Below are 72,089 nucleotides of genomic sequence, written 5' to 3'. Positions count from 1 at the left end.
ATGTGTATGTACATGCAGACATGTAAACATACTATATGTATAGCCTTCATGCTATTTTTGAATTTATTCACTTTTTAAATATTCAGCTCATTAGCCTGTGGTTCATAATTCATTCCAAAATGTTGTTGCTGATTTTTATTCACAGTTAATGCCAATCAAGTTTATAGCTGAAAAACACCTGTTATAGCAACCTGTTAGCAACAGCTCAGTGAGGATTCTGTGAACTAAGAAAAATTAGATGGAGATAATTACTGTTTGGGACTGTAAGCTCACATGTATCTGCAGGAGATGATATTAGCCCTGTGATAAAGCTGTTCAATGATCTGATATAATTATATAGAAATTGTAAGTAATGTATTTGCCAGAGGCAAGCAGAAACCTATTAAGTTAATGCATGGTATTCTCAATACGTGGCAGTCCTGCTGTTTTAGTTTGATAATGGTTGTGACTGCAGAAAGATGAAAATCAATTCCAGGGATGACTCATCTATTATGTTGCTTTCTGGCTAGAGTTACAGATCAATCAGATGCCGCACACACAGACATGCTCCCATAATGCAATATATAGTTATCACTAATATAAAAATAATAACTAAATTCACATGAGGAATAAATTTAATTAAAAATGAATTTGGCATATGCTTTGACAGCACTGAGAGCACAAAGCAGAAGACGTTCATTTTAGGTGCAAGTGTTGCTCAGGAACATCAGTCTGGGTGATGCCTGAGGATGTAGATAACCTATAAATGTTGGCAGTGGTTCGGAGCTGGTGATGACTTGGACTTGGATCTGGCATGGTCCCTGGTTTCCTGCATATGGCTGCTGAATGTTCAGATGAGTTAAAAGTGGAGGAAAATGTTTGGGCTCATGTGTTTGAATTATTTGAGCAGATAGTGTTATTCTGCCTCTATTCCTAAAAGGTTGTTGCTTCTTCTTCTTTGTCTACGTACATCTCACCAGTTGTTCTCTTGTATCTGTTCTTTATTGTCAAATAATGTCCAATCTCCAAGCAACAGGAGAGAAGAAACTGTACTCTGTGGCACTTCTTTCAGGAATGAATAGTGTAACATCTACTGGTATAATTATTTTAATCAAAGCCTTTAAACTCCATGGCGCTCTGGTAACTGTAATTAGACACTTTTTCCTTCTGCATCTTTCTTTCTGATGTTGGCTGCTTCTCCCCCTCTCTCCGATGTGACAGTGATGAATGTTCTGGCTCTTTGGCCCACTTCTTCACTTTTCCCTAGCACACCTGAGCCCTGGGGGCCAGTCGCACAAAGAAATGTTCGACTGGTCTGAGATATTTTCATGAAAGCAGCCTCTGTCTGCCTCCTGTCTGTCCTTCTGTTTGCTGGTCTGCTTACCTGTCTGTCAGCACTGCTGCCAGTGAGTCAAACTGTCTGACTTTACCTGCTTTGCCTTTACATTTCTTCTTCCATGGAAACGATGCTTATAGGGCTTATTGTTATTCCTTTGGCTTGCCTTCCTCCTTTCAGCTCCCCGCCACTAATTCCCACGTTGGCAGCTCCATTTGCCTGTATGACAGCTTAGGCATTTATTTATAGGCCAAGTGTAATGACTGGGGCAGAGAGGTGGAGATGCAGAGGAGGAGAATGAAGGGGAGAGATGATTTGCTACCAGGCAGTGTTTGGCCATAATTTCCCTCCTCCATTAAAGTCAGATTAGCTGTGAGAGTTCTCCATTCACCATGTTTGAAAGAGGAGTATCTGGGGGGGATGGGGTCGAGGGGGAGGCGAAGCAGGATGAGGAAGTGGTTTCAAGTGAATTATAGGATCTACAGAAAGTAAGCTGTTTCTGATAGTTTAATGTGTAGTGTTGTATAGCCGTAAAGTGTGAGATAACAGAATTAAAGAAGTAACCAGAAAGCTCTAAGTGTGTTTTGCACACAATGATTCAGTTACTCTGAGTACTCAGGTTGAGGTAAGAGTTAGATTATGGCGTTTTTATAATTGATTTTTGGTTTTGTCTCTTAACTTCCGGTTTCTATTGCTGGCCATAGTATATACAAGTAAAAAGTCTTGGTCCTGATCGGTTCACACAGTCTACTTTACATTTCTCAAAGTGTGAAACACATGTCCACATATTTGAGGAGGTTATACGGTCTGACACGATCACATCCCAAACAGATATCAGATTAAATAGACTATCTTCAACTAGGTTCGGTGGGGTTACTTTTTGTTGCTGTAGCTGTTTCTATAGCGAAAACTTTCAAGAGCTCTCATTCTAATGCATCAATAAAATGATGCAGATTATTTAGTTATTACCATTGGTCACATCAATGCTAACTTGCTAATTATCAGCAAGTATAATGTTTGACACGTTCACCATCTTATGCCATCTTTGGTGTGCTAGCATGGTAACATTTGCTAATTAGCACTAAATACAAAGTACAGCAGAGATTGCTGAGAATGTTTTGCAGGTATTTGGCGACTAAATTAAAAGTAAAGAGATCAACAAAGTTATTACAATTTATCCTGAGGAGGACTGCATATCTGAATTTCATGGCACTCCATCCAGTGACATTTCACTAAGAAACAAAAATGTCAATGTGCTAGAGGCACTGGAGGAAAAGTCTGAAGATCACCAAAGCCAGTAGGATATATCTACTGGGGACCATGGAAAATTTCAGAATTTCATGGCTACCCATTCAATAGTTGTTGAGGTATTTTTCTCGACCAAAATGGTGGAACGACCAACTGACATTGCCATCCCTGAAGCAATGCCACTAGTGTTGCTAAAATAGTTGTTTTCGCAGAGGAGGGGACGAATGGAAGAATGTGCAGCAACCTGCAAGCAAACGGAAAACAAGAATATGAAAGGAAATGCAGGGACTTGTTTTCACATATTATTGATGAATTCACACAACACACCACTTGTCTGATGTATAGCTGTGAGCTTTGTTTCACCTGAGCTCTTGTTTTCCTTTTCCTGGCCACCCCCAAAGCAGAAAGCCTCTGCTGATTCAGGTTTAAATGAGTCTCCAAGGCAGCAGCCTTTGTTAATGAAGAACACAAGAGAGCCATTTGAGAGAAAGCTGAGCCAAGACAGGGTCTTCCTCATTATGTCCTCATTGTGAGGCATTTAAGGGATTTCAGTGGGTTTCAGGGGGAAAAAAAAAAAATCTCAGTCTCGCTTTGGTTTAGCACAAGGTGGTTTGCAGATTGAAATGACAGACTAAATTCAGATTGCTTATGTTTACTCAAGGTTTTTGCCTGACATGCTGTGTACAAGAAGCTGTCCTTCAAACAGCAGCAAATGGTGTGTGTTTGTGAGTGTGAGTGCATGTACATACATAAGTGAGAGTAAGAGAGAGACCACCTACTGTTCTTAACAGAGGCAATTGCAATTTTGCGCTTCAAATTGGCAAGATGTAATACGGACGTAGTATGTCAATTATTTAAGTGCTTTAATGTCACCTGTACGCAACCTTCACACTGTCAAGATGTTGTGTGCGTGCTTGCCTGTGTGTGTCATTGTAATGGGGAAAGAACATACAGGGGCCAAGCTGTGCAAGCTGTACTCTAATCACTTTCTTACCTCCTTCACAGCTCTAATAAGTGTGAGCTTTACTTTAGCCCATAATGATGACAGAACTAAAGAGATTGTGTGTCTGTGTGTGTGTGTGTGTGTTTGAGAGAGAGAGAAAGAGAGAGAGTAAGAGCAGGCCCTGAAGAAAATTTAGGCAGATTTTAATGGTTAGTTTCTCTTTCTCTCTCTCTCTCTGTCTCTCTCTCTCTCTCTCTCTTTCCTTCTCTTTAGTGTACAAGAGGCAGCTCAGTACATCTTGTCCTTGTAAAATTGACCCTCAATAAATTCATCTTCATGTTCTTCCTCCTACTGTTGATGCCTCTCTACTCTCCTCTTCTCTCACCTCTGAAACACTGGACTATGGACTATCAGGCCACTACTCCTATTTTAAGCACGCAAGCACACAAAAATGGAGGTGGTTACAGTGGAGGGACGCTCTGTGGTATTCACAATCCTTTGAGGTAACTGACAGAAACAGAGCATATATATTTACACTGTTCTTCATTTACTATCGCACAATTATTTGAGCGAGACTGAAAGGATTGCAACAGAAAACCAGAGTATTTCATGTTAAAAAAAAAGTGGGATGAATGTGTATGTAAAGGATGCGTGTGAGAGTTTGCATGTGTGTGTTTGTCTAAGTGTTAATGTGTGTAAAATTGATTTGACAGGACCGGTGGTGGACAGCAGCCGTGTCTTTCTGGTGGCAGCTGAATATGCTCAAGCGTAGCATCTGTTGAGAACCTTTCATTTAAATGCCTCCAGGCCTCTCACTGCTAAATTCTCATGAAACACGCACACCCTCATACAGGAAGGAAAACCAATGGCTGCCTCTGAAGCAGAAAAAAACATATTTGTCAATGTAAAAATCCATAATATGGTTTGGGGCTAAGATGTGAACAAACGCTGTTACAGAATTTTTAATGATGTTTTGTGTGTTTCAGCCTGAGCTCGTTTAATCAAAATGTGCTCTCTGTTTGGTGAATTAAGCAAATGATGTTATTGTACAAAATTCAGTTATGTTGACAGTCAACACAAAAAAAAAACATAATCAAAATGGAAGTATTGGGCTGCCACAAGCAGAGCTTTGTTTTTGAGATTAAATCTCCTTTCTGTGCAGTGCAGGCATTTCATTGTAGAAGTGTGACTACAATACTTTCACCAGCGTGCGTGACTGACTCATTGTACTCCATGTGACAGGTGATTTAATTTGTACTTTCACATCACTTTGCATTTTCTAAAATATAAAACTTCCAGTAACGACAGGGGGTTTCATTTGACTAGATGAAACTGAGCGCCAGGCTATTATTAGACATTAGGCCATTATTTCACTTGGCACGTTCACAGTGTGCCTCAATTAACTACTGTTAATTAAACTGCTGTGCTGCTTAAAAGTGATCATTTTTATATATTTTAGTAATTTTCATGACACACATTATCTCGATTTTGAGGCCTCACCTCAATTATTTATTTATAAATGTGCGATCATTTTACAACAAATGCCACATTTTCATAGCTTTGTCTGTAATTTTGATGACATTTTACTTACCAGCTTAATTACTGTGATCTGGGGACACAGCTTAATAAGATCAGGTCAAGCAGGATGACGGGCAAGCTGATCAGACTGATAAAAAAAAAATAAAATAAAAGAAGTCCATTTTAAACCACTTAATTGGACCTGAAAAGAAAGAGATTTTAAAGGTAACATCAAAAGTGTTAGTTATAACCTTCCATTTCATTTTTCAGAGCTAGTTTCAGGTTAAATTTTGACCTGCTGTATTTACACACAGTTTTGCATTGAAATGGATGATTGTGATGGACATTTCGGGAACGTTCTGCTCATTAAATGTTGATTATTTGATTATATGACTGAAATGCTGTCAATGTGCTCTCTTACCATTTAACTGCTTGTGTTTCCTGAGCATGATGTTGCTTGTTCCTAAGATCTCAGTAATGAAATTAATGATGGAAATGTTATGACATGTAATGACAGATAAATTTATGGTCACATTTATGAATATGAGAAGATTGTTAGTTTTCCTTTATGTTTATCAGCCTTTTGAGCGTCTGACTTTGATTTGGAAAAATAAATACAATACATATACATTTAATTCTGCACTAGTATCAATAATCCTGAATACTTCTGTCATGACAGCTTCAGATAGACTGCCCAGAGAGGTATTTGAGCCAACATGAGTGCATGTGCCAGCCTTTGTGTGGGATGAACGGGTTTGTTAAGTATTCATACAGTGTTTAATGTCTGAAGGCAGGATGCATTGTCATCGTTTGTGAGTATTTGTTGAGTATTTTGTTTACTGAGCAATATCCAGAAAGCTGACAGGCATGAGCGAGCAACAAACGAAAAGAGAGAGAAGAAAAGAGAAAGGGATTATGGGAGTGGGTATCCATGTGTGTGTGTGTGTGTGTGTGGATGATGGTGGTGTAGGTAGTTGGGATTTTTTTAGAAATAGGTATTATGATTGCTGCCCCCGTCGTCCTCTTTCTTCTGTTCTCTTTATAACAACGAATGTCCAACTTCAACAAGAACACTGAGCTGGCTCCACAGTTATTTCTCTAAACTCTTCAAACATTCAGACCTTGTTACAAGGTTTAATACGAGCTCACCTCCAAGGTAAACAACAAGATTAGGAGAGGTGTGCTGCAAATAACACAAATGATGAAAAAGCCATCAGTTCCCTATATCCAGCATAAGCTCCAGTCGTGTTTTGCATTATTGATTTCAAGTGTGGGATGATGTGAGGAATTGATTATTTTAATTGCCCTCTGGCTTTGTTCTGGCTGACTTGTGTACACACGAGCATTTATTTTTTAGTGGCTTGTTTAGCACAGAGGAATAATCCATCAAATCTTGTCTAGAGTGTACAGACAGAACAGTCAATCAACAAGACTTGTGTGGCTTCAAGATTCATTAATTCTGAGATTCCCACAGCGGTGTCCATCAGTGAGAAGTGACAGAAAGAGGCATCTTAAATCATCTGACATATCCTGAGTGACGATTTCTGTCCTTGTGTCCTTGAAATAGGTCATGAGTAGACTTTAAACTAAGAGTCATAGAGAATATTAATCTCAATCTATCTTGAGCTTGACATAATTCATCACCAAACAGAGAATCTGACTTTCCAGCTATGTCTCCTAGAAATTATGTTTATATCTCCTTCTGTTTAAGAATTGTAGTGTGACCTCGAAGCCCATGCTTGACCTAGTGTAACCCCTAAAGTTAGGATTTTTCCATATTATATACTAGTAAACTGCACCAGCAAATACATTTATTAAGAAATGTAATGCTGCCTGGATTTTGTTTTTTATGGACATAATGAGGAAAATACAACAATATCCCATGCAAGACAATATCTCCAGGCAAGACAGGACTTTGAACGTCCATGATCCACCTCCATACGACTTGGGTGTGGTACAGAAATGTAGCACTTGTTGCCAGGGACTATTATCCCTGCAGCAATATGTTTCCATGTAAAACAAATCAGTGGTAGCCTATATAGATGTAATTTCTTGGACACAAGGTTACATCCTGGATTTAGTACATCTCTGTCTTAGCCAGGTATTTGTTCATAACCTGAAGTATTGGACAAAATGAAAAAATGAAATCAAAATGAAATTTTGATGAGATTATGGCAGTAGATGAAAAGCCAGGAGATTAAAGTTATTTCAAGTCATCCTCTGGGAACCATGAATGTGTATACCAAATAGTTACCAAGACATTTCAACAAAGAACCAAAAAGTAAACCTCATGGTGGCGCTAGAGGAAAGGTAAGAGGATCACTAAAGTCATGGGATTCATGTACATCTGTTCCAAATTTTGTGCTAATCGATGAAGTAGATGTTGAGATATACTGTATATTACAACATAAGTGAAAACTTTGACCAGTTGGTGGCTGTAGAGAAAAAGGCATGTATCCTCCAGAGACCTTAAATATCTGTTGTAAATTTCATTGCAATATTTTAACTCTGAACCTCAAATGTCAACATTATGATGGTGCTAGAGGAAAAGTCAGAAGATCACCAAAATCAGTAGGATTCATCCGCTGGGAACCATGAATGTCTGTACAAAATATCACAACAATCAATCCAACAGTTGTCTGGATATTTCCACCAAAGCAGTGGATTGACCAACCATTAGACAGACTGACATTACCATCCCTGGCATGGCTAAAAATTTTACCTCTCAGTATCTCCAGTGGAGTCTGATTAGCATTTCTTCAACAATGTAGCAAGTAACAAGCAGTGTAATCTACTTTTTAACAACAGACATAACTTTACTTAAATGGCAGATCCTGTTTCTCCTTTAACAGCAAAAACTCTTCACTTTTAATATCAACCCCATTTAGCATTTTTTCCTCTGAACTTTGCGGACAACTTGCTGACAGGGGTCAAAGCTGTTATGAGGCATGTGACAAGAAGTGTTCTCATGGCGACAGAATTGGAGCAATGCCCACAAGCTACTCGCCTTATGTCCTCTCCCCTGGAAAATTGATGTGGTGAGACAGAGAAAGATGCGGATAGATAAAAATGGAGAGAGGAGAGGAGAAAAAAAAGAGTGGATGAGGACCTGAAAACACTCACTTTTCTGTCAGCTGTTACCACTTGTCACTCACATCAGTTTTGTGCTTGTTGCCATAGAAACCAACTGCAGCTACATCCCGGCGAGAGATGTGTGGCTGACTGTGTTGCCCACAGGTGATTTTCGCAGGGATGTAACACTCACACTAAATCTGTAGATTTACGGGACAGATTTTCAACACAATATGCTACATTTTTGTGTGTGACACAGTGATAAGATTGTACTTTTTGAAAACAACATTAGCAATATTCTTTCTGTGTAGCACTCCCAGTGGTGCATAATTAAAAATGAAATTGGACTGGCAAAAAGAGAGGGGGAGACAGAAGAAACATGGGGATGATGTGTCTATAAATTCTCAATTGTTGATGTATTTTTCTGTCTGTAACTGCATTTGTGTCCTCGTGGAGAGAAGAGCGACACATTATGTGTTTGTAATTGTCCTCAGGTACTGTGTTGTCTTCCTGCAGTATGTGTGTTTGTGAGCATTTGAGAGACTGAGTATGTGCTACTGCTTTGCAGCTAGGAAGGCCTTCCCAATTTCAGTAATTGGGTTCACTGTCTCGCTCTGCTGAGTCCTGATTGTGGTTCTGTTTTGCTTCCAATCGGAGGAACACTGTCGCTGGATTCTGATTATGTAAATGTCTTGTTTTTTTATGTAGCTCTTTGTTGCTGTTTTTCACTTCCACTCTGTTCATCAATGGATTATATAAATAGAAATTAAAGTTGTTTTTTGAAAGTGAAGATAACACTCCAACGGAGAACAATAACGTCATAAAACAGAAACTTATAACAAATTATCATTCAAAGTACCAAAAAAACCCACATATCCACACAGGAAATGCAAACACTAGTTATTTTGTTTGTCAGATGAATGAATAGCATTTAATTATTCTTTTTTTGTTATTTTATTTTTGTATTCAGTCCTGATCACCGTCACATTCACTGAGCATTTGTGTTCTTCAGGCCAGCAGCCTAAGATCTATTTTTCAGTCTTTTTCCGGCACCTGTAATGAGACGATCAGTAGACATGCAGAGGAATTCTTGCCTCCTGGATGCCTTGATGGGTAGTTGCTAAGGCCAGACTCCCCAGTGGCCTGCAAGCCGGTGGGTTAATGGTGATGCTGAGAGAAGCACAAACAGAGAAAAACAGCAACCTGGAGAGCCAGACAGAGGAATCAACAGACATTTAACTGAATGTTTCAAGTCCTCCAAATTAAACAACAAACTAGGTTGTTTGACCATGCACTCCAGAATGACCCATAGTTTTCCAATATGCCACCTCTATCAGCAGTAATCAGCAGGTCAATATAATTGGTATGTGCTTTCAAAAATCATTACAAATTACTGATAAAAAATAATGATATTTTATGGTGTGACAATGCCATGGTTAAGGTCTGGTTAGGTTTAGGCACAAAAAACACTTTGTTAGGGTTAGGGAAAGATCATAGTTTATGTTAAAATGATCTCTTGAAACGTGTTGTGGGTTAAAGTTACAACTTCCTTAAAGTTAGGCAACCTTCATTGTCATGGCAACAGTAAACACCACAACAGTCGTAGTTATGGTAGTTGAAAAACTTGACTCGGGGTTGGAAACAGGAAGTGATCTGGATCTAACCAACCAACTAATCTGCCGCCTCTGAATATGGAAAGTTTTCACCTCATACAGGTGTCATCTGAACTGCGTCACTTCTTCAGGTCATAATTACTACAGCCACTAGATGGCGTCTATCACTCAAACGTAACTATAGGTCGTTTTTGGTGACTGATGTTATGACCTATAGTGTTGTTTTTGGTTGGAGCGCAACAGTAAGGCCAGCCCTATCACAGTCTTGCTTGTGAGTCACATTCATCATCACAACAAGTATGATTTACTGGAGAGACGTCATGTGAGAAGAGATTCCTAAACACAGATGCAAGATCCATATTTTACTATCCTGATCATGTAGGGAAATTAATTTTAATAAGATAGCCTGGACTGATTACAACTACTAATACTAAGTGTCACAAAATGATCAAATTATTGTACATTATGGGACTTTTGGCATTTTTGATTGTGCATCATACGGAGGGCAAAATTATCGTACATCTAGCAACGCTGTGAGTGAGTCACAGACTGAGTGATGAAGTTACATCATTGGTTGGCCGAATTCCACCGCTTCCTGTATCTGTTTCAAAATAAAACCCCCCATTTCAAATTAAAAGCCCTCTACATTTGATTTCATTTATTATTACTACACAGGAAAAAATTAAAAGTAACATTACAGATGTTAGAATGTGTTACATTTAAACTGCCCTGACTCAGTTAAAACTGGTTTACAGCAGGTTCTTGTTCTGTAGCACATGAAAGACAGAAACACATTACAAAAACAAAAACAAACAAACAAAAAAACACATTACACAGTCCAGCCATATGCTAGGTTTTGACCTAGTCTTCATCTTGTGAGGAAAGGCTTGAATTTTTATGCACAGAGAGCCGATCAAACCCCTGGAGAAAGGTGGAGGGGGAGGAGAGAAAATGAGAGAAGCACAGACACAATGAAAGATGGACAGGAACTGTGCATTTGCCTTTTAGTTTTTGAGAGTCTGTGCTATCTACTTTTTCTATCTCTCACAGCCCTTAATCAGATTTTTGTACATATATTATCTGAACATTACTATAACAATGACCAGACAGAGTGAGAGGGAGGCAAATAAGGTTCTACAGCTTTTTGGATTTCTTTCAACTCTCTCTGCAATTAGTAAATATAAAAGCCTGAAGGTCTGCCATCGTTATGAGAGACAAATAGCGTAGGTGGCACTGAAACTGTCAACACTGGAGATTATTTCTCAAGAGGCTTTTTATGTAACACAGCTAAGATTGTGTTATTATTGGACTTTACACAAATGTATAAGGAAAAAGCTTTGGAGGAAGGGATAAGATTGGAGAGAATGTGATGGAAAATGAAAAACAAAGGCTGCACATTGTAACCATAGTTCTGTGAGCAGACAGGCACTGAAATTTGAGTGTACTTCATGCCATTCAAGATGAGCTCACCAAATTATCATGCTGTACATAGCTGTCATTCCAAAATCTGGCATCCGTGAAGTTACAAGATTTGAAGGGCCCTGCCTGCGCTCAGAGAACTGGAGTTACAATGTGCGACCTTCGTTCCATTTCACAAAAAACTTTAAGCTCTAACAAGCTCTGTTGGCTTAAAAAGAGCAAAGCCAACTACACATTCCTGCTGTGACACTTACACAACAAAAGGCTGTAACTTTGGGTAAAATGTGGCACTCTGGCATGCTTAATAGACTCCCAAACTCAACTCCCGCCAAGGTGAGTGACAGGCCAACACATTAGTTCTCCTACAGATCTGTATCACCTGAACCGAGTACAGACCTAGAAGGCATACAGAAACATCTGTGAACCTGCCTCAATGAATTATTTTAATGAAATGATTGACTGATTGCCAGAACTAGCCAGCGATATGGGGAGCTTTAACTTTAGCTTTTGGCTGTCTTGGTAGCGGCTACATCCTTAAGATTTACCCACTAATCCCTGGGCTGTTCACACATAACACTGATACATACAGTACATACACATCAACAGACACTAAATACATGGATGAAGGCAGAATGATCAGGGTACTTTCATGATGGTTTACTGTCTTTCTATAGTTTATATTTTTTGAAGCATTAATGTTTGTACAACATCATGATCAGGCATTCAGTTATGTAGGAGAATATTAAAAATACTGCTGTTCTTATCATTGAGGGGTCAGTAACTTAAGATTGTGCATAACTGCCTTGATCAGTAGTGACTGCTGACAGCAGATAAAGGTTTTGTTGGTAGGGCTGCACCAGACCATTTCAGTCCGGTAATGCAACCTGCAATTAAGGTTTAAAAAAGGAGATTAGTCTGTTATAGGTTGCATACCAATTGGCTGCATTTGTCAGCTATTGGAGGGAGTTCTGGAAAGTTCCGCATCAACAGTAGAGTTGACAATATAACTTAGTGGTCATGATGTTCACTGCGGTGGATCTACTTCATGCACGTTTTCAGTTTCTCCAGATGTTTTTAATGCTGTACTTACACTGTGCAAATTTCCCTGCCCTGTCCCACCATCGGGCAGTCTAGGTATGATTACCAAACAGACCCAAAGGACTGTTACCTCACTCGACACGTGCACTGCGCCAGCCTAAGCTAGCGTTCCCAAGAGAAGGTTGAACGAGTGGGCGCCAGTCATCAGTGAATTCTCTAAGTTGTGCGTGAATGAAACTGCAAGTGTTACCTTAGGTATCTCTGCGCATTGTTTATTATTATGTTAATGTCGGGTTGGTTAAAAATAGCCTACTAACGTATACGCGTTATGAATAGACTATTTCAGTAGTTGTGGTGTTTGGTTATAAGCTACTATTTCAGAATTTATAGCCTATTCCCTATCCTGGCTGTAACTTCAAGCATATTGTCACAGAATGGTGATGTGACTAGTCAGTAATGTAAATGTTTACTGTAAACATCGCTTGTTATGTAATCCCTTTATGTTGTTATTGTCCCTATATACAACAGTGTTGTAAATCTCTGGCTGCAGTTGAGAGAGACTCCTTGTGGACATTTGGAGTACTGCATATCTTATGGTTAAGCTGACTGTTTCCAACAGAATTAGCTATTATGGTAGTTACTTCTTGATTATTCAGAACAGTTATACTCAATTCTTTATTTGTTGTTGCTTGTGCTCCTTCAGATAACCACAACTTCACAACTTGATGATCGGCTGTTTATTCTTATTGGATACGGGACTCAATGTACACATCTACCTTTATTCTTCCTGTGGGACATTATTAAAGATCGTTGACTGAACTCCTGGATTGCTGCAGTTTTTCTGACAGAAGACTTAGGCCAGACTTGCATACGCCAGCATTCAATCTACAAATATAATTAACAGACACGATGAATAAAAACCTATGAATGGATATTAATGGCCTGAAATACAAGCCGGTGGAGTAAAACACACAGTTGATGAAGGTGTTTGTGTAGGCAGCAGTGACAGATACGGGCTTATCTTGACGGCTCCTCCTCCATGTCACATCTCTGCAGCGCGTGGCTCACACATCTGTACCTCCCTCTTCTCCTGCTGCTGTTGCTCTTTCGTCCCCTAATCATCTTAGAGGGAGGCGAGGATGATCAACTGTACGCACACATGCACATACTTGCACTTGCACACTTACTAAGCACAGTGTGTGTGTCTCAAGACTGACACAAACGCACACACACATAAATCTAACAATTGTTGTATACTGCACCCTGCCAGGCTCTCCAGGCTGCACAGCATGTGTGACATTCTGTTCCTAATGTATGGGAAATGCCACATGTGCGTACATTATAGTTAGGCCTGTCAGTGCAAAAGCCATGGGTAGCCCGAGGTTACTGTCTCACACATGGACCTTTAACACACAAACTCATCTGTCAGTAAGGGGATGACGCCGAGGGCCAGTCTGGAGCCGAGAGGAAGTTTGAGCTGCAGTTGGAATTTAATATGTATCTCTGAAGTCATGAAGCTGTTACATCTGTTGCGAAAGTGTGTTTCAATAACACAACACCATTGCCACAGGGGCTGGCTAATTGCTCGTGTAAAGCTGCACTTCACTGCTAGAGGAGTTTCATGTTTGTGTGATTGACTCACATCAGTCACATCATCTCAAGGCAGAGTTTAGCCTCTCCCATTTTGTCCAGGATTAGATCTCATTAGAGGCGACTCGCTGGGGTGTTCCTCTCTGGCTCCTCAGCCTTGTTTTCATCTCTCTCATCATCATTGTTTTTATTCTCTGAAGAATACTGTCTTCATCATCTCTGCCATCAGCCTTGGTCTCTTTGCACCTCTCGCACATCTCTCCCCGCCACCTGGCACCCAAGCATCGTAAACACACCCACACATGGACCCATGCACACACCCACACGTACGCATGCGTGCATACACACACATGCCAGAGTGGCCTGTGAAAGGTCGGCCGAATGCCAGTTTCGATGCGATGGCTCTCTGGTCCCTCTTATGGTTCCCCCTGCTGCTGTGCTCATCAATTATACACAGCCTGCACATTGTGTGTGTTTGTGTGCCTATGCAGGTGCTCTTGGGTGGGGATGCATTTGTGTCAGAAACAAAACCTTGTTCGGTGTGAAGGCTTCTGGCCAAACATGAGTTTGGAGGACACTGAGACACAGTGGCAGTTTGGGTTAGAAGCTGTGTTTTCCCATTAATATGCTCTTGGCTGTTTATGTGCATGCGTTCTGTATCAATTGACCTGCCTACCTTTTCCTTATGAAACAGTCTATATAGTTACTCAGGAGAGACAGGATTGGATCACACACACACACACACACACACACACACACACACACACAGAGTGAGCAATTTATGTGTAGGGACTCCAAAGAAAGCCTTGGAGAGTTTGCAGCAGCAGCACAAGCATCATTTTCTTTTTGTCCTCCCCTGGTTTTGCCTTGGGGATTCTCTCATCTTGCTTTTTTATTGGCAATGCTGCAAAATATAGCCATAAAGTGTGCAAGCAGCAAAGAGATTAGACTTTCGTATCCAAAGGAGCCAGTCTGCAGTGGTGAAACTCACTGAAAAAAAAAAGACTGAAATTAGCCTGCCAAGTTTTTCTCTTCAGTATGTACACCCCTGAACACCAAACTGTTTATCGGCCTCACTTTTATGAGAAGGTTTATAAACTACAGACAAACTATAGACATCACTTGTGGACAGAAAACAGAGGGCAGATGTCATACAAGTTATGGAGGGAGCTATTTGGGCTATTTTTGAGATGTTAATGTAGGATAGAACAGAATAAAGCAGAGTACACAAAAGAAGGAAGAAAGAATTGACAGTATGACATGGTTGGCCTTTATTTGACAGTTGAAACCTGCCGCGCTGCCCTGCTGAGAGAGAAACTGGCAGGGGATAAGATTCAGGGAAGGAGAGTTGCAAGAGTTGCAACAGACATGCCCTGCAGGTTCATAACATCTCCACCTCATCCCGAGCTTTCTATTTTTAAATATATAGTACACAACAACATTGCATGCAGGTGCTCATCATCGCACAAATAAACACCTTCTTTAAGGCTGTTGTCTTCAGTTCCTCACAGACACAATCTACAGAGACTAGTCACACTAATAATCTCTTTATTGCTGCTGCTCCTGAAGTTCTAGTTTCACTTGAGCTAGGTTCTGCTCAGATATGACTGATCCTAATATTCTAGTTAATCTTCTGAGGAGCACATACACTCTTCTCAAGTGGTTTATTTCAGATCGTTCTAACAGACTTTCTAAGTCTAAATCTCTAAGAATAAAAGTGACATTTGCTGCCAAGGCCTCAAAACTCTTCACAAACCTCTCTAAAGAAATCTACATCGCTGCTTAAAACTTGCGTTTCTGCTGTAGCTGGTAATTGCCGTTGATGTGTTTTGTCTGGTCTTAAATATTCTGTCACCATTTAAAAAATAGATCACTTTGTGTCCACAAGAAAATAATGTTTGCTTGACTATTTTCATGAACAGGATGAAAAACAGATGCTGGACTATGAGTGCAAAGCCTCACATGACATAACAATACAAGATAACCTGCTTTACTCATTTATGAAACCCCAGAATGCAATACTAAAATTGCTAGGGTTTCCCCAATGGGGAAAAAATATGTTAAATTCTTTTAACATTCCTCTCTTGAGAAGCCAGTCTTTATGCCTGATCCACAGGATATTGAATGTTAGAATCCAATGACTTGATTTTATCTACACAGCACATTTTTCAATTACAGCACCAAGCATTTCACTTTGAGGTTTTTTTTTTTGTTTCTTGTTTTTTTTAAACTGGATTATGTGTTTTTGTAACCAGCAGTTTTGTTATGGCTAAATTTGTGCACACACATTTACTGACACATTTTGCTTTCTTTTTAATCATTTTAATCTTCATATCCGTTCATATGGATTATTTATTATTGTCAGAGATGCGATTGTGAATACATTCATGTATTTGTAATTTGAGTTATGTGTTTTCATGATAAAAAAGATAAAAGGCCTCATGGGAGTATAGACCAGCCTTAAAGGGAAACTTTGTGATTTTTCAACCTTAACCCTAGTTTTCCATCGTTTTAGGTCTAAGTGACTAATGGTGACAACAATTTTTGAAACTGGTCCAGTATTAAGCGAGAGTGCTTCAGATGGCAGCTGCAAAAACTGGCTGCAATGTAATCATATGTCGTGCACCGTCAATGTACATCCACTAAAAGTTTTTGATTTTGCCACTGACATGCTCAGTTTGTTATTATAAGTGTCTTACAACAAAAGCAATGTTAAACACAGGAACTAGCCACCTGTAGCATAGCCATTTGTGGTTATGGCTATGGCAGTTATGGCTAACTGCAGAGGGATCCATATTTGGGTCAACTTGCTGGTTTAACTAACCTACCTGTGCATATTCATCTGTGCACACTGGTTTGTTTACATGCATTGAGGCTGACTTGCACCACGGTTAGACTGTAAGGAAACAAAAAAAAAACTAAGTGCAATTATTCCCTTTAAATACAGCAAACAGCATGTTATTCACTTTTAGCTGGTTTCAGTGGCTCTATCAATTCTCAGTGGACATTAGCCACATAATGATAGATCACTGACTCTGATTTAACACTGTCTCATGCTGATATAGTCAAGCATTGTGCTCTGAGTTTATAGCCCCGGAGAAAAGAATTTATTTAGCCACATATAGCAGAGAAGACTCTGGGAACATTTGTCCTCTTCGTAGCAGGGTTTTATTACTGTGACTTGTGCCTTTGTGCCCCCGTATTGCCGGTGGTGGTGGTTCTAATTATGGTGTGTCACTTTCTCCTCCTCTGTTCCCCCTGTCTGCTGCCGCTCCACCTTCCTCATCTATCCTTCACTTACTCTTGTTATGTTGCCATAATAGTTCAGACCTCTCTCTTACAGCAGCTTTTCTCATTTTTCACTTTATTACAGTCCCACTGAATGGTAAACAATATCAGTCTTTACTGCATGTTCTAAAATTTCAAGACCAATTTGTCCATCATTATTGTGAATGCTTTGAGCACCCAATTATAGCTATGAAAGTGTCATTTTTCTGCTAACTGTCAAGATTTTCTTTAGGTCTATAGAGTCAGTACTCTTGACGATTGCTGCATGTTGATGTCCGATCACTCGACGCCATTATGACACTCAGCTACACAACTGCAGCTCTGTGTGTTTGCTATTTTAGTATACTGACATCTGTTAGCATTTCTTAACATTACTGAACTGGGTGCTCTTCTAAAGTCACCCTCAAACATGTTAACTGACAGACCTCAGGTTGCAAACCAAGCATTCACGCTCAGTCGTTAAATGCAACAGATATCTGATATACACAATTCACCTGCAACATTTATGTAGAGAATATGAGTTTTAAATAATGACAGTGGGGAAAATATAAACAGGGAATCTCACCTGGGGTTCAATTTCTAGTAGTGGTAATTCTTGATTGTTCCAACAAACAGAATTAGCATGTTTTTTGGGTGGGCAGCCAGTGAGGGATTGCGACTTTGTGACTGGACTTGAATGGGGTCTGATGAACCTTCTCATTGGCAGGTGAAAAAGGGGCAGCTCGTGTCTGTCCACTCCCTCCTCAGGTCAATTGTGGGATTAACAGGGACACAGGCTGCAGTGCAGGGAAATTGGGCATCAGAAAAATTGGTCATAGTGGGAAACCCAGCAAAAATAAAGAAGAGGGTTCAAAGGCTTTGTTTAGACCTTGCACATAAAATCCATCTTAGATGTGCATGCACAACTAGACAATGAAAAATGTGAACATATCCAAAATGCACATTCAGAGATGATGATGTAATGTGAATAGATACTCTGCATGCATGCAACTCACAATCAACACGTCAGTTCCATAAAGTGAGGAAGAGTCAATGAAACTGAATTACAGTTCAACATATTGAGCAAGCAAGCGGATGTCAAGTATGCTAAAATGCACAATGGTTTATTTTGGGTCAGCTATGAACGTATTATTTTCATTGATTAGAAAGGAGCATACTGCACTCATTTTTTCTTCTTAGTGTGCTCTTCATGTACAGTCACATGATTCTGGCAATGGTGTTGCTATGGCACCGGGGCCGTCCATATGGGGCACACTAGGGAGGAAAATGAGGTCACCTTTTTCTTGTATAAGTTCAGATGATGCACTGAACCATCATATGTTACCTGCAAAGAAACATTATGAGATTGATGTACGTTTCGAGGGCCAACTCTGAGTATGACTGGTCACTGGAGATAGATTTTGACTTATTAATTACAGTTGTGAGTTATGTGGCTTTATCTGGAAACACAGTAGGTTGGCAGGTCTAAACAGGGTCAGAGAGACAGTTTCATACTGTATGTAAGGACAGCCGGGCCAAATCTCTCTCCAAAGAGAGGCTGTTCTTCCTAAAGCACTAGGCGACTGATACATTGTTGATATTAAACTTCGGTTCACTTAGTAACACAGATGGATCATCAGTCTGCTGTGTCCTGGCTAGCGGCCTTTATAAGGGCGTTTTCAGTACCTGGAGGACAGGACCCAGCTGCAGCGGAAACAAATTGGATGTGACAACACACATTGCCTTGTAATTTTTGATCCTGATATCTTCTATCCTCAAAGGGAGGGAGGGGTTTAAAGCAGAGACAGAGGTTATAAATGTATGTTCTGGATAACAAGGTCAAAGCATTAAAGACCACTGAGAGGGCACAACTTGATGTCCACTGTGGGCATGTGGCCATGCCCTTGCTCATGTATGTCTTGAGGTCTTAAAGTCTATTTGTGCTTTGATGCGTCTGTGTGTGGGTGCCTCTCCCTTTAGATAACAGCCCTCCTTTTGCGGTCACATGACATCTACAAATGGGGGACAAGTGGACTCACTGGTGTATATTTTTAGTTGACAAAAACACACACACAGGAAATAAAACACAGAAATGAGCACCTGTGGCTTAAGGTAAATATGATACACATCTTTTATATGTGTACAGGTGCATGGCTGCTGCTGGAGGACATGAATTATGAGAGCAAAATGCAGGAGCCACTGATTAGGATTATCTAAATGTCTGTCTGGTCGTACCGGATATGAGGAACATGAGGAGACGGTTAAACTGATTAAGCCTGATTTGAAAGAATGATGCTACTGGAGACAGTTCAATGGATGTGATTGTGACTCTCTCTCACTCTCTCTCACACACACACTACATACAGCCAGTTCTAAATTATTGCCCAAGGAGAAACACAGTGAATCATGCCATCCTGATTTGATAAGAATTGAGCAGCATGAAGGGGTTCACGCTGGGCATTTAGAATGAGACCATATGGAAGCACAAGGCCAGTGCTTATCTGCCAGCTGTGGCTGCTTATCAGACACTCCTACTGCCACAGCACCTGATCCTCCTGCCCATCATCCAATTATGCAGAGGGAAACATAATACATATCTTTATGCTTCCAGGAGTCTACAAATGTGAATTTGAATGCAGTCAGACAGCATAAACACCTCGTAATGAGTCATACTCACTCATGTTTTTGGCTATGATGTGATTACACTAATTATTGCAGGATTGTAGTAACTTCAGCAAGAAAATGTTGATGCTGCACATCCAGCCAGGCATTCAGAAACCCATCACCCAAACTGCATATGCTGTACACTCTGCATTTTATATAGCCTAGGCAAAACCAGAAACACCTATGCATTTACATTTAGACATAATCCCGTATACTGTAGGCCACTGGTTTACATTTGAGATGTGGTTATGTAAGGACTTAACACCTTTGTTTTGTTTCAGTTATTTCTTTGTCTTGAAGACAAAATAGTGACTGCTCTTGTCATTCCTTTTAAAAAAAATCATTGCAAGTGACTCTTTGCGGGTATTCCCACTGATGCATTTGTCCTTTCCAATTTTATTCTCATTTCAACCAATAAAGATAATCCTTCCGTTCTCTAAACTTCAGGCAATTTGGACATGGATCAATCCATTTTTCTCTTCTCTTTCTGCCCCCCTCCCCCCTCGACTTTCTTTTCACGTTTGCTCATCCTCTCCATTTCCCTTTACATCATTTCTTAGCTGGATGCTGCAGGACTTCATGGAGGCACACTCTGGGAGGTGTGACTGATGATGAAAGGTGTCCTGAGATGACACATATTAAATGATGCACACATACTGTATACACACACACCTGGGAGAGCCCACTGATAATCTGGTTGTAATGACAGGGGATACATCCTTTAGCAACACAGTACAAGATATAATACTTGGCAGGACATAAGCAGAGCTGTCCATCAGCATGATGCCAAAATTATGGCCAAAACCTTTTAGCTGGAACAAGGCTGAGTGTCTATAATAAGATTATCCTAATGATGAAAGTGAGGCTTAGAATGAATAATGATAGGTTCATTGCCTCACTTCTCTGCTTATAGTATAATGGTGTATACCGGTTTTCCTCTAAAGACATTCCTTAGGTCAAAAACCTGTGTGTTTAAAAAAAAAAAGCAAAACACACACACACACACACACACACACACACACACACACACACACACACACACACACACACACACCAAATTAAATCAACCAGGGTGAGTCACCTCCCATGTGCTCTCTCAGTCTCAGTTACTCTCTCTGCATGTCTCTTGCTGTCACCCCTCCATCTGCCATCACTCTGGTTCAGTGAAGTGCGAACCTTAATCAGAGCAGCAGCGATAGACAGAGATAGAAGGGTGGCAGAATAGGACGGCGGGAGTGATAGAAGGAAGACAGAGAAAGAAAATGCAAGAGGCAACTTGGTTGAATTATGGAAAGGTCAGTAAACTTGGAGATCAAAGAACAGAGTGAAGCAGTGGAGGGAAAGCACTAGCAAAGTGGGTGATTGAAAGGATTGAAAGGAGAGGAAAAAGTGGACTGGAGAATATTACAGGATCTCTTGCTGCACTTTTGTACCTCAAGATTTGATGCACATCCTTCTCAAACAGCTCGGTCAAGGTGTTTCTGCATCATTTTTTTTTTTACAATGAATTTCCAAGAAAAAGAAACCTTACATTTCGTGTTGATGGAGCACAGCTATCAGTTTTCTCTCTCCTCATCGAAAATCCAGAACACATGACTTAGTGAGCACAGGCCTACTGTACACAACAATGGCTATTGGCTAGACCAGCAATTGTAGCTAACACAAAAGCTTTTATCCACTGTATTTAGGCTGAATCATCACCTTGCTCTATTAACTGTGATAGACAGCAACAAAATAGATGCTTGTTTATATGGAAATGTCACACATTAGTATTTTAAAGAGGACAGAAACAGAGTGGTTCCCTTCTTAGCAATACATTATTTGATGTGTAACTTTATTTGTGTTTAAAAGGCCTGAAGTATCATTAACAACTCATAGAGTATTAGATAGAGTGGAAGGTGGACAGATAATGGCAGAGAGGACAGGAGGAGAGGGGAGGAGAGAAGAGCATGCCGTGGACTTAATGAACAGTGTGTTTTTATTCTCTGTCCCCTGTCTGACTAATTATTACCTCCTCTTTTATAGAGCAGAACAGTTCCCCTCACTCACATGGCGTTCTACTAGTGGGTACAGTTAGGTTAATTACACAACAGTAAATCAGGAGCAGGTAGCAGCAGGGCTGTATGATCAGTTGTTATGTGGTGGCACTAGTGCTGAAGAGGATGAAATGTTTTGTAGAGCGTTCAACAACACTGAGATAAAAATGTCTTACATGTAGGTATACTGTTCATACTTTAAACTACAAAGAACACAATGTGAGCATTGTTGAGTAATTAAATATAGCTTGCAAAAATATAGATTTGAAATAGTTGCATGGATCTGTCAGGAATCTTAGAAACAAATAAAACTAGATAGCTTTAATGAATTTTAAAATGACTGCAGAGAAAACAGTTCAGTTTTTCTTCTTCATGTTTTTGTGAAAGTGACACATCTTGCTTTGTCTGGAAGCAGTTTGTTAAAAAAAAGACAAAAAGGCTAGCAGCTCTGTGAGGCTAAACGCTATTGCCAGCATGCTTTGTTCACCATTTCAGTTTAGCACGTTAGCATGCTAACATATACTAAGAGTTGTCCTCCCATGAAAAGCAACCCTATAGGTTGTAAATTCAGCAGCCAAAAATGACCTATAGTTATGTTCGAGTGACAGACGCCATCTAATGGCTGTAGTAATAATAACCCGGGGAAGTGACGCAATTCAGATGATGTCAATATAAGGTGACTTCCTCATTTGTAGGAAGCGGGTTGGGCGAATGGCTAGATAGTTAGTCAGAGGTTCCCAAAACGGGTGCCACACCACCCTGAGGTGCTGTGAGGACGGAACATTGATTCGAGATTAGTCATCAGAGACGACTGAAACTGAGCGGACTGTAAGAATTAGTGGCATCTAGTGGTTAGCTTGCAGATTGCAACCAACTGAATAACCCTCCCCTCACCCTCCACCTCCCAAGTATGTAGGAGAACCTACAGTGGCCACACAATTTGTGAAAAAAGGCCCTCTCTAGAACCAGTGTTTGGTATGTCCATTCTGGGCTACTGTAGAAACATAGCAGTGCAACATGCAGGCAGATATTTAGTCATAAACCAAAGCCTTGCACAAATTTTGACCTCATGATGGCCCTAGATGAAAAGACAGGGGATCACCAACGTTACTCTAATGCATTATCTGGGAACCATGAATGTCTATACAAAATTGTAATGGAAATCTATCCAATAATTTAAAATATTTCAGTCTGGAACAAAATGGTGGAACAACCAACTGATAGACCAACATTGCCATGAGCCACACTGCCAGCATAGCTAAAAATAAATTAGAAACATAACAGGAAATAATTTTGATGTGTGACAAGCTGTAGGCACTAGTGTATCAGATGTTGTCAAAGTGGATTTTCTTTGATTAGTTGAACAAATACTATGTTTTCGGTGCTCTTTATATAAAGAGCTTAAAAGAACCCAAGCCACAGGCTATAAGATATCTTGCATGCCTTGAGTTCTTGTCTATTTTTTGTCTGGTTCCCTGTCTTATTTGAGTCTCCTGGCAAACATAAAATGCGAGGTTTGATAGATGTCGACTACAGTCTTGCACTTGCAGTTATTTTAATCAACCCGCGGATCACACTGGAAAGGTGGAAATTAGGCAAACTGAGAGGAGGGTGGGTGGGAAGTGTGGCTATTTCAGTCCTGCAGCATTAGAAAAATAGAAGCTCTTTTCTGTTTTCAGTCGAGTATTCATCTCTCATACGATACAAGGATGCTTCACAGCTACAGACTATATACAGTAACATGCATGTCAGTGTCACTGGCCGGCATCACATGATAATTTTAGTATGATTGTGTGCTGCTTTTGCTAGTCTCACTGTATCTATTTTGGATTGCATTATATGCTATTTAACAGATGTTGTTGCATCCAGCCATTTTATACTCTTTTTTTTATGCTCCAAATGCTACATTTTCTGTGTGTGACTCAGTACACACAGTACAGCATGTACTGCTAAACAGTTTATGTATTATCATATTTCTATCAAAAAATATGCTCTGATTGTTCAGAAACAATGAGAACTGATGATGAAAGACTAGTATAGCTTCTTCTTTGTATGCTTAATGATTGTCACTCTTTCATCCACACATTATAATTAATTCATGTGTTGAAATTTACATTTAAATGTTTTTAGGAGCCGCGCCTTCTCCATTATTATTTAAATTATTTTTTATCTTTGCTGTATGTGCTCATGCTGCAGTGTCCCAATGAAGACCATTAAAGTTTCATTTTACCTTATCTCAAGGTAAGGTAAGGTAAACAGACTCATTAAGCAGGTTGTGATCACAGTTGAGCAGCGCTACAATGAAGGTGACACACTGCAGGAGCACATAACACATAGCATGGGGGAAATCAACTCTCCCTCTGAGGAGAGGATACTGGCTGCTGCATGGCTGTGACTACATGTGCAACAGAAGCTAATACTCATAAGGCCCAATTTTCTGCAGCCACACTACACATGCACACACCCACACATTTTGAAAATCAAGGCAGGGTAACATCTACATATACCTGCTTTCCTTTGGATTGGAAGCAATTGGGTTTTGAAGCATTCAGAAAAGTCATTAAGCACATTGAAATGCAAAAATAATTAGTTAAATAATTTTCCATATAATAAAAGAACAAACTTGAGTAGATTTAGGTAATAAATGCTTAATAAAGAATTTAAATAAGCACGATAAGAGCTGGTGATTGGAAAGACATGTGGCAACAGCCATCTGTCTTTGGTCTGTCCTGAATGCTGTGTGCTGCTCCCTTGTGGTAAAACCTGTTGGCTAACACTAGCAGCTGTTGGGCTGTACAGCCACAACACTTTATTCTGTCAGTAACGTTAAGGATCAATAGTAATTGCTTGTTCAGCAGCAGAATTGTTACTGTCCAGGGCTCAGGGTTCTTCACCCACTGACTACAGCACCACAAATTTTTACCCAAATTGGATTTCCTTTCTCTGTTTTAAAGGCAAACACATAAAATAGCCTGTCGTCATGTAGAATCAATTGGGCACAATAGAAAGAAGCTGTAAGAAACTCTGGTGTTGCTGGGTGCAGCGAACAGAGAGCAAACCCTGAGGACCGAGGTGAACTTTCCAAAGATCAACTTGTCACAGTGACTCAGGAAACATCCCTGAGGTGAGCTGTGGGTGACAGCTGCTGCCACTCCACTGGCACAGGTAAATGCCAGAAGCCCCACTTGGATACACTGACTTGCTGACACACATACATTCACACATACACACTCACTGCTGTGTCTTAAAAGAAGCTAAAATAAACACAAGCAGGCTTAGCATTAGTCACACCATCACCAGAGAATAGAGACAAAATGGCACAGAATGAATGTATGTACACATAATGAATGTATGTTACATGTACAGACTCCCTCTCATAAACACACACACACACACACTTCTAACCGATCAACGGAAGACACCATAGCACACATCCTCAACACCACCATCTCACCTGGACAAGAAAGGGAGCTTTGTGAGATTACTGTTCACTGACTACAGTTCATCGTTTAACACCGTAGTTCCCTCCAGGCTCAAGGACCTGGGATTAAACACCTCACTGTGCATGTGGATCCTTGACTCCCTGACCAGCAGACCTCAGGTGGTGAGGGTAAGCAGATACACCTCCCTCATTCTTAACATCTGAGCACCTCAGGGCTGCATTTGGAGCCCCCTGCTGTACTCACTGTACACACACAACTGTAGCCACCTTCGACACCATCATCAAGTTTGTTGACGACACAGCAATGGTGGGCCTGATCACAGATAACAATGAAAAGGTCTACCTGATGAATTAGAGGACCTGACCTGTTGGTGTCAGGACAACAACCTACTCCTGAATGTCAGCAAGCCTAAGGAGTTGATAGTGGGAAGAAGCAGGGAAGGAACTACGCCCCCCTTAATATCAACGGGTCCTTAGTGGAGAAGGTGGACAGCTTCAAGTTCCTTGGTGGCCACATCACTGAGGGCCTAACCTGGCCGCTGCAGAAAGGCAAGGCACAGACTGTTTCACTTCAGATGCTTGAGGAAATTCTAGGTGTCCCCTCAAATATTGAGAAATACTCCTGCACCACAGAGAGCATCCTAATGGGGAACATCACTGCTTGGTATGGAAACAGCACCGAGAAAGACCACAAGGCCTTGTCAAGAGTGGTTTGTTTGGCTGAACACACAATAGGCATTGCTTTACCCTGCCTTAAGGATATTTACACCAGGCGCTGCAAGAATAAGGCTAAGAGAAAAATTAAGGATCCTAGCCACCCAGATAATGGCCTTCTCTCCTTGCTGTGGTTGAGAAGACGGTGCCGGATACACCAGGCTAGCACTGAAAGGTTCAGGATGAGCTTCTACCCTCAGGCTACTAGGATCCTTAATGAGGTCACTGTCTAAGACTGCGCACCCCTCCACTCATACACATATAATTATTACTATTCTCATCCATTTTTATACATGTGACATATAGACTTGATTGATTGATTGACATGAACATACAAATTCACACATGCAAGGACACGGGATGACCCTATAGAGATTTAAATACAGTCCCTCACTGTAATTGTTCTGCATAAACAGAACTATAATAAAAACTACCTCGAGCGTGTGTTTGTCTTTCTTCCTGGAAAATGGAGAGAGCTGAATGATAATAGTGAGGCAGTGGCATAATCAAGCATTATTACCGCATAAAAGACAAAAATTCTCCTGCTGGCAATGACGATTGAGTATTTAAATATTTTTTAAAAATGTAGATCCCTTCAGAATTCTGCAACCTCATTTTAAGCAAATCTGTTGCGCAGTGCATCTTCATCTTTTATTTGAGCACTCTGTATGCAAATCTAAATGATAAATTATGAATTAATTGTATGTGATGCTTGAATCTACAGTGAATGTCAATGTGTGGTGTGTGATTTGCTTTTTGCAGGATCCTTAAGTCCTTGGTTTTTTATGTCAACAAATGATGTAACTAGAAGAAGCACAAATAATGTAACCCAAAGAAAACACACACACATACATACATACACACACACACACACACACACATACGGGATACCTGCACTCACGCACACACAAGACTCTTGATCTTCTGTAAGAGCAGAGTGGAGTGATCCTGCAGAGTGCTGATTAGAAGCAGAATATTGATTTTTTTTCTGCATTGATCCCTCTCTCATCTTACTGATCTGCAATAGTCTGATAAATGCTTTTTAACACAGAAGACACAATTATCTAATCTCATTTGAACTCTTTAATCATCATTCTACTACTGTTGTTGAGTTTTCTTATATCTATATAGGGGTTTGGAAAACAAAGCAAATTATGACATCCAGTTGTGTTTCTACCTAAAAATTATTGTTTTGTCATCCAGGTTTTCTTCTTGAGCTGCAGTACTGAGGAGGGCCACTAGGTGTCTGTAGAGTAACAGAGATGTTACAGAATCAGAACTCAATGAGGAAGGCAGCCTATAACGATTTTCACTTACCTCCTCCTGCTGTTCATACTCTGAATAACAGGAGACAGCACAGTGGCTGTGGCCATGTCACCTGCCCACTGCTGTGCTGTCCTAACTGTATTTGTCACACGTGGACAGACACACACACACACACACACACACACACACACACACACACACACACACACATACATATACCTCCATGCTAAAATCAGCACCAGCAGGCTCCAATACAGCAGCATTAGTCTCACTGTCACCATGCAGAGAGCAGCAAGAGGAAGTAAAGTAGCAATCAGTCTAGAACATATGTGTGAACATTTTATGATAAATGTAATAACCCGCACAGAAAACACATAAATGTGAGGTTGTGTGCACAGATGTCTCATTTCTGTGTCATGGAAAAACTGAAAGTCATTTTGTAAATGCCTCCCAGGGTGTTGGCCTCAGCATCGCTTGTGTATAGTACAGTATATTCAGGCAGAAACGACATTTTAATTCCCGCTACAGATCATTGAAATTCAGTGCATTTCTGCTGGAGGGCTAAATTATGAATTATGTGTGAAGCCTTTTAATAAGGCTCAGTGTATTTCTTGGTGCAGGCCGGTGACAACGTGTTAAAGATGCAGTCCCTGATTCTCTTCCTGAAAAGCTACACCAACAGTTAAACCGATGATAAACAAACATGATCCCCCTCTTACTAACCATGCATTGTGTCTGGTTCTGTGTTTGACAGTAAAGGGGAGGCGGCATCTATCGAGACAGAGCTCGTGAGGGACTACAAGTTTGGACAACAGCAGCTGATAGAGATTTGGGGACACGCCTGTGCTCTTGCCATTACTAAGGTCTGTACTGTACAATGTCTATTAGCAAAGCTACTTTGTACCTTTTCTGTCTGTCTTTAGTGTGAAACAAAAAACAGCACGAGGCAAAAACTCTTCTCCTATTAAATCCACACATTCATAATTCAGTCATCCATCTGTCTGTATATATGCATACATAAACACTGCACAGACATCCATCCATCAACACATTCATCTACATATGTGGTTATGGCTTGCATCCGATACTATCACCATGAATAAAGGCTGAGGCAAATAATACCACTGTATATTTTTATTGTGAAATGGACCTTTGCTTGAATGTGCTGTTATACTCTCAAAACTCTTTTCTTTGGGCCATTAAACCAGCGGCACCCAACATTGGACAGTGGTTGCCATTTACTGTTATGTGTGTTTGTGTCTGCATTTTAGTGTGTTAAGCAGTATTCTCACTAGCCGCACTGTAGACTATAACTTAAATTTTCATATATTTTGATATGTTTTTCCATGAATGTGAGTTTTATCCTCCTCCACTCTACTCTGTGTTTGCATTGCAACTAAACAGCAAAGTTCAACACCACAAACATTTAATAATTGTTTTAAAATGTCCTAGAAAGTTCTTCTTCACTATTTTGCAATCTTGTAGCTGTAAGGATTTACACAAATTAGTCCAATCCCTTTATGAGGGTTTGCAGTTTTTTCAAATCCACAAAATATTTGTGAAAAAAAAGATCAAATCAGAGGAAGTCATGCATTTCTTTCCCATTTACAGCCCTTTTCTGCATCCAATCCATAACCATTGTTACAAACTAAAGTAAAAAAAAGAATCAAACTGTGGCCTCAACTAACCCACTCCTTTGCAAATCCATTTAATAGCCTAAACTGTGTATCACTAGCAAGCCATTTCTAAAGGTCACAAATTTCATCCCATTTTGTTTTTGTAGAAAAGTGGCTGCACATTCTGCTACTTTGGGCCTCAGTAATCACCACAAAACCCAGCAAGATCCTAGTGTGACTGTTTGATTGTACAAGAGGACAAAAAGTCACAGCTGTTGCTACTTACACCTTCCTAATTTGCATGAACGTCCATACAAAATGTCTGAAGGAAATGTTCTAACTTTCTGTGACATTTACTTGCAAACATTTGAGCGGCTCACCTCGGGGCAGAACACCTGAGCTCATTCTGTGGCAACGCTCCTTGCTGCACCGGCCCAGAACCACAGCTCCTCTTCTCTGGTGTGGTTTCAGTTTCATTCTGCTGTGATCTGGACTGTGTCAAACTGAAGTGTGTGTGTGTGTGTCAGTGGAGGGCTGTTAGGAACACATGTGGTTCCCTTTGACCAGACCACTGGCTTGGTTTAACGCCACACTGGTTTCCTCAGTGAGCTCTTCAACAGGCTGTGATTAATAAGAGTCTGAGCTACAAGACACACAAGTCCTGCTATACTGTCATGAAGGGGGATGAAGAGAAACAGAGGGACAGAGACAGAGACAAAGAGAGAGAAAGACAGAGGCAGGAAAAAGATACAAAACATATCTATAGAGTTGATAACATCAGTTGGATGAGACACCTTTAATATCTTAGCTCAGAAAAAATGAGGAAGAGACAGACAAAAGAGAGCGAAAGGGAGTAGAAGCCTGAGAAGTCAGACAGGCAGATTCCCAGAAAGATATGAAGAAAGACGTAACATCATGAGAGACAAGAATGTTGTTTTTGACACTGCAAACAAAATGGAGATAACTGATGAGGAAAATTTCCAATAACACTGCCCAAAACATCATCTTAATATCAAACATATTTCTAATGAATCAGGATAAAGGAAAATCTAGTTGATTTGTGTCACAATCTATGAAATAAGAACGTCATAACAGTGATGTCTGTTCTCTTTAAAGCTGCAGTAATAAATATTTTTTAATTAACTATTTATTGAATGACTATGTGTGGCATGTAGTATGCATGTGGTAGGCATGGTATGTAGCGGCAAACCAAAAGAGAATTATCACCCAACTCAGCAGTCCCTCTCACTCTGTGGAGTTTTATAGCGTCTTTCAGCTCACTGTTTTGGTTTTATGGCCCTCAACTTTACCGTTTTGACTCATTTTTAGCACTCTCACTAACTTCGTTTCCAACATTAACAGGAAGCTATTCTCAGCAAAAAGAGCTGTAATAAACCCACTGTATGCTACTTGCCCAGCACCAAATGGCAAACAGACTATTTAAGCAACTACCTCGTGAACATAACGGAGCATTTAGCAGCTAAAGAGCCAGATATTTCCCTGAGGAGATGGTGGCGACCTGAAACAGAGCTGAGAGGACAGTGAATATTGGACTTGTGAAAAATGAGACCAAATTAATGCTAATGTTGTTCAGTGTGTGTTGGATGTATAAATGGGCTATTGTTTGCTGACATGTTCTGTACCTGAAAAGATCAATAAATGCAGGTTTTACTGGTGTTAGTGGGACTTATCAGTCATTATTGCATGCATGAAAGAAGTTTATTTTACACTTTTAATTGGTTTAGTTTTATAGGAATTCGTGTTAATCATCATGACCATTTTGGTAATACAACTATATATGGTTTAACCTAATAAGGCACAACATTCCTAGAGGGTGAGAAACAGAGAGAAACCGACACAAAGGCAGTTTTAATAAAAATGGGAACATAAGAAAGAAAGAAAAAAAGTAGCTAAAGCTTAGATAGGCGGAGTGGCAACATCAGTCAGAAGTAGAGACGTTGTGTTCTCCCCTCAGAGTATGTGATTAAACCCACCACATCCACTTCCCCTCTATTATCATCAGCCACCGCTGGCCCCATGCCTGGCCCCATGCCTGGCCCTCCACCACCAGCAGCAACAGCATAGCCTTACTAGACAAACATGGCCTGGACGCCCAGGGTCGCTGCTGCCCACAGCCGCCAGAAGCACGCTACCGCTTACATGACATCACTGCTATTTAAGGAAAATTACAGTTAAAGGAGTTGCAGACAGTCTGATTTTACTGCTGGCCTACTGCTGTTGGCTTCCAAATATACCACACAAACAAGCAGTCACACACACACACACCTACACCTCTGGTTGCCAGATAGATTATAGGTTCTCTGTAAGTAATCCTTTTACTGTTCCAACAGCAGCAGCCGCAGCCACCAGGTCCAGACTGACTGTGTGTGTGTGTTTCTGTATCAGTCTGAAGCTTTTCAACACCTGAGTGGAAACAGGAGACGTTTTTTGTTGCCACACAGCAGTAAATTAATCTTTAGTTTACTGGAGCCCATACACTGCAGTTTGGTCTTCATGTGCTAATATTAACAGGCACTGGTTTTGTGTGCATATGTGAATGTATTTGTGTTTTTAGGATCCTTATAATGTTTTCTCAGGCTCGGTGTGTGTGTGTCAGGCTGATTGGAGGTGAAAGCACATGTGCCTTTAACATTTATTTCAAAGAGGTATTCCCTTAGAGACCTTATTACAATCAAGACAGCCATATTTCTTAGGTGTATGTGTGCATATGAAAGAGTGTGTATGAGGGAGTCCTAACAATGCTAAGCACTAGATCCTGCACACTTCTGGGGCCTTAAAGTTCCAGCTTAAAGCTCATTTCCTAAAAGTTCTTGTCATTTATTAGTTATTTTATTTTGAGTATGTCCTCATGTATTTTTAAGTTCTACAGGGGAACTGATAAAGACAAGCAACCAGATGATAGACCTGCTGAGCAGATGCAACAAGCCATCTGTCTGCACTTGTAGAAATCTCTTACACATAAAAATATCATAAATATCTCAAACATTGGAAAACATCTGAACAGGTTTATTAGCCTAAAATTGATTCATACTAGCTAGTTTTTCTAAAACATTACTGTGATCACATGTCATTTGTTGCCAAGGCAGTTTGAGCTGTTTGAGAATTTTATTGAAACAAGTTTTGGAATAAAGTGTATCATGTTCTTTTATCACTCAGTATAAGAAAGTAGTGAGGCTATCCTCACTCCTGGCTAAAAATCCATACAACTTCAGTCTGTTTTGAGCATGCTGTGGCCCTTTTTTTGGAAGCACATAGAACCAGGCCATACTTACAAGTTGTTTTTAATGTATTGATTAAACTATTCAGTAATCGAAATATTTCCTCAGCAGGCTTTTTTTTTCATTAAAAAACAGACAATGAAAAGAACACCTTCAGCAACATCATCACATACAGGAACCCATTAAAATGCTCTCTATCTAATGTTTTTTCTAATTACTTTCACTTGTTCAGTAATCACTTTGAAGTTCCATCAGAATAAATAAGTAGCTTTATTCATCAGAGTGTATCATGCCTATTTTGCAAGTGAGATAAGACAAATGATTCAAAACATTTCGGTGAACTGCCTGAATTGATCTGGCCTGCACTCTTTAAAGTTGCTTACCTTCAACAGTATGCGGCACTAATGGTTTCTCCAGAAGCTAGAAATGGTTCCAGCACTGATGTTGCTGATCCTTCTGACAGTCCTCAACATTCAGGGGTCATTAAATCTTATGATGTGTATTTGTGTATATTATAAAAACAAGATGAGAAGGAAGAAACAGACAGAGAGTATAAAGGAATGAAGGAGATCCAAGAGAGCCAAAAGAATTTAGTTCGATAATTTACACTAAAAACACACTTAATTTAAAGCTGCAGTATTTAATTTTTTGGGCCATGAGCTGCAGTGAGTATTATCACCATAATTTATCATTTTTATGGCAAACATGCTAGCCAATAATGGCCTATTTACACAACCAGCAGACATGGAGCAAAATTAGCGTTCATTTGGAGTCGTGTTCCTGCCCACCTGACAAATGTAAGTCCAATATTCACTCTCCTTTTAGCCTTGTTTTGATCTCCACCAGCTCCTGAGAAAAACATGTTTACCTGGATAAGTGCTCCATTACTGTACGTTCACCAGCTGCTAACTTTGTCTGACCAACACTTGGCTTTGAGTGAGTAGAATACAGTGGGTTTATCAGAAGAATTTTGCTGGAAAATGGTTCATAAGAGCAGAGTTGTCAGCCCAAAAACCAAAACAATGATCCAAAATAGACTAAAACACACTCCATAGAGTTGAGGTGAAATGTAGAGGTGGGTGATAATTCTCTGTTGGTTCCTTACTCGTGACCTCTTTTACACCCTTAAGATGAAAAATATTGATTAGTACAGCTGTAAGTCTACCCCTCTGCACCTTTAATCATTGGATATTATTTTAGTTTAGTAGCACATACTGTATATGGGTAACTTCACAGCAGGGGACAGCACTATCAGAGCTGGTTAGTCTTTAGTGGCTGGTTGCAGTAATTAAAGTTACCATTTCCCTCTAGGGAACAGGTCAGCACAGACAGCTTGACATTATGCCACACACACACATATATGCACATGTGGAGAGAAAATGCTGCTGTAAATTAACTCAGTGAGAATGTCATCAACATCAGGTTGCACAGTGTGAAACTCACTAAGAGCTTTAATCTCATTAGATATGAAAATGAAAGACGCTGTCTTGTTTTACTGTCTTCTACTCTCTACTCTTCCCTCTCAATCACTCCCTGCTCCTCTTTCCTAATATTACCATCAGCCCAGTGGCTCTCAGCAACCATAACAGTCTCTGCTATATCTCACTGAGTCGTGGTGATGATTCCTCAGCTGAGCTGTTATGATGGAGATAACGCCTGCTTTCTCCTCTCTTGGCTTCATCGCTCTAGCTAACGTGCTTTGAGCCTTGCTATATCCAATTATTCAACATGGAGAATGGCCAATTTCGCCATATGAACTTTCTCATGTTGTGAATATATTAGTGGAGATGAAAGTAAATGTGTTTTATGCACAGTGGAAGAACAACATTTGGAGCCAAACATGGAGGTGAGAAATCCACAGAGGATGATTTAATGTCTTTAAGAAGCAGCACAAAATTTTTTAGTTTGAATTATACTTTATACTGCAGCCTGTAAATAATGGTGTAATTATTTTGTAATTATGGTGCACTTACATAAATAACTTTGAATTATTACATGGTACAATAAAACATTTACAGAGAACCGAAACTCTTGCAATAAAGGGGTAAAATCCTTTAAATTATCGTTTAACAACTTTTTGATTTACAGACACTTATAAAAAATTTACAGGGTACAGTGATGTACTTATGGGGAAACAAATAAAGAAGCCACAGAATATTTTTTTGATCATGAAGAGCTTATTAATTCATTCATCCAGTAATGTCGTTGGGGACAGAAAACAAATATGTAACTAATTTACTGGGTAATTTACATGTATAGGTTCAAAGGCCTTAAAACTTATATTCTTTGTATCAGCCTTAACGACATTACTGTACTGCTTCATTATTTTAACTACAGTAAGTACCCACTAGTTACATGATTATTGATTTATGAGTTCCCAATAAATACTAACTCCTAGACATTATCCTGCAATTCTTTTATGTGTGCTCCATAATGACAAAATACTTGTAATTTGTGAGCTGTGATCTGAACCATTACTGTTAACTGCTGTCATAAAACTGGGCTAAGTGGTCTTATGACACGTATTTTGACACACATTTATTGGGCTCTAATTGGACAAGATTTCCAAAAGCTAGCGTGAACTGTCTCCCTTTGTTCAAGTGCTTCTTCTAGTTTATGAAGTTATGCTGTGACCTTTACAATCATTCTTGCATAATCAAACAGCTCAGAAACTCTCAGTTAAGGCGAAATGAACAAAAACCATAAAAAGCACCAGCTAACAATTCATAATGATGGATTGATGGAAAATGAAGCCAGACACCTTTAGGGCTTCCAGTAATAATCATGACTGAGCGCACACACACATACACACACACAGACACAGACAGCAGTACTGTTTAGGTGTTGGAGAGGGAAGATTAGCCACTGAGGCTGACAGTTCCGCAGGCGAATACCGTTTATGAAGGTGCAGGGTGATTTACAAGGGAATTTGTGGCCAGTTAAATGAGGCAGATGCCAGCAGCCCGCTGCAGCCGGGGCCCAAACGGAAAGTGTGTTATATCCGGAAGCATCCCACGGACACTGGTATTTTTTCCACTGCTGCCAGAGTTATTTTAACGAGATTGCACCTTTTCTCATAGAGGGAAGAGACAACTGAGCTGGTGCCATTTCCACCCTTGTCTGGCATGCCTGGCATGTCTGGCAGTCAGGAACTCTTAGTATTATGGAGTGGCAGAGGCACAGATCAGATGACTTGCACTGAATAAGGAGCCTTTATATCTGAGGGATAAATACGGAATACTCATGACTCATCTATCTTCCTCTTGCTTTTGTGTCACTATTGTTCTCTATCAATAAGCACTTCTATTTTCTGTACATCTCTTCTATGGTCCCTCTGTCTTATGCTTTTCCTTTCCCTCACCTCCTGTTTCTAACCGCCGGCCTCTTTTTCTCTTTTTCCACCAGGCCTACCCTCTCAACTCTCTAGCAAAGAAGCAGCCAACAGTGCTGGTGATCTGTGGTCCAGATCAAAATGGCTCCATTGGCTTGGTGTGTGCCCGACACCTGCGCATATTTGTAAGTCAGCTACTGTACTTATAAAGTGCAAAACGGTACCCAACAATATCACGCAACACTGAAAAGTATTTGGCAGAGTAAATCTATCAAATATACACCAAAATACAAGACAAATTATCAATTGTAAAACACAATCTGGTGCTCACACAGTCATTTGGACAATATCACAATAAAAAAGTCTTGCAAACGTTAACTTGTGTCAGAAGGGGATCCCCTATACAGGCCCTCTGTGTTTTACAGAATTTCATTTGAGCTCCTGTAAACGGCTCGGAGCAGTTATCCCATTACCCTCTCTGCAAGGGCACTCAGACAGTCATGATATCATGCTATTGTTACTCTTGTTAAAGCCGTCTGCATGTTACATTCAGCAGCCACGATATGATGTCATGACCACTACGTCTGCCCCCTAGGCCGCACACTGATTGACATTTCAAGACAAACTGTTTTTGGGGGGAGGATTCATCTTCTCAAAATCCATTAAAGATCATGACTTGAACTGAAAGGTATCTTTTTAGACGGTGCAGTTCATTTAAATGTATGGTGCGGTAGTCTATGCCCCAGTCTATGACTTTATTGGAGGGGAATATTGGATCTGTGCTTGGGGATCTTTGGTTTTAGAATGGAATGCATCTATACACTTTACCATATGTGTCTGACATACTAGATTTACAGTGCTTTGATAGTTCTGATTAAAGCCATGTTAGATGGACTCTGTATAAGCAGCCTGATGGCTCTCTGTGGAGTCTCACTGCCTCTCTGTCTCCCTCCCTCTGTCTTTTTCCCTCTTCAGGCCATGAATGAGGTCAGGGGTCAGCTGAGAGAGAGATATATTTTACCGTGGCATTCCAGAAATGAAAAAGGAGCCTCAAACTTAACTTTAAAAAACCCAAATCAGTTGGGCATTGATTCCATGATCCCCCCACTTCTCCAGACAAACTTTTGTGGTTAAGGGATTTTTTATTTGTGGTGTTTCCGATTTTATCTTTTTTTCTGCCTTTTCTTTATCGCTTCTACTTTTACTTTTGCATCTGTCTTTTCTTTTGGAGTTTTCTCCTACCGTGAAGCACATTGTACTGCATCTTGAAATGTGCTACATACATACATTATTATTATTTAAAGTGACTGCAAACTACAGTAGGCCGACTGGGACCCACACTTGTCTGAGTTTGCTCAAACTTGAGAAACTCGAGTACTTACTCTTGACTATGAATCGCTCTCCTGGTGTAAGAGTGTGTGTTTTTCATAGTGCGATGTGATCCCTGTCAGCAGGAAGATATGCAATTATACACGTGAGACAGACACATTAACACACCCCCCCACCCACCCACCCACACACACACACACACACACACACACACATACACACACACACACACAAACACAGCCTTGAACCCCTGATGCAGAGCTGTGAATGTGATTAGACAGAGCATAGAAATGAATGATCAACTGCAGGCTAACAGGCCAACTTACTTCTCACGTCACTCCAAGACGTCCTGCTTGTGTCTGAGTCTGTCGTGCATCATTGAATATTTCCATTGCTAGGTATGGAGAAAAGCACAATGCTGCTTACCAGAAGATTTTCCTTGATCAAAGCTTATCTTAGATGAGAATAAAAAACAAGTCCTATGCACATTAGTTCTGGTGTATTGTTCAAATTAAAACAAGTGGACATTGTGTTATGTTTGGCTCATTAATGGTGCTCTATAGACAATCACTGCAGGGAGTTTGCATTACCAAGGTTGGTCAAGTTATAATCAGGATGAACCATATTCAAATATTCTTTATTATATACATTTACAGCAAAACAAGATAACACAAATGAAAGAAATCCTATTTAAAATGCAAAAATTAACATTTTGACATGTCTTCAAAGTTTTTGCATGCTGGGATGTTATTGTTTCACTGGATAAGGACTTTATTGTGCTGCAGAGGTCATCCCTTCATTCTTAATGGTCTATGTATAAAAACAGAATACTACAGAACACATTGTCCCTCAGGGAGAGGAAGTGTAACCCTGTTACGTGTGAGCATTAACTGGAAGAAGACCGTGTCTGTACCCTTTGCTTGTTTCTGTCTCACAGCTCATTTCTGCTCAGTGACACTGACAGCCATTGTGAGGTCTCCCTTAGTTTCACATGCTATAACCGCTGATGAGGTCAAGGGCATGCCGAGGCCAATGGCAACCCCAAGGGGACACACACACACACACACACACACACACACACAGTGGATTGTATTTGGCTCGGCTGCTTGCTCTGTGCTCTGCGGAGATCACGATGCAGATGACGTCAAGTGATCGGAGGCCGTGGCAGTTGGATTGGTTTAGTATCCCCGAGGAGGCAACGGTCCGTCTGACCTGATAGATCACTTCCTGTGTAGGACAGCTCAGCTCAACCTGTTTTTTTTTTTTTTTTTTTTTTTTCTTTATTAAGAACAACTATATTTATTTATTCCTTCATGTGATGTCTGTGAAATGGTTCTTTGGCTTGAGTGAGATGCATTGGCCACATAGACATTTCTGTCTCCACTCCAATACAAAACAAGTGAACATTACTTTTTTTGTGCAATTCAACAGCAATGTGCTTTTCCAGAAACTTTGATCTGCTTACTTTGCACAGACGGCGCTGTCAAAAGTTTCCATTGGAGCTACTTTCTGCTGAAGAAATAGTCCCAATTAACACTGTTTACAGCTTGTACTGTGGATTATCCAGAGTAATGACACACTGATCTGATTAGAGATCATACTGTTGAATTTTTCACTGTAATCTTTAAATGCTGTGACCACTAAATTTCCATTTCCTTTCACCTCTGTTGTTTTGGGGTTGAGGCAGATATTGCAAAGCCTGGACAAATAAAACAAAAAAATTGGGTTCACTGGCCCTTTAAAGTTGTGACATATGTAAATACTTATTGAGGAAGAAACTATAATGTTAACTTTTTTACATGATCACACAGGAAAACACACGCTCACCCTACTGACAGCGGATGTTAGGTTTTATGATTTATCTTTGCGACTGTGTAAAGGTCAAAGATCACAGGTGCTTCCTGCTGAGCATCACAGACCTTTCAGACTGCGTATGTCTGGATTTCTACTCTTCTCAGCATCCAATTTATAAGGGAAGTGTTCACTCAGGAGGCAGACTGTAGGAAACCACAACTTTTGATTACCAGTCAATAGTATTTTTACTTGTCGTGAGCTACAGGCCAAATGTACATTGAGGCATCATCCACACTCAATCAAATCAGTTTTGGCTATTGGCTATTTTCTTGATATTACATAACCTTCTCTCTCCCCCCCTTCCCTAACCACCACCCCCCTGATCTTCTTCTCTTTTGTTTTTCTTCTCATCTTACACAGGAATATGAACCCACCATCTACCACCCTAAACGCTCCTCTCACAGTCTACACCAGGACTTTACAGTGCAGTGTGAGAAGATGGACATCCCTTTTCTCTCCTATCTGCCCACAGAGGTCAGCAGCATGTTAACAGATTTACACTTTTTCCTTATGTAAAAGTGAATCAATCACCCTTATACACAAACACGCACACACACACACACACACAATCTTGTAATGTAAAGCTGGTCTTCACTAGATGCATGTTTCGTCATATCTGTTAAATCCCCTGTTATATTTGTCTTGCTTCACAGATAAAATGAAAATGAAGTGATGTCTTTGTGTGTTGTGAAGTGTGAATGGCATATTAAAAACTATCAATGAATTTCAAGTCTACACTGGAAAACAATTTCTTACAGTGTAGATTGCTTTGATTAAATGATGGATTCGTATTTAGATCAGTGGTTCCCAACACTTTTTGGTTTGTGACCCTTTAAAATTAAAAAAATGTCTGCTTGTGACCCAGTATCACAGGTTACATATGTTTATGAGCTGTGAGAAGTTAAAAATAATATACAAATATGTACATTGAAAGAGCTACTTGTCGCTGTAATGGACTGTGGATTTTACCCCTCATCTGGTGTAGTCACTATTTGAATGGATCTCTTTACATCCGACATGAAATGAAGGAACAATTATAGTGAGTAATTAATCTTCCAACGTATATATGAGTTGTTATGTGTATGAGTTTAATCATCTTGTGACCCATCAGATCTTTCTTGCGATCTGTTGGAGGGCTCTCCACCCTTAGGTTGGCAACCACTGATTTAGATGAATCTTGTGCAGGAGGCGAACTCTTCATTTATTCATAACGAGGTCTGTTCTGTTCAGGTGCAGCTCATAAACGATGCCTACAATCTGGTGATTGATGCAATGCTGGGCCCAGAGGCAGACCCTGCCAACATTAAGGAGCCCTACTCTGGTATTCTGGCCACCCTGAAGCAAGTCAAGACCCCCATTGCCAGTGTGGATGTGCCCTCAGGTATGTGCTCATACAAACTGTAGGTATCATGCTTGAAGCTCAGAAACACAACATGATAAATGGGCCTCCAGGCAGCTCCCAAGAAGCTCTGGCTCCCAGGCAGGAGTTTTTCAAGTCTAGAGGCACACGTGGAGGATAAATCTTATGCTACCGTCAGCAGAATGTGAGCTCATCATACCCCAAATATACAGCTTGCTGAGTTGTGAGCAAAAAGGACAAAAAAAAAAAAAAAATTCACAACACTTGAACTTAAATGTCTCTTTTTCTTTTCTTCCCTTCTCTTGTTCCTCAGGTTGGGACGTAGAAGAAGCGAGTCAAGACGGGATAAACCCAGAAGTTCTCATCTCACTTACAGCACCGAAGAAGTGCGCCATGAGTTTCTCGGGGAAGCATTTCTTAGCTGGACGCTTCCTGCCCTATGACATCCAGAAAAAATATGAGCTTAACCTCCCAGAGTACCCTGGCACAGACTGTCTCATAGAATTGTAACACATGGGAAACATAAGAGCCAGTGGGGCCTCTCTTCATTTTGAAAGCGTACAGTTAATCTATTATTGTTTTGTATTTTATAGATTGTTAATGTGATTTAATGTTAACCTCTCAGTTGCGTAGATCAGGCTACATCTTAGCCAAATTTGCTGTTAAGCTACAGTAGGAGGATAATATTTAGAAACTGTGGTTTGAGTCGTGTCTTTTTAGAAAACGGCATCAGGAGTTTTTGTGTCAATCTACTTGTAAAAGCTGTAGCATTTCACTTTCCTGGTTTTTTTTTCTTTTTTGCAAAAGACAGAATTTCTTTTTTTTTCACTTTCAGCAAAGAAAGATAAATTTTCTATGACCACTGGAAACCTTTTCTTTCTTTAATGTTCATGTTCTGATGCTCTCATGTTTAACTTTCTACTGAAGTGTGCTGCTGAGATGAGTCACTGTAGGTTAGCAATTTCAAAATTTCTGTTTATGTGGTTTTGATTTGTTTGGTCGACTGGACTTCTGCATCACTTTTGTTTCAGTGACTTCATTGGCTGTTACAAAAGGACCAGACAGTTCTCGTTGTCCAATAAAAAAAAGTTTATTTGAAAGATGTTTCAATTTCTGGGGTTCATATTTTCCTTCACGTAAAGAAACACAGACATTTTTCTCATACTTTTTAGCCGACATCATGCATACTAGAGCTTTCAGAATGCTTGTTCTGTTACGTTACGGTCGCTAATCACGAGGCCACCTAGCTGTGTTATATGCACATCACAGGCTATTAGGGTTGAGCCCCTTAGACGAGCGCACACCGTTACCTCTGTTTATTGGTTTCCAACTGGATTTGATTTCCTAATTAAAGCCATAAACAGGTGTGATCGGGCTATAATCAGCTGTAGAGGAAGGAAGGCCTCTTATTATTGAACTCAGGGCTGCTTCAATGGGAATGACTAAGCAAGGCTGCTGTGCTGTTTATGGATGAGGTAATGTGTATTTATACTAAGCACAGGAGCTTCTTCTGGATACTAAATCACTAATGCCCAGTGTGTGTGTGTGTGCACATGTGTGAGTGAGTGGGTGTAAAAAGTCAGTGAAAAGGAATGTCCATCCGTTTTTTACTTGGTGGTGGCTATTAAATCTGTCAGAGGCAAGCTGACAAGGGTTGTAGAAATATGTCCTAGCAATCAGTACTCTCTTGTCTCTCATGCCTGTCCAATCCCGGTCAGGAAACAACGTCTTGTCACCACTCTGTCAACTGTGCTTTTCATACGAGTGGTTGAGTAATGAGCTTCAGAGTCGTCGGTGGCCCGTGGAATTGAACAGTCACAACTGACAGCGGCACTTGTTGTAATATCCAGTGAGAGATAGTCTTACACTGAGAAGAAATGCGGTCAAAAGATGTAGTGGAGTTAGTAAAAGAGAGCAGCAGTGAAGCAGAAAGATTAATCTAGTGTACAACAGAAAAAGGATTATAATTTAACAATATACAGGGTCCAGGGTCCTGTCTCAGTGCAACTAAAAAGACTTTAGTTTTATTTCATTATGATAAATATTCATTTTAAGAAAGGAATATACTGTAATCGCATGTTTCCTATTAGAAACATGTTTTGTCTGCCAACAGATTAGATTATCCACTTTCAATGTTTAATGTTTGATTTTTGCAACAACTTTTAGCATTTTATTATTATTATTTTTGTTTTTATTCAAAATTCAGTAAAATATTTTATTTTTTGCAGGAACACACATCTCTACAGGGGAACACAAATAAAACAAAGTAATTCGATAAAAATACCATAAAAAGCTAATGAAAAGCACTTGATCATCCACAATCACAGATCAGATCCCTTTTTAAAAACTATTTCAACTGGAGTTTAAAATGCTTTTATTCTTTGGAGTCTGTATTTGGTTTAGTTTATTGACATCATTTTTATATACAGATGCCACTGCCCAGACCTGCCAGCTGGTCCATCACAGGGCCTGTACAGATCTTATCTGAATGGAATGAATGTATATATTCTGCTGGCAGCCAGCTGGCAGCCGGCTGGGGTCAGCAGTTCTGAGTGGCCGGTACTTATATACATAACATAAATCAGACTTTTTTTGCAACATAGTATTAAAGCTTTGGACTTATTTCCCTTGGTGTTTTTACAATTCAATTCAAAATTCTTTTTTTTGTCTCGCAAGGGGCAAATTGAGGCAACTGAGTTTGCAAACAAAGTACACAATCACACACACAAAGACAATCTAAAAATACAAATATAACAATGTCTGCCGGCCAACAATATCCAACACCACAAAGGTGCATATAATGTAAAAAGTGAGAAAAGTGCACGTACATTTATCCATCTATAAACCATGTAAACTGCTTATTTCTTGTTGTGTTAATCAAACTTTACTGAGGTAGAGAAAAGCATTCATTGTCTGTCTTAAGTAATGTATGAGTAACATCATTTTCAAGATAAAATAAATTATTTCAAAAGTTTAACACCCTTTTATTTTGAATCCAGAGAGATTTGTAAAACTGATGAATGTACTTAGTGTTTTTCATTTTGAGGATGGATTTTACAAGCATTGCTCTGTAATTGCAACAATTCACGTGCTGCAAAAGAGTACATTGCACCTCATAAGCACGTCTCGTGTCTGCGTTCTGAGGAGTTTTTCCTGAATGGCATGCCATATGACGCCACTTCCACTCCTTGGCAGTGCATCGCCATGCAATCAGCGACTGTTAAAAAGTTACAAAACTAAACCAGAAGTCGAAACCAGAGGAAGAGCAGCATCTGGCACTGTCCTGTGCCTGTTTGAGAGACAGATACAGAGAAAGTGAGACAGACAGAGACAGTGGGACATAACAGTTCACATTAGATGAATAGAATGGCCTTTTGTTTAACATCATGAATCACGGACATGACGAGAAAAAAATCACTGATGTCTCCAATTAGCTTTGCTTGTTTTGAACATTAAGAAAACATAAAAAAATCAAATAGACTTCTCAGGGAAAGTGAAAAAGCTTTAGCATCCTTAAGCAAAGAAAAGTATTATTTTGCACAAACACACACACACACAAATCAGGACAGAGATACACTTTATGATGAACACACACATAAACACACACACACACCTGCTCTGTGGATAAAGATAACTAGAGCAAAAGAGGGTTGCAACACAACCAGAATTAAAAATACTGCAGCAAATAAGGCAGAACTTATGAAATCTCTGTTGGGAGGAAAACAGATCACACCACACACACACACACAAACACACACACTCTCCCTCCCTTTTCTTTCCTTCTGTGTGTGTGTGTGTGTGTGTGTGTGTGTGTGTGTGTGTGTGTGTGTGTGTGTGTGTGTGTGTGTCTCTCTCTCTACCCCCACCATACCCTTACCTTTTTTTGGAAGATGATATGGGGGACCCAGATGTTACATTTCACTGGCCAATGGTGAGCAGAGAGGGGCTGGATTGGTGTGTACTCATGATGCCCCTTCTTTTAAAACGCCTGAGCTCCTGTGTCCAACTCAGCAACTCTCACATGAGAAAGAGCAGCAACGAGGCTCTGCTCCACCAGCAGCATCACCCACACCTGACAGACTGTATCTTCCAGCTGTAGAATCAACTATTTTTTTTTGAGTGTTTTATTTCAATGCTGTAAAAAAAATCATCTGTGAATGAAAGTGTGGCACCATGTCGGAATTAAATATGGTGGCACTCCTGCTGTCTTTCCTGGCTTCAGTGGCTCTGGGCCAAGGTAAGTGACCATTCACCTGCAATTTTAGCCATTGCAACACATTCACTGGAAATAGCTGACCTAAAAGAAAGCCAGTTGCAAGATACATTTTTCATGAACTTTTTTAAATCTTCCATAACATTTCTGTAATCATTTAAGATCAGAAGGCCAGTATATGACTACTCACACATGTGCACTACCATAACTAGAGTTTTCTAAGTTGACGCCATTTCCCTGAGGATGTCAGATCAGGATTGGTGGAGGACTCTACAGAAATGTCTTGTGATGAGCTCATACTATAAGGGTATTGTGTGTGTGTGTGTGTGTGTGTGTGTGTGTGTGTGTGTGTGTGTGTGTGTGTGTGTGTGTGTGTGCTATTTTATAGACCACCTCAGTAGTTCTTAATCTCTGATGTTAAGTCACCGGCACGTTTCACCACCAGGCTAATCAACAACACGTGTTGATAGACTCCTGGGTCGTATAAAGTAGAAGTGGTCTGCCTCTGCGGTCTTGTTTAATAACAGAAAAAAAAGCTCAAATAGGCTCAGTGCTGCTGATAATAGAAGGATCTGGTGGCACACGCACTTTGTTTCCAAAGCTGCAGTACAGCAGCTGCCACTGTCAGCATACAGGAGGCCTGCTTTTGTGGAAAAGGAGTATCTCAATACAGCCTCAATACTCCATTGACTTTTATGATCTGACAAAGAGCCAATTCAAACTTACTTTTTTAGCATTAGTTGCTCAATTGAACTCATTGTTTTTGCCGTCAGCTACACACAGACTTCTTCTGCCTCTTCTTCACTGTGGTGATCCAGCTTCTGGGAAAATGTTGCTCTTATCATCATTTGAAAGCTTGACTGTCTTCCTGAAAGCAACGTTTTTTCCAAAGCTGTCACTTATTGTCTGTCTTACAGCTGCTTCTCATTAACTTTGATTTTTTTTTTTTTAAGAAAGGGAACTGGCAGTTCATAAAAAACAAAAGTGTAACTACACCTTAATAGTCTCCATATCTTGTTGGTCTCAGAGGCCTCAAAAGTCTTGCAGAGGCTTTGTACCATTTGCTGATGAGTATATCATTAGATTAGAAGATGGTTCTGTCTTTAGAGAAAGTAAATGAATAAATGGCAAACACTGAACTGAACACTGTGTTGCAGCCATGAGCAAATGCACACCTTAAAACGGGTTGTAAAATTTTATGTTTCGTGCCACGCTCCATTAGCAATACATCCACATCTTGAAGGAAGGTGGGTTTGTCCTTATTTCCCCCTCAAATGCAGTGCCAGCACTCCCTAAGATATAAACCCAGTCACCTTGGAAACAAGAGGCAATAATCACAAACCAAATGACCCACTTTCCCACCTGCTGGGCTTGAGCTCAGCTAAATGAGAAAATGGAATCAAGGGAGGGATAAAGAACACAGGTAAAATGACTTTACCATCCTCTTTTCCCACCGTCAATTTGGCCAGCATGTCACCCTTTCCTTTTTGGTGGCTGTCTCAGCCTCCTTCCCTGAATTCTCTTCACCTCTAACTAATGACTGCACATCTCCGTCTGTCCATTTGTCTTCATCTGTACGCCTTTTGTTTCTAATCTGTCTCCCTCAGGTATTTCTTCATGAATTTTCCACACCTTTCTCCCTCACTTCATCAAGCTCCTTCCTTTGCCTTTCACCACCTATTTCTGTCTGCCTTTCTTCATCAAACACTCTCTCCTCGCCTTGCTCTCTGTCACTCTCTCCATACACCATAGAGCTTACGAATTTATGAGCTGTTTTCCAATTTGGAGGCAGCAGCTATTGCTGAACGCCCACTGAAACTCGGAGGGGAACACTGTGGCATTACCACCTCCTAGCATAAGTCTTGATTGCAGCTCAAAGGCTTTTTAAAGTTACTGTACTCTGTTAGACCCAGCTGTATGGCATTACCACAGCATTACCAGCGGACCTCCAACCCTCTTTTCTTCTCTTCTCTTGTTGCATAATTGTAAGGGAAAACTAGACGGTGTATGTGAGCAGCTGGAGGGCCGTTGTGAGTCAGACACGGGGGCTAGTTCTAGTTCTCCAGATGCTGAATGCTGTCTGCTCCAAACGTTAACTTTAATGACTGAGACAGGGATTACAGTGGATCACAGGAAAAGGTGCAAATTTCCATTAATGACAACCCTGAGCCATCTTACTTCTCTTTCTTCTGTGTGTATTTATGTGTTATATGTGTTATATGTGGATGTGCCGAGGAATTATTTATTGTGGGGATAATCAACTGAACTTTCCAGTTCCTGGCTCCCTACCTGTGCACAGGTACAGCAGTTCAAGTGAGGACTTCCAGATATTTTTTATGTAAAAATTCAGTGCTGCCCAATTATGTAGTTAATAGTATCAGGGAGAAATGCTGTGTGCTGCAAATACCTTCTTTTAAGAACACAAAGCCTTTGTTATACCTTAATAAATCCTTAAATCATGCCGTTGATTCACATCATTAGTTAATGTCAAGGACAAAATTGCTGATTTTAATGAGTGACAGATGTTTTAGGGATCAGTCGGGGTAAATAGAGAGATAGACTCATAGAGAAAGAGCAGACTCCTCCCAACTGCACACACCTCAACTAAGAGGCTGGCCAAACATACGAACAGCTTCCATATGACATGGCAAACAGATCATGATTTACACAGGCCCACACACACTCCCATCTCTAAATGCCTGTGATTTAAAACAAATACCTCTGTATTAGCTAAATCCTAACAGGGCTAGATTTCTGTGACAGATCACCTGGACTCACACTCCAGCACACACACTCCTGATTCTGAGAGAAGGACCCAGACACGGCAGGACAAGCTGAACCGACAAATACTGTAAAACCTTGTTCTCTTAGCAAGCTTAATTTTGCCCAATAGGTTATGTAACATGGGGAGGGGAGGGTGGTGTTTTCACATATTCTCCTTCTTGTAAGGATCTGGAATATTATAAACAGGATCCAGACTGTCTATTTAAACCTCATCTCTCTGCCAACATACATCTGGCACAACCATACCTCACTAATCTGACTGAAACCATTCTGCAACTTCATTAAATCCTGCATTTTCCTCTTTCCTCTCCCGACAGCTTTTTTTATTAGATTCTGGCAAAGGCAGACAAAACTCCCTCTCAGAAAGTGATGGAGAGAGAGTCTGTCCTTTGCAAAGGCACTGGTAGTTATTAATAGGGGATTTGCCTTTGTGTAGCCTAGCTGTATTTCACAATGAACCATGGTGACGCTAAATCCAAAGCTTGTCCTCCAAAATAAGAATTGCAGTTGTCACAACAGACCCGGGGTGGATAAAGATGACAATGACTGCAGTGTGGGATGAAAAGTTTCAGACATAGCCTGGTATTCAGGCGCTTGCCATGTGGCTATATGTGGAAACCAGAAGCTATTGGTGTTGTTGCCTTCTCTTGCCACTATAATGTATCCTGTCACCTTGTCCATGGTTTATGAGGGGTCACAGTGAGGATGGCTGAAAGGTTTATAATATCCTTTTAGCCAGCCATGTGGAAAGGTTCGTGTCAAAGGTGAAAGTGCCAGAGAAAAGTGATACATCTTGACTTTGTAAAGAGATTTGTGTCAGCAAAGCTCAAAATCAAACACCAAAAGAGAGCACATGGATAGTTTCAAGGACAAATAAGATATAACATTTTAGGGTGGATTTTTTTGAGCACTGAAGAGGAAATCATAAGTTCTAACCTTGCTCCCTCTGGTTTGAAGAACGTGTGTTTCAACTACTTGCTTCTTGGTAAATTCACTCGCATACCAGCTGCATGAAGCAGCGCCCAAATAAATCTCCCGGCTTTTAAAATTCATAAAGTGTTAACATGCCACTCAAAAGCACAATGAGCTCTGTGAGTCTGCCATGGGAATCAGGCCAGTTCATACCGGCTGCAATTGAGGTCACTACCCCAACATTCACCCTCTGCTGTAGCTGATCTGGGTTTCCTCTTTTAACTTTTTAAAACCATTAGTCACCTCATGAAACTCTAACAATCTTTTAGTATTTTGTTTTCATTATCAAACATCTTGAAATGATAATCAGGAGCCAATTGGTTCGACTGTGAATGGCTTTTGGTTTGGGTGTGAGTGAGGAAGAAATGTTACGTAACAAGAGCAGAAAAACTGCTTTATGATTTTTTTTTTTTAAAAATGGATGCACTTCAGAGTGAGGGATGTCATTAATTAGCCAGAAGTCTAGAACTCAATGTTAATTAAGTGAAACAAAAGGCTTCTTCCTTTCCCCTCGCCATGTGCTTTCTAGTTTCTAAAAGTTCTCAGTTAACCATATTAAAGGATCGGTTCACAATTTTTAAAGTCTGTCTTAAAACAAGAGTCAAGTGTCCATATGAACATTGAAACAGGTTTTTTCTTGTAGTAATCATTCCTCTAAATGTGATTACAGTATAAGTGATGGGGGATAAAATCCTCATTTTAAGAAAAAATGCATTCAAAAGTCTATCTGAAGATAATATGAGGAGTCTTTGCAGTAAAAAAATTCCCTTTTTGAGCCTTGACAGTGTTTTCCTGTTCAGCTGCAGTGGAAGGATCATAACAATAAGAGGGAATGGAGCACTAAAAAGACTGTAACTTTGAAAAATATTGACTTGATTTGACTAATTTGGAGGGATGAGGCCTCATATAAGGTTAAATAAAATTTTAAATACATTTTGCATGGAGGGACTTACATAGGAAGTGCATTATGAAGGGATGTTCTGATGGCCAGTATGAACAGGTGGAATGATTACAGCAGGAAAAACATGTGCCAGTGTTCATTTGGGCATTTGACTATTGTTTCATATATGCTACTTTGTGTAGTTTGCACAGACAAATCCACACTGTCCAGTAGTAGAAAAGAAATGAGGAAAAACTATTTGATTTGATTTACTAAACTAAACCTGCAAGAGCCACATCTGTCCAGCAGATCAGTGTGAAAGCATTTGCTTCTGTTTATCCAGCCAATCCAGTGTATCAGAGAGACTAAGCCGATATGGAAAACTATCAATGGTTTTTAAAGCCAGGGGCATAATAAAAACACCATGAAGGTCAGCTGACTGTCGACCCCTTTAACCAAACACATGTTGAATCAGCCATTATTCTTGACTTATGTAATGCATTTTTGAACAGTCTATCTTTGTTCTGTTGAACTACTATCCTTCTTTGCTAAATATATCAAAAACCTAAAGGATTGAAAAGATGTGCTGGCATAACAATAAAGACTTGAAGTGAGCCGTAAAACCAGCGGGGACTGGGATCGATACTGGCCCCTGTGCTGGGAGTTTCTGCTCGTAAACTCAGCAGTGTCTCTCCGAAAGTGCTAAGTGTCTGCACATATTACTCACACACACACACAGACACACACACACACACACACACACACATGCTGCATAAGCTACTTTTTGTTTCTGTCACAGACCATGACATTTATTTTTTTCCGCACTGCCCAAATGAAACTCAGAGGTGAAATGTCAAGCAAACAACTGACGTTTTTGAAAACATAAAAAAATGATTATTGCAGGAAAATGAATCATTACACTTCAAAGCATGTGGGAAAATGTGTCACGGTGCATGTTTAATAAATCAAAGAGCTACATTTACAATGAATGCCAAGCTGCATATCTTTCTCTTTTCTAATAAGGAAACATTTGCTTTCATCTTGGAAACACTGTTGTGCTGTTGCGTGTGCATGCATATGCGTGAATAAATGATGATGATGTAAGAATGACTCACTGATACAAGCATGCTGTGTATGCGCACATATAGGCCTAGTATAAACATATATCATTAAGATTTAAAAATAAAAAGGAAATTGCGGTATTCAAGTATGTGTAAGAGGTGATGGAGTGGGATAAAGTGAAGTTTTCTGGCTTGGAACTGCATGCCCTGATTTGTCTCAGCTGGAGCTTGATTAGCATCCTCAACGGCGGCTGCTTGTTGATGGATCAAGAGGAGAAGGGAGGATGGGAAGAGGAAAAGCAGAGAGGAGGACAGCAAGGTGAAGGATGAAAGGATGTTTGACAAGCACGGGGGAAGTGACGGATGGAGAGGAGTTTGGATGAGCAGCAGGGGGGAAAAAACTACAGATAGAGATAGTGAAGGTGCAGATAGTGGACGAGATGGAAGTTGAGGAATGAGAGAGATTACATTTCACAAGAAGGGAAGGAAAGGACAAAAAGAAGACCACAGAGGATAACCATTTCTTTCCATTTCCTTCTTTTTTAGTAGGCCATAAAGGTCTTGTCATTGCTTCGGCACATAAAAAGGGAAGAAGACATGTGACTAAAAATGAACATGAAAATGAAATTGAAAAAAATAAGAGGGAATAAAGAGTAAAGGGCATTGGAAATGCTTGTAATGAGGGAAAGTGTGTCACTGTGGCTGAATGCCTTCTTGCCTTGAACACAGAGAAGAGAAAAATGTGCTCAGACTGTAGCACAATGTAAAGTGTCTGCATAATCATTATATGTGTGTGTGTGTGTGTGTGTCAAATCCTTTGCTTGAGTAAAAGTAGAAGTACTGCAATAAAAATACCTCATAACCAGTAAAAGTCACATATACTATCAAAAATACTCATAATGCAGAAATTCTGACAAAAGTCTTCTTCTTGGTAATGGTCGAACATAAAATATAAACCATTAGCTCCCACCCTTCCCTGCTCCATACATGCATACATTCAAGGATGTAAACTGAAAGACTGAATGCTCTGTATGGCCATTACTCAGATGTTTCTTTTCTATTGTTTGCAGGATTGCTGAGGAGCAGGAGAGTGGCCATGAACACGTTCACTGACACACAGACAACAGGTACTGAATCCATCAGCAATGATATTCAGAGCTAATTAGTTCACCTACAGTACTTTACAGATTATACAACTGTCTAAACTCTCTAAAATCTACACAGCAGTTCACTTTTAAATTTCATGACTATATCAGTTATTTGAACAGTTACTGAGGCGTGACACCACAAACCTCATGTACAAGAGACACATAGCTGAGATATTTTATATCACACTAACTTTATGTTTGTACTGTATCACGTAGCAGCGAAACATTTAATTTAGCTGAGAAGTTACATCTCTCCTGTCTGCTTTAATGCAACAGCCATAGGTGTTAGTCTGTATCCAGGTTGCTATCTGCAGCACATGTCTCCTTCCATCACCTCATTGCATTATTATGTGAATAAAAGATATTCCATCAGTGTGTTGCTAATACATTATTTTATTTTAAGTCCTCATATGTGTCTTGGGGAAATGCTCAGGTTTCAGAGCATGTAGCAGACACAAAAACTAGACAAAGTACTTCATCTGTCAAGCCACGGGGTTTGGAAAGAACCTGGACAATGCAGGACTCCTTGGGGTGCATGACGTCAGTTTTAAATGGCAGTAGCAGACCACCTCTTAAAGTTTGTAACCCATCCCTGCTGTTTTCCCTCTTCTTGATTTTGCTTGGTTCTGACCCACGTCTCCCCTCCATGTAAGACTCAAACCCAATCCCTTGCCTTTACTTTCTCTCCCTTCCTTATTTCTAGATCTTGTGCTGGATTGTTTTCTTTCTTTCTAGCTTTTTTTTTAAAGTTATCTTGGCTTATTCTAACCCATTCTTTTGGTTTTCATCCATGTCTCCCCTCTGTGTGCCTCCAGGCGTGACAGAGTGGACGTCTTGGTTCAACATCGACCATCCTGGGGGGAACGGAGACTATGAGCGCCTGGAGGCTATTCGATTCTATTACAGAGAGAGAGTTTGTGCAAGGCCCACAGCCATGGAGGCTCGGACAACAGACTGGGTGGCAGCAGCAGACACAGGGGAGGTGGTCCACTCCAGTCTGGAGAAGGGCTTCTGGTGCATCAACAAGGAACAGCCCCATGGCCACATCTGCTCCAACTACCATGTCCGCTTTCAGTGTCCCCCAGGTAGTCCTGATGACAGCAGCTCAGGGCTGCACAAGCTGTCACTTCACAGATGTGAACACGCAGGAAAACACATGCATGAATACACATTTTCAAATGCTTTTAAGAGCAGCACTCAACAATAATAAACACTCTACTCTTCAATGTGTGTGTTCAGTGCAGAGTTATTGGACTGACTGGAGTGAGTGGGGTCCTTGTTCAACCATGATTTGTAACGATGTGGGCATCCAGGTCCGCCAGAGGAAATGCATGAGCACCCAGCCCATGCCTCTCCTGTTGGTACCGGCATGCCAGGGCCACCATTCAGAAAGGAGGGAGTGCTCCGCCCCTCCATGTACAGGTGATAATCCCAACAACTATCAGCACTTCATTGTTGCTTGGACAGTGTGATGAGATCTCATATGAAACAACATCACAGCATTGCTAACAGTGATCGACATTCGTACTGAAATACATGGTGTACTGTAGCATACAGGTTAATCTTCCTAAATGTCCTTAATTGTATAAAATGCAAAGAATCAAAATTCCAGTTTAAATTTCTAAAAATGGTCATGTGCCATTTTCTGCTCTGTGGTCTCAGAGCAGAACCTATTCCTCTAAAAAGAACTTTGTAACCATTTGTTCAAGTGCTCTCAATTGAACTACTTGTAATCAACAATCTTCCAATTGCAATTCATATCAGCGATTGTTATTTAATCAGCTTTCTTATCTTTTTAATGCCAACAGTATTGTGTAATTGCACAATTTACTATCTAATTTATGTCCCGTGGTTTGTTTGAATGGCAGAATTAATAAAAAAGACTAATATACTAAGACTAAGACTAATATACTAATATGCTTTTCTCACTAAGTTCCAAACTCACATTGTCCTTGCTGTCTTTCTGTGTGATCAGCTGAGTGGAGTTCATGGGGTCGTTGGGGGACATGTTCAGTGACCTGCGGTGGAGGTCGCAGGATTAGGAGGAGGACCTGTGTGCGAACCTCAGAGACAGTGCAGTGTAATGGACGGCCTGCAGAAATACAGAAGTGTGGGAGGAGTCCATGCCCAGGTATGCTGTATGTATAGTGCAGGTTTCGTCTTCATTTAGGTTTCATTATGAGTCTGTGTTCACATCTCCATCTCTGTAACAACAGTCAAATGTCAGCATGTGTGCACTGAGGGCCGCCCCAGTGAGGACTGCAACCGTTGTGTGTGTGATGGCCACCTGCTACATGGTGATGTCTACACCGTGACTGGTGTCCCCGTGGTGGGAGCCTTGGTGGCACTGGCCAGCCAACCCAAGGTCATCCGTGCCCGAACAGATGCTAAAGGCCAGTTCAAGCTACTGGGAATCTGCTCCTCCAGCTCCACTTTGATCATCATCAGGAAGGAGAAGTTTGCCCCGATCACTGTTTCCACCTCGAGTAACACCACAGGGTTATCCTGGATACGAGCCGCCCTCAAATCAGCGGGTGAGTATCAATCATTAAAATCATGATTAAGCCCAATGATAGATTTTAAGTTTAAGACTAAGTTAAAGTGTTTGTTGTTTTCAAATGAACTATGAGAAAAGCAAGTTTGTGGTATATATTAGGATTAACTGACTAACTGTAGGCAAATTCTTAGAAGAGCTATTTTTATAAAAAAATGTATCCTGATTCTAATTATCATTGTTCTACAGAGCCAGTAAATCCTCCAGTCATATCCTCAGACTGCAGGGAACGAACAGGAAATTGACAAAACTACAACAAAAACAGTCTGGCCTATTGAAAGACTTCACATAGTCTAGAGCACTTACTTGGTTGCATGGAAACCAAATAAAAATAGGCCTGCGCTGCTTTTGAAAGATTAATTCCCTCAACAATCATTTTTCATAAGCACAGAGGCCAATGAGAGAATAGTGTAATGTTTGACTGAGTTTTATGAGGTCTCAATACTCTGCAGCACCATTCACAACAGTCAGAATGAGGTCTTTGAGGGTTTGCTCCTTTCTGCTGTCCACAGAGAAGCCGTACATTGTAAAGCACCCAGAAGACAAGGTGCGTTATGAGGGAGGTAGAGTGCTGTTGTGCTGCAAGGCAACGGGATCGCCGACACCTGACAAATACTACTGGTGAGATGAATACCAGTGTTACCACATTATTAATAACATTATAAGACTCAGAAACAGCTAGAAGTGGTAGAGTTATTACTTTTCCATGTTGTGAATATTTCTTATTTGTCATTTATTTTCTTATATCAATAATTATTTGCCTATCTTCAAGGTACCACAATGGGACTCTGCTGGACAGGAAGTTGTACAAGTATGAAGAGGACCTTGTACTACGGGAACTGAAGCTGGAGCAGTCAGGAGAATACTACTGCAAAACCAGCAGTCCCGCAGGCAGCGTCAAGTCCTCTCCAGCTGTCCTCACTGTGATAGGTATGTTTTGTCTCTCAGCATCACCATCACATAAACCCAGACGTACAGTTAAGGATGCAATGCATAAGACGGGACTACCCACACCTATAGTGTTGGACGAAAACAACAAAAATATCTGTTTCTTTTTTGGTTTTTGGTATTGAGTTGTTTTTTTTTTTCTCAGAGTCAAACAGAAATAAAAACTCCCTTCTAGTAAATAGCGCAGTGATGTAAACTGTAATTCATCATCATCATCAGCCATGAGAGAAAGTAACTTACTATGATGATAGCAAGCGGCACACAGGGATTACAGCTCAGGATGGCTGTTATCCCAGTGCATTTGACAATGACATATTTAGTCAAAGTCCTCCCCAAGTTCAAGTAAAACCACTGACAAAAAACAGAAAACCACACTTCATTTTAATATATAAAGAGCTGCTGCTCAGAGATTGAATACACAGTTTAAGAGAAATGTCAGCTCTGAGCTCCAGCTAAGTCATCCGTGAGCCATGTCCATGCATTAAGAGGATTCAGACAAAACCACACTGTCCTACAACTGAGAAAGAGAGAGAGAGAGAGAGAGAGAGAAAGAGAGAGAGAGAGAGAAGTCAGTTAATAGACTGTTTCATTGGAAAAAAAATAGGAAATTTTAAAAAATCAGGGCTCACACAATCTGACTGTGCTTGGAGCAGTATCTTTTTTATTATGTTTACATTGGTTGAAACTACCTCTTGTTCTTTTTTGTGTGAGATGGCTCTAGACACTGTAAAACCTCAAACCCAATTTCTCCAGAACACCCGGTGTTGAGGTGAAGTCCAAGGCTGACAATAAATTCTGTTTCTTTTCTCTCTCAGAGTCAGACAAGTATTCATTTTCACATCCGTGTGAGGGTGGTTACACATTGCTTATATCCTCCAGGTGCTTGTTATCTAAGACACAGATTAACAAACAGGGTTTTCATGGAAGAGTGCTAAAGCAATCTATCCCAGGCCAAAGATGAATCCCTGCACTCCAAAAGTCATTATGGCAGGAGACTGTGTGTGTGTGTGCAGGACAACACCTGCGCCTCAGAGCTTATAAGAGAGACTTTTCATATTTTACATTTTGCAGAAGTTAAATTTGATTTCCTATAAAATGTGTTACCATCAAGGTAACTTGAAGTTAAACAATTTATTATGAAAGAAAAGTCAAAGTACCGTTGGTAAATCCATCAGCAGTACAGAAATGATATTTCATACATACCACACAACCCCATGTGTCTGCAATTATCAACTTACTTGAGAGATGGGGAGCTTAACACGAATACTTGACTATAAGCTCAACCATGATATCATACACATTAATTATTCTGCCAATGTCTGGGTGAACAGTAATTCTCTCCTTCCAACTCCCATTTGGAAAGTTGGTAAATAAATGTTCCCTTCAATTTCATGTCCAATTACCCCTTCATGCACATTTCGCCGTCCAACTTGGCCACTCATAGGTACTTTCAGTCCATGCAGACATTATGTGCATGTGTGTGGGTGTGAGAGAGAATGTCTCTGTGTTTATATATATATGTGTGTGCAACCATGTGTGAAAAAGGAAGGGCAGAAAAAAAAGATTTTTTTTAAATATTCAGTGTCCTAATTTATTCGCTATACACTTGTTCTGCTCTGCTCATGCTTCAATAGGCAATTACCCAGTACCAGGCAATTTTATAATTAAATCCTAATAGTTTTGACAGGCTTTCGTGAGCAAACTGTACTTTAATAGTCATGTCTTCAACATGGCAAGTCAGTGTTCATTTTAACAACAAAGCAAAGTGTCAAAATTATTTTGGATTTTTTTGCATAGACTTTCTTTGCACTGTTTTATGTGTATCAAATGACTAATTGGTGTCATATTAACACACACAAGCTTAATACACTTTATTATGCAATTCACAGCAAAAGGAACACCCGCATGCAATTCTGCCCCTGAGAATCACCTCATCAGACTGCCGATGGACTGTGTTCAATCTGGGACAGACTCCAAGTACTACAATGCCGGCCGCTGCCCTCACAACAAATGTGCTGGCTCCCTAGACTTTGATATGCGCTGCAAAGATGGAGCTGGGTTCTGCTGTGGGGTCCAAAATATGGAAAGTCGAACCATTGACTGTGGGAGCTACAGCCTTCCTATCCGGGCTGTGACACAGTGCAGCTGCCAGAAGTGTGTGCAGCCAACTGTGCTGGTTCGTGGCAGAGTGGTCACAGCTGACAATGATGAGCCTTTGCGTTTTGGACACATCTACATTGGTAAAGAGAGGGTGGGCACCACTGGATACCAAGGAGGCTTCACATTACAAATTACTCCTGACACGAAAAGATTAGTGGTAAATTTTGTTGACCCCACTGAGAAGTTTCTTGACACTCCAAAGGTGTTCATCTTTGACAAGAAGGGTGGATCCATCTACCATGATGTAAAAGTAATGAGAAAGCAGACGCCCATTGATATTAATGCAGGAGAGACCAACTCTATTGTCCTGGGTGATATTAAAGGGGAAGACCCAATAGGGCAGTTGGTTATTCCTGCCAATTCCTTCCATAAGGACAATGGAGAAGTCTATGAAGGAACTGTGAAAGCCAGCGTCACATTCATTGACCCAAGAAATATCACCACGGCTGCTGCAACCCCTGGCGACCTCAACTTTGTGGATGAGGAGGGTGATATGCTCCCTTTGAGGACCTATGGCATGTTCTCTGTTGACTTCAGAGATGAGACCAACAAGGAGGTACTTGGAGCTGGAGCAGTCCAAGTCCTTCTTGACACACAGCACGTCAAAATGCAAGAGCACATTTCCAAAATGAAACTGTGGTCTTTAAACCCAGACACAGGGGTCTGGGAAGAGGAAAGTGACTTCTCCTACACCACAACAACCGCTGGTGGTCATGGAAGAAGCAAACGAGAGGAGCGCACATTCCTCATAGGCAACATGGAGATCAGAGAACGCAGACTCTTCAATTTGGATGTTCCTGAAAACAGACGCTGTTATGTCAAAGTTCGTGCCTACATGAGTGACAAGTTCCTTCCTAATGAACAGCTGGAAGGTGTTGTGATTAGCTTAATAAACCTGGAACCCAAGCCTGGGTATTCAGCTAATCCCAGGGCATGGGGTCGCTTTGACAGTGTCATAACTGGCCCTAATGGGGCCTGTTTACCAGCTTTCTGTGACTCCCAGAGGCCTGATGCTTACACAGCTTATGTCACAGCAATGATGGGTGGGGAAGAACTGGAGGCAGCTCCTTCCTCCCCAAAGATGAATCCAAACATCATTGGAGTGTCTCAGCCATATCTGGACAAAATAGACTACCAGCGTTCCGACCACGAGGATCCAGCTCTGAAGAAAACAGCCTTCAGAATTAACCTTGCAAAGCCTAACCAAAATAATTTTGATGAGACAAATGGGCCAATATATCCGTATCAGAATTTAATATCCTGCGAAAATGCCCCTGTTGATGCAAATCATTTCAGATTCTTCAGAGTGGAAAAAGACAAGTATGAATACAATGTTGTACCCTTTGAGGAGAATGATTTGACGACCTGGACAGGGGACTACCTCTCTTGGTGGCCTAATCCGCAAGAGTTCAGAGCATGCTTCATCAAGGTCAAGATCCATGGACAGAAGGAAGTGATGATCAGGTCCAGGAATCTGGGAGGGACACACCGAGAGACAAAAGGCAAACTTTATGGCATTAGAGACATACGCAGCACCCGGGATATGCAAGAGACCAACACTTCAGCAGCCTGTGTGGAGTTCAAATGCAGTGGCATGTTGTTTGATCAAGCTGAGGTGGACAGATCCATCATATCAATCCTTCCACAGGGAAACTGTCGCAGGATCAACACCAACAAACTCCTACAAGAGTATCTCATCAAACATCCACCAGTCGCTCAAAACAACGAGTCCCATGCATTCACCATGTTAGCTCCTGTGGATCCTTTAGGACACAACTATGGCATCTACACAGTCACAGACCAAAGTCCCCGGCACGCCAAGGAGATCGCTATTGGGCGCTGCTTTGATGGTACTTCAGATGGTTTCTCCAGAGAGATGAAGTCAGACTCTGGAGTTGCGTTGACCTTCAGCTGTCCAGAGAGAAAGATTAGCAGAGAAAGCCTCTTCCAGCGCCTGCAGACTAGCCCGGGTCAGACGCTGTCTCAGATGGCAAGGGACATGAGAGAGTTGGAAGGCCTACAAGTGCAGAGATCATCCACCCAGGTGGTGGCCTATCCTTCAGAGCAGCAGGGCAGGACCCAGAGTCGTAGAGTCAGCTCTTCAACCAGGAGGAGAGTGTCCATGCGCATACAGCAACGCCAATAAATACAACAGGAGGTATGCTCAGCTAAGATAATTTGATGTGTGTTCACAATGACAGTAATATCAGAATAATCTAAATGTTCTTTCCTTTTCATTTTTAGATCTAAAGTCAAGACTAATATGACGGCATCACTTCGAGGAAGTAAAAGTTGTCTGTTGATGAATATGAACTTTGTTCAGACAGCAATTCAGTAAAATGTGATTGAAGATATTCATTATTCTTATACTTACTTGAAGGGTTTGGTATATTCATTTCTTCCTTCCCTCCTGAAAGACATGCATCATTTGCCTATATGAAATGCAGTGACATGCATATATTTAATTGGCTTTGGTCTAATTTTATGAATGAAAAGACTAAATTGACGTTTGAGAACGTAGCTTTTATAGATCTAATTTGTGGCATTCCATGGTTTCTGCTGATGTATCTCAATGCTCGAGTTAAAACCCAAACTTTAAGAAACTGTAAATATTACTCAAGACCCGAACACTTCATAAATGGCCATTGATTTCCATCAAACTTTTCTGAAAGAAAGAGCCACAGACACTAAGCCCTTTTTCTACAAATGGACAAACTCTCTCTACCAAGGGGAGAGACATTGGATGCAGTGGGGTGAGGCATGCCACTCAGGAAACAGAGGATGTTTTCAGTCATGCTTCTTAATGTTTTTCAATAGCATGCCAAATGCCAACTGATTCAGCCACACATCCTTCCACTCCACACTTCCACTTAGAATGTGCAAGACCAAGACCTTTGGCAAAACAAGCAACTATCTCACTAGTAGCAGACACCCTAAAAAGTGGATAATTGATTGTGTGGCATGACATAATTTCCTTTTGTCTTATGCACATTCCAAAGAAGCACATCCACAAACAAAATGATACTCAAAACTATGTATTCCCATATATCTCACTTTCTCAGATACTGTTAAAGAGGTTCATTCAATGTCTAAATGTGCGTTGTTTTTGTTGTTGGGCATGTGGGTGATCTGCCTTTGTATCTTCAAGTGCAATAAGTAAGTAGTATAATTTAACTTGATAAATCTACATTCAAACTAGTACAGTTCATAAAAAATGCTGCTCGTGAATGAAGCAACAACTCTTTCACTACATGTGGCAGGTAGTGTGTTCAAGGTGCTTGTATGAGATCTTGCACAGGACTTATTTCAAGTGATTTTCAGCAAATAATTTAACTGCTATGTAATCGTTCTTCAGCTCTCTGAACTTTGCAGAATCTATTAACCTTTTCATACTTTGCTGCATGACTCAGTTGATTTTAACATTTGTACAACACAGTAATCTTTTCAACTTCAGAGAGCAATCTTGTTAGTGGGAGTTCAAATTCTCAGCGGAGCTTTTTCCTCATTAACAAAACCCACTGCATGATTCTTACACGTGAGAGTGATAATTAAAAAGTGACACACTTATGAATTTACTGGCCACATTTTCAGAGACACTGTCAATTGTGACTGTAGATGTGACAAAATAAATAAATGTAAAGTATACATCTTGATAGATATCTAGACAAATGGATTAATAGGCTATTAGATTGAAAAATATCAGGCTATTTTAATTGAATTCAGCAAAAAACTTCACTCTGTGATAAAAGCTCCAAACTTGTTTATCTGCAAAATGGGAAGTTGCAGACCCATAGGAGAAGCTCTTCAAGCCGAACTAATCCAAAACCAAATAAGTGGGACTGTGGTCCATAGAGAAACCGGGAGAAGCTGACAAGTAAATATAAGTCTGCAGTTAATTAGAAAATAAATCACATATTCACTTGGGAACCATTAAAACAGTTTGACCCAGACTTAACAAACATCCAAACAAGTTAATTTCCAGGATACAAAGGATGAAGTTAAATCATTAACACTGTACTGGGCCCAAGCGGATTATGGTCTAACATATTTACCATCACCCAGCCCACTGTACAGTTAATTCTTGAGGGTGTTTCCGCCTCGATCAATTTAAGCCTGATTATATTTTTATTCCTAATGTGCAACTGATTTATTATTCAGCGTGTAAAAGGTGCCAGTACGAAGTTGTGTAAATGAAAACCATATATTGTAACCTTACTCTTGTACTTGGCTCAAATTCGAAGAACAATCCCTTTCCATTATGTATTATGAGCAGCACACTCTAGAAAAACATTAAGTACAGAGAATAGAGTGACAACTTGTGATATCTTCTCCATTATCACTAACCACAGGCCTATGGGCCATCCGCTCAGATGTCCAGATCAAAACAAACTTCTCCCAGCAGTAGAAGTAGCATTCACCCCTCACGGAAGATGATAATTGAATCCATGTGCGGGAAGAGATAAGTCAACATCTGTAGAACAACTGGGATAAATGTTAAATCAAAGACATCAAGATAAATAGGAGTGAGATTATCTGGTGATGTTAATCATTTTTGGGGAACTGTTTGGTAAAGGTAAAAAAGTAAGGGAAAATATTTGTGGTCTTTGGCCTCACAGTCCATCACTTACAGAATCTCAGGCTTGGAAAGTGGTTGCATATGGAAGAAAGTAGTTTTCAGAGAACGCTTTGACAGGAGAACTGGCTTATTCATGAGAAGAAGTTATCAGAGGAGTTTGAAGGACAAGGTAACAATAATAGCCAGAGTAAACCATTATGTAAGGCTTTGCATGGGAAAGTAAGTCGGGCTCTCCAAAAGTTACTTTGTCTTCTGGGGAATTTCAAAGGAGATTAAAGGACTTGTGCAATGTTTGGTTTAATGACTCAAGAAAAAGTTTCCACAGTGTTTAGGATCAAATGAAGGGAGTTTAAGTCTGAATCAAACCGATAAAACACACAGTAAAGATTCATTTTTAATGAAAAGAACGTGTTTATCTCACTGAATCTCAGTGGGAATGGCAGTATTGGTAATAAAGCTTTAATTTCACTGGGAGTCATAAAATGTTAATCTCAAAATTATGGGTTACTGGAGGTTTATGGGTATTTTGTTTCCATTTTTTAAAGGAATAGTTTGACATTTTGGGAAAAAGGCTGAGATAAGAAGACTGATAGCACTCTAATGTCTGAGAATGGTATCAATCTTCTCACCTAACGCTTGGCAAGAAAGTGAATATGTGTAGTTCCCAAAATTTCAAATTATTAATGAATATAGTAAACTATTGTTACAATAGTAGCCGTACTGAAGTCTTGAGTGCTTGACGTTTGGTATACAAGGGTATCTTCATCCCCTTGAATTTACTGGATAACTTGGTTTGTTTTTGTAACTATTAGAATTAAAGGAATCTGAGAAGTTAGTTCTCCTCCAAATACTTCACCAGATTTTTCTAATTTTTCTGTCACAGAATTGCATTGAATACACATAATACAAACCGCTACTATTAATCTTCAGGGCAGAAAAGTACAAGACTCTTAATTCACCAGAAAACACCAAAAATTTAAATACTGTAGTAACCCTAGTAGTATGAAAAGATTCATCAATTTTCTCTTCTGTATAGTCCAGTCGGTCTCAGAGAGATCATAATTTATTCAGGAGGTCATCCTTGAACCTTTCCACCACTTTCTGGAGTATGTGAAGAGAGTTGTATATATGCCACTGTGCTGCAGGAAGCCATCCTGAGCTCCAGTAAACAAATCACATAAATTAACTCCTGATGATGCTCTGTCAGCGCTTAAATAGCATTAACTATTGCATGGTGATGTCAATCTCTTTGTTTCTAAGTTTTTTGTGTAAATTGTGTATTGTATAAAATCCACTATAACTGTACGAATAAGAAACTGTAAATAAATGATTTTGTTTAAACTTTCTGATTGATATTCCCTACTGAGTTTGTATTATCAACTGAGGACACACAGCTAAGTGTAACAATTTCACATTTCTGAAGATAAGAAAAAGGTTTCAGTCATTTTTCAGATACACAAATCACAGGGCTGTGAACATACAATAATTTATTTTGTAAATTAAATAATGCATAGAAGCTTAAATTTTCAGCTGTACAAAAGTCACACCAATAAATATAATTTACAACAAACAATGCTAGCTTACAACAGACAGGTAGTTGAAACAACACAAAAAAAGAGAGAAACAAAATTAAAACAAGTTGAGCATATGAAATACATTTCAGAAAACATATAGAAAGGCTGAAATGAATGCTGGTTTCCTCAGTGTCAAAGGACACTCTCGGGATGTAAAAATTTAAAAATGTAAAAGAAAACATTCCTGGCCTGTGCAGAATCTGAACAGTGTTCACTTCGACTTCTCTAGCAACAAAAAAAATAGCTGCATCTCCATTGTGTGTGCCCATTACCCTCCAGGAGATGAATTATAAAGCTCACAGCAAGACCTCTAGTGCACAGACAACAGACGTTTTTAGCCAGTGGAATTATTATTGTAATAAAATCGCACATCAGGGAGCACAGCAGGGAGGAAAATGAGAGTCTTGAGCCACACTGTCACTGACACCTTCACGACTGGGCACAGTGTGTCTGCTAGAAAATGGAGCTGACAAATAATATAGTGAGTGACTGCACTCGCCACTGAGGAATAAGGGAAACACACTTTCATCAGTGCACACACACACACACACATACATAAAGCTAGAAAAACACATTTTTCTTGAGTCAATGGTGCATGTCAGGTCATGAACCTTCCTTCGGCGCCTTTCTAACCAGAGTCCCATTGCGTCAGTGACAGACAAACCTGTCTCTGCACAAGCCAGGAATGGAGAGAAATGCTGATGAAGACGTCTTAACACTGGGACTGCCACCAATTGTAATTGCGGTGCCCTTCATGTGTGTTCTACTTGCTGGAACTCAATTTGGGTTAAGAAACAGTCCAACAACACAAATGCTGAAAGTGGGTTTCTGTTGCTTGACATCACTGGAATAAGTGTCTAAATGTATCCAAAGGCCACAACTCAACAAGTATGACTGCTTGTCTGTGAGTGTTACAGTTTAAGGGCGGAGGTAATGCTTGTTGAACACAAGGAAGGTGATTATATGTATTAATGAACATGAAACAGTTTGGTTTTGGTTAGAGTTAGGCTGTTGAAAGAGACTGTCATTCCACTATTACAAATATCTCCACTGAAAATGAGTGGAAGCTTTATAGTCAGAAAAAGGTGACCTGTACACTCAATGACAGTTTGGACCTCAAAATTACAAACACACCACAACTGATAATTAGCACCTACATGTCTAGTCTAGAGACCAAGATGTTTTTTACTTTTTCCTCATCTGAAAAATGACTTTCTCCCTTTTAAACTGACATATTGCATATATTGTAATTAGAGCGATTTTTAGTAGATTTTTTAAAAGAGAATACCACATATTCTCTGTTTCTGCTTTTCTCTGTTTTATATCATAACAGATTTTATCAATTTGTTTTTGCGGTTGGTTGAATAAAACAGTACATGTGAGGACATCACATGTAGCTCAGAGAAATTGTGATGGGCATTTTTTCACTAGTTTTTGACATTTTATCGACTGCATGATTAATCAGTATATCAAGAAAATAACAAACAGATTAATTGATAACAACAATCATCATTAGTTGATCTAATTGTAATGACTTCCATTACCTTAATATGACAACACAAAGGCTTAATATCACGCTGCATGTGAATTCATATCATCATCGCAATTATGGTTATACTGTTGTAAATGATCATTTTGTACTTAGGTATGATTGACCAAAGAATACATAAGGGTACTAAAGTTGGACAGCAGTTGTGAAGGAAGTGGTTTCAACATACAATAATGGTTTACACCCAGTTAATGAATAATTTAAAGTAATGCAATGGCTAGTGCAAAAGTGTCACAAGTAGATAGTGACTGCATGAATGTGAGGTAAAAACATAAAATTGTAACACAATATTTCTGGATATTCATTTCAACATAACATAAATTTAAAAAATCGCTTTTACACAGCCAATAATCAGATATGCTACTTAGTTCTATAACATTGGTTGGGAAAAGTAATATATCATGCTTTTATGTTGCATTGAGGTCAACCCTCTGCTACTGTCTGGTGTGTTATCAAGGCCAGCAGTGAGCTTGCAGCTCCATCTGCAGCGTCTGTAATGATTCTCTACCTGAAACAATTTAATGATGTCATACCCTCTTCAGACAATCTTCTGATATCATCCTGAGTTCATAGCAAACAAAGTGGAAATGGTCTGTGAAAATGACAGATAAGGCTTAGGAATGTTTCAGATGGCTTGGGTTTGTGGAATAAGTCTTAAAAATAGAGTGGGCTCACTACAGGCAGTCAGGGAATCGGTGGTCTCAAGAAGGGCTGGAGGACGAAGCAGCAGCTGAGGTTCTTCAGCTCTTCAGCTCTTCTGATCTGCAGGGAAAGGCTGTAAGGAGAGACGACTTGCATGCTTCACGTACACGTTGCCGTCCTCCAGCTTGACTTCATACACTTGTTGCTGAAACAGTCAATACAAAGATAAAACGACATTAAAGCTGGAAGATGGAAAATAAACACCCTGAGTTACTGTGGAAGCAGCCACAGAACACCTTACTGGAATGTGTAAAAGCACAAAATCCAGCGGTTAGCTAACAATATATTGTATTTCATTCTTCACAGATGAAAAAACCCTCATCTAACATTTTTTAATTCTTATATTTCCTCTGTTGCTTGATAAATGTCATCACAGTGATGTGACGGTGTTTATAAAACAGATTAAATAATTAAGAGTATGAGATATTAATGGAAAGTGAAGTTTTCTCTGTTTATAAAATCAGACATCAAAACATATGTTCATTGAATCATTCTTTCAAACAACTGACAGGGGAAGATAAGTTGTTTGATAGAAGAAAATGGGAGCGTAACGTTAACTCTGACTGATGATCTCCGATTTCTCATGCCGTATCAATCATGGAGGGGAATGACATGTTGATTGTCCCCCAGGGATACAATGAAGTTTTCATATGATGTATCTGATGATTTGATTCATATTCAACTAGTTTAAAGCTAATATAATGTCAGATGATGTAATATGATGTCAAATGTCAGAATCAGATGACTGGGACACCTATTCCAAAGGGTTCAAAGATGATCATGTATTGAGCATCTTTAGAGCAGTCATTTTTGTAGGTTTTAGTAATATTTTTCACTACTACAAACTCAATTCAGAAGACATTTTGATGTTTAATCACTGACCTGTAATGATGTCCCTGACCTCCCAGTTCTCAGGTCAAAGTCGTAGTCATGCCAGGGGCAGAAGACCTGCAGGACTCCATCAGCCTCCTCAATGTCACCCTCACACAGAGGACCACCTAGAGGACACAACGGGACAGTTCATCAGTTTTTTTCCCCCCAAACAAATTACTACTGCTGTCTTCCTTCTATGCAAATGTCATTGTGGCGCTCGTATTATAACACGGTGTGAAACAGATAAGCCTGTGTGACAGCAGGGGGCATGATGTTGCTACTTATTTTGTTTTTTTGGCCAAGGATCACTCACACCCTCATATTTATGATACATTTAACAGTGCAGCATTTTTTAGCAGGCTCCATGTCAATACTCTGCTGCGCGATTACATTTTTCATGTTTACAAGCTGGAGTAGGCTACATTTTAAGTAATTATGCCTTTATAGAAAGCTAAAGGGTGTGAATTTGTATATTGATATGATGAGGCTTTACCGGAGTGTGAACAGCGGGCATCCATGGCGAAAAACTCCCCCTTCACGTAGAAGAGGCAGACATCAGAGTCGTAGCCGAGGCAGGAGTACATTAGACGGCAGCGCTTCTTGGAAAGCTCCGAGGCCGGGCCTATGAGCCTCCATGAAACGCCTCCCGTGTTTCCCTCTTCATCTCCAGAGCCAGAAGCCATAAAGACCGGCAAAATGAGCTGCTTTTCTAATTTGCGCCACTACAGGACTCCTTTTTTCCGCCGATGCAAATGGATTTGGCAGTTCGCTTTGTGCAAGTATTCCATATTAAGCAAACCCGGCTGCTATGACAGTCAAGCGTGTGGGCTGAGCTGCCTCTATCCGAGCTGCAGCCTGTGCAGACTGTCACACCGAGGCAACGCAGCACACGACCAGACTCTCAGCTCTTCACTTCAGTTATGTGTTTTCTTGTGGATGGAAGTTTGTCATAGATAATAAAGAGCACATATTCCTCACAAACCCATGGATAAGATTCAGTGATGCTATAGTTTATCAGTTGTGAATACAGCTTCTTTGGAAATAATCCCAAGCAGCAGCCAAAACAAACATATGTGGCCCTTACATGTTGAACCTGGGTAAAAACCTTCATGTGGAGACTTCATAAATGCAGATGTTTCATTTTTGGACCCAGACAGACCCTTCCTGTTGTTTGATTAGGGTCACTCTGTGATGTTAACATACTATTTTATGTTCACTACCCACTCTGTTAAGCTTTCTTGGTGGCCTGTTCAGTTTAATGAGAACAGTTAAACATACACTGTTGGACTTGTCCCCAAAGAGTATGGTAAATGTGGAACATTATTTTTTATATACTGTGCAAAATAGTTCAAATCCATTTCTTAATTATCAGTTATAAAGCCTTTTATTGTTCTTTCATGGCAGACTTCATACTGTACTGAGCTCCAGACAGGTACTTGGCTGATTTTTTTTCAGGTTGAGTTTCCCACAGTGCAGTTAAGCATCATTACAAATCGTTTGTGAACTGAATGAACTGTGTCTCGGCCAGTGTTTTAGTTGGTGGGTGTACATGACAACAGTAACATTGTCTCGAACTGCAGTGGAAACAAATATATTTCAGTCTGCTGAACTTTATCAAATACAAGTTCATAGAATAGATAAAACATAACCCCAGGAAGATACATCATAAAACCTCTTTGATATCTGTGAAAGCCTCAGTCAGTTAAACCACAATGAAACGCTTGTACATGATTAAGTCAACTATCTGTCTGTCTGTGTATAAAATGAACCTTTCCTGTCGCCCTGAAGTTAAGCTGCATTTCACCTACAAATTTGTCCAACTGGCAATTTGCATAAAACAAAAATATATAATGATGATCTGTATTTCTTCAGCTTTTATTCACTTTGTCTCCATTGCTTTATTTTGCCAGTAATAATTCTGTGGGCAGTTTAGCCTATATGTAACATGAGTTGTATGTCTAGACTGGAGTGATGCATAACAGAGGCCACTTGTTCTGATTCTGACTTTGAGAAAGTGACTCATGTTAAGCTGCAGTATGAGCACAGAGGAGAGCAGTAATGCTATGAGAAGGTGTTATAGGCAGGAAGAGAGAATGCTACTGCGACTTCTCAGAACTTGGATCCTAATGAAAGCTAATGTAAAATCAAATCGCTGATGTAAAGAAACCTGAGCTCAGTAACCAAATTCATCTGTTGCATGTTTAAGGATAGGTTCACAATTTTTCAAGTCTGTCTTTTCCTCCTGTTCATACTGACTATTAAAAGATCCCCTTCAAATGCGTTTTCCGTGTAAGTGATGGTGGCCAAAATCCGTCATTTTGTGCAAAAATGCATTTAAAAGTGTATCTAAAGCTTATATGAGGCTTCAGCAGTCTGAGTTAGTCATATCAAGTGGATATCTGCCACATTTACTGTCTTTTTAACATCAAATTTCTTATTTGTGTTTCCTCGGACAGTGTTTCCCTGTTGAGCTGCGTTGGAAGTATAGTAACAAAAAGAGGAACTTTGGCACTAAAAAGATTATGTTGAAAGATATTTACTTGATTTGACTCATTTGGACAGCTGAAGCTTCATATTAACTTTTAAATACATTTTTGCACAGAAGGAGGACTGTGGATTTAGCCCCCCATTACTTACATTGTAAGTGCATTATGATGGGATCTTCTCATGGTCAGTATGAACATGAGGAATGAATATGGCAAGACAAAAACTATTTCAATGGTCAGACTTGAAAATTGTGAACCCGTCGTTTAAGCTAACAGCCTAAGCAGCTTGACAGAAATGTTATCATCAGCCTTAATCATGTTTAGGTTATAAAACAAATCACAATAATCCCTGATTTTCTAAATTTACTCATGTATTTATCAAATAGAGGACCAATTTAGCCTAGCATGACTTATTACCCATTGCCAAATAACAGCTACTGAACATGAAAAATGATATAATTCATGGCTACTTGTCTCTCAGCTTTGGTGAGTATTTCGCAGTATTTCATTGTAGCATTTCTGTGGAAATACACAGAATAAAACGCAAGTGACCAGTATGAAACACAGCTGGGAATATTTTGGCATGCCAATCAGTACAGGTAGACTTGAGTCATGCAGCCTCCATCCATACAGCAGGGATAGATTGGAAAATCACCAGAGTTGTTTATTTTAAATAAGGCAGCCAAGTATTACTTATTAAAGGGTTGGGTCCTGAGGTTATGAAATGGGCCAAGGAGGATTTTAGAGAACTCTAATGATCAGCCAAAAAGCTGTACAGTGGAGTGGACAGTCTGCAGGTATGAGGTTGCACTGACAAACTGACAATGATCACCAACAGCTCGCTTTGGCATGCTGAAAGGTGAGAAAACTTGATGTGTACATGCTGGGAATCAAATTAAATGAGCTCCAAATGATTTGAGTTTGTAGAGAGAAAAAAAATTTACATAAATCAAAATGATGTATTGTGGAAAAATTGAATCAGCAGGCTGGATAGGAATAATAAACAAAGCTGGAGAAAGTGAGAGACAGTCCAAAGTGATCGCAGGAGTATTGTACTGTCCATAAATTTCCTTGACTTTGCATTGCAGTACTCTGACCACTGGACAGTGTAACTATGTGCATGGGGCAAAATTTGGTGTAGAGAAAGTCTGGCAGATGAGAAATTAGACTGTGAGTGGAGCCCAAACCATCCATCATTAGCCTCCTCTTGTCTACAACCCAGCACCCACCCTTAAATGTCTCCTAACTCATCTGCCAAGGATGGATGAAAGAGCAGCTCTCCAACCAACGTGGTTTTCATTAGCAAAGCAAATGCTTCAGCCAAACTCAAAACACCACTGCTTGCGTGCTTTGCTCCTTGTTATAATAGATCTTGTCATTCAAGTGCTTCTTGTTTCATGTACCAATATGAAGACAGCATGATTAAAGTTCCAATTTGGGATAGCATTATTGTTTGCTTGGTGCTTGCTGTACTCCATAACTGTGGGACATGAATAGCCATCATGTCATTATGTCACTCCAAATGCGAATCCAGACTCAACTTTGATGTTTAGTGGACAGGAAACTAAACCCACAACTGACTCCTCGGCCCAGTCCCAATGTCTGCCCTCACTGACTCACAAACCTGCATTCCCAATAAGCCCCAAAGGGCTCAGTGCTGTCCCACTGTGAAAACGATAAGTGGTTGAAAGTCCTTTCATAAACATTTTTAGTTCTTTATGTACACTTTGTTAAAGTCTGCAATGCTACAGACTCTTCTCGAGGAAATTGCATTCATAGAACTCTAATGTTAGAAATAGAGGATGTCAGGAAGTCAGAAATCATCAAGAGCAAGTTTACATGTACCAGCAAGCATTGTTACTTCTTTATTTTATGAAGACAAAACATTACCACTAAAACTAATGACATTACTAATAATACTGTGTAAAGACCAAATGGCATCTACCACGGCTTGAGACGGAAGCCAATGCAGAAGTACCTTAAAGGGCAATGCCACAGGCAGCCGCTGGATGCTGGCTCTAAAAAATCCCTGGCTCCAACTGACTCCCATTCAAAAAGTCTCAACTTCTCTCTAGAAATACTAAGTCAATAATTTTTTTCAACAAGTCATTATGGTCTCAATTGCTAAAGTCAGGGGCTCTAATATGTGTGCTTTTGGTCATTTTGGAAAATATTGCTCTGTTTGTAATATTTAAAGACTTATAGCTTTTATGTCTGCCATGTGTGTTATAAAAATTATGATTACACTCTATATGAGTGTTACTATTTTATCTAGATCATGATGAATTGTTCCTGTCTTGTACTGCAACTCTGCAACATCAGCAGACTCATCAGGTAAAGTTAAAGGGAGTTCAGCATTATATTTGTTGGAGACAGGGTGAGACATATCATCTGGGGGGGGGGTCAGTTGGGCAAGATTGCCATTGGACAGGAGAACTGAAAACAGACATGACGTTATCTATAAGTCTGTATTTTGATAGATTAAGAAAAGAACTGTAACGCCCACTTAAGGAGTGTAAAAACTTGTTGTAGGCGCTCCTCGAGGAGCCTTTTTCTTTGTAACCTCATCCTGTGTGTTGCATTGTGAAACGCTCCTTCTTGTACAAGAAAATAAATGTTAAATTTTGATACTTCGGCTCCGGTCTCTATTGTTTAATGGTCATTAAAAAGAAATTTTTTTGACAATGTGGGTGTTGATTGATAGACAGCTGTGATTGACAGTTGCTCACCTGCTGCTCTCCCTGGCTCTGAGACTCGTACTGAGTCGGACTATTGTTGCACTCTTTCAGTAAGTTTAATGTTACGATATCTGACCTATCTGATCTGCCAGCACAGTTTAGTTAAAGTAGCTAACGTTAGTCCAAGTGTGCACTGCTTGGTGTCCCCAGCAGTGGTGGAAGAAGTACTCAGATCCTTTACTTAAGTAAAAGTACCAATACTGCAATGTAAAAATACTCCATTACAAGTAAAAGTCCTGCATGAAAAATCCTACTTAAGTAAAAGTGCATTAGCAGCAAAATGTACTTAAAGTATTATTTAAGTAAGTAAAAGTACTTATTTCATCCCTCTGACCGATATATTATTATAAATGACATCACTAGATTATTAATACTGAAGTATCAGTGTGTAAGCAGCATGTTACTGTTGTAGCTGCTGGATTTGGAGCTAGTTTGAACTACTTCATAGACAGTTCACAACCAAGGGGTCGGCACCCTCCTAAAGGGTCACCAGCTAAATCTGAGGGGTTGTGAGATGATTAATTGGAGAGAAAAGAAGAAAAAACAAAGTTCTGATGCACAAACCTATTTATAGTTTTTGGAATCTTTGATTTTTGGTGAAATATTGGACCATTTGAACATTTATTGAAATGAAACCATGTTAGAGGTTTAAAGGGAAAAATCACTCCACTTGATGGAGCTGTTAACAACTCATAGACATCTGAAATGTGATCCCGACTACACACTGCTTGTTGTAAAACGTCAAAAGCCAAATAGGTTGGAAACCACTGGTTTCATCTTTAACAATGTGTTGAATTTTAAAAGATTTTTATATTATCCATTGTGTCAAATCTTCATCTGAAAAGTAACTAAAGCTACCAAATAAATGTAGTGGAGAAGAAAGTACAGTATTTCCTCTGAAATGTAGTGGAGTGGAAGTATGAAGTAGCATCAAATGGAAATACTAGTACTACAAGTGAAGTACAAGTACCTCAAAATTGTACTTAAGTACAGTACT

The 72,089-nt window shown here is 40.0% G+C and overlaps 3 protein-coding genes across 4 annotated transcripts in view; 2 read left to right on the top strand and 1 right to left on the bottom strand.

Annotated features, from left to right (window-relative positions):
• The window catches only part of yjefn3 (YjeF N-terminal domain containing 3), a 43,361-nt gene extending 2,387 nt beyond the window's left edge, over positions 1–40,974 (top strand). Inside the window, exons 2-6 of one of the 2 annotated variants that reach the window (XM_067597329.1) lie at positions 27,900–28,008; positions 35,406–35,516; positions 38,875–38,988; positions 39,745–39,895; positions 40,188–40,974. In XM_067597329.1, coding sequence (XP_067453430.1) covers positions 27,900–28,008; positions 35,406–35,516; positions 38,875–38,988; positions 39,745–39,895; positions 40,188–40,384 — 682 coding nt within the window. In that variant the 3' untranslated portion in view covers positions 40,385–40,974. The remainder of the gene's footprint in view (positions 1–27,899; positions 28,009–35,405; positions 35,517–38,874; positions 38,989–39,744; positions 39,896–40,187) is intronic. The other variant, XM_067597330.1, reaches the window with a different exon arrangement.
• A 2,897-nt stretch (positions 40,975–43,871) lies between these two features.
• On the top strand, positions 43,872–62,516 carry cilp2 (cartilage intermediate layer protein 2). Its single transcript, XM_067597328.1, has 10 exons — positions 43,872–44,111; positions 50,855–50,911; positions 51,748–52,017; positions 52,172–52,354; positions 52,908–53,063; positions 53,149–53,466; positions 53,999–54,107; positions 54,259–54,416; positions 56,324–58,752; positions 58,839–62,516. Exons 1-9 carry the CDS (start codon positions 44,048–44,050, stop codon positions 58,738–58,740), a joined length of 3,732 nt encoding a protein of 1,243 aa, XP_067453429.1. The 5' UTR covers positions 43,872–44,047; the 3' UTR covers positions 58,741–58,752; positions 58,839–62,516.
• A 710-nt stretch (positions 62,517–63,226) lies between these two features.
• si:ch211-212d10.2 (uncharacterized protein LOC557710 homolog) lies at positions 63,227–66,754 on the bottom strand. Its single transcript, XM_067597327.1, has 3 exons — positions 66,362–66,754; positions 65,878–65,993; positions 63,227–65,140 (listed from the first exon to the last, which is right to left on the bottom strand). The coding sequence occupies exons 1-3, from the start codon at positions 66,549–66,551 to the stop codon at positions 65,042–65,044; spliced, it is 405 nt and encodes a 134-aa protein (XP_067453428.1). The 5' UTR covers positions 66,552–66,754; the 3' UTR covers positions 63,227–65,041.
• Between the last annotated feature and the right edge of the window lie 5,335 nt (positions 66,755–72,089).

The sequence above is a fragment of the Thunnus thynnus genome, chromosome 8 (assembly GCF_963924715.1).
Source record: "Thunnus thynnus chromosome 8, fThuThy2.1, whole genome shotgun sequence".
Classification (NCBI taxonomy): Eukaryota; Metazoa; Chordata; class Actinopteri; order Scombriformes; family Scombridae; genus Thunnus; species Thunnus thynnus.
The sequence above is the reverse complement of the archived record's forward strand: the minus strand, read 5'-3'. Positions and strand labels throughout refer to the sequence as shown.

Bases quoted from the DNA above. Each gene is read 5' to 3' on its own strand.
- cilp2 (XM_067597328.1), top strand. From the start codon at position 44,048: ATGTCGGAATTAAATATGGTGGCACTCCTGCTGTCTTTCCTGGCTTCA. The intron at 53,467-53,998 runs GTGAGTATCAAT...TGCTGTCCACAG, and splicing joins AGCCGCCCTCAAATCAGCGG to AGAAGCCGTACATTGTAAAG. The intron at 54,417-56,323 runs GTATGTTTTGTC...TGCAATTCACAG, and splicing joins AGCTGTCCTCACTGTGATAG to CAAAAGGAACACCCGCATGC.
- si:ch211-212d10.2 (XM_067597327.1), bottom strand. From the start codon at position 66,551: ATGGCTTCTGGCTCTGGAGATGAAGAGGGAAACACGGGAGGCGTTTCA. The intron at 65,994-66,361 runs GTAAAGCCTCAT...TGTGTCCTCTAG, and splicing joins TGCCCGCTGTTCACACTCCG to GTGGTCCTCTGTGTGAGGGT. The intron at 65,141-65,877 runs GTCAGTGATTAA...TGACTGTTTCAG, and splicing joins GGTCAGGGACATCATTACAG to CAACAAGTGTATGAAGTCAA.